At 33.4% G+C, this 72,089-nt stretch overlaps 5 protein-coding genes and 1 non-coding gene across 7 annotated transcripts; 4 read left to right on the top strand and 2 right to left on the bottom strand.

Annotated features, from left to right (window-relative positions):
* The first annotated feature begins 21,379 nt into the window (after positions 1 to 21,379).
* LOC110666069 (calcium-binding protein PBP1-like) lies at positions 21,380 to 22,289 on the top strand. The gene has a single exon (XM_021826447.2). The coding sequence runs from the start codon at positions 21,833 to 21,835 to the stop codon at positions 22,172 to 22,174; it is 342 nt and encodes a 113-aa protein (XP_021682139.1). The 5' UTR covers positions 21,380 to 21,832; the 3' UTR covers positions 22,175 to 22,289.
* Positions 22,290 to 31,474: 9,185 nt separating this feature from the next.
* On the top strand, positions 31,475 to 32,639 carry LOC110661183 (putative zinc finger protein CONSTANS-LIKE 11). Its single transcript, XM_021819741.2, has 2 exons — positions 31,475 to 32,139; positions 32,254 to 32,639. Exons 1-2 carry the CDS (start codon positions 31,621 to 31,623, stop codon positions 32,452 to 32,454), a joined length of 720 nt encoding a protein of 239 aa, XP_021675433.2. The 5' UTR covers positions 31,475 to 31,620; the 3' UTR covers positions 32,455 to 32,639.
* Positions 32,640 to 35,801: 3,162 nt separating this feature from the next.
* On the bottom strand, positions 35,802 to 39,795 carry LOC110661182 (universal stress protein PHOS32). 2 transcript variants are annotated; one of them, XM_021819738.2, is made up of 2 exons: positions 38,880 to 39,795; positions 35,802 to 36,117 (listed from the first exon to the last, which is right to left on the bottom strand). In XM_021819738.2, exon 1 carries the CDS (start codon positions 39,619 to 39,621, stop codon positions 38,881 to 38,883), a length of 741 nt encoding a protein of 246 aa, XP_021675430.1. In that variant the 5' UTR covers positions 39,622 to 39,795; the 3' UTR covers positions 35,802 to 36,117; position 38,880. The 2 variants fall into 2 exon arrangements, with proteins under 2 accessions (XP_021675430.1, XP_021675431.1); XM_021819739.2 differs by having other exon boundaries at positions 38,904 to 39,792.
* A 258-nt stretch (positions 39,796 to 40,053) lies between these two features.
* Positions 40,054 to 43,218, top strand: LOC110661181 (E3 ubiquitin-protein ligase CSU1). The gene is made up of 2 exons (XM_021819737.2): positions 40,054 to 40,454; positions 42,294 to 43,218. Exons 1-2 carry the CDS (start codon positions 40,216 to 40,218, stop codon positions 42,967 to 42,969), a joined length of 915 nt encoding a protein of 304 aa, XP_021675429.1. The 5' UTR covers positions 40,054 to 40,215; the 3' UTR covers positions 42,970 to 43,218.
* Positions 43,219 to 45,222: 2,004 nt separating this feature from the next.
* On the top strand, positions 45,223 to 47,700 carry LOC110661180 (protein PLANT CADMIUM RESISTANCE 8). Its single transcript, XM_021819735.2, has 5 exons — positions 45,223 to 45,639; positions 45,799 to 45,862; positions 46,039 to 46,203; positions 46,924 to 46,989; positions 47,106 to 47,700. The coding sequence occupies exons 1-5, from the start codon at positions 45,359 to 45,361 to the stop codon at positions 47,268 to 47,270; spliced, it is 741 nt and encodes a 246-aa protein (XP_021675427.2). The 5' UTR covers positions 45,223 to 45,358; the 3' UTR covers positions 47,271 to 47,700.
* A 3,567-nt stretch (positions 47,701 to 51,267) lies between these two features.
* On the bottom strand, positions 51,268 to 51,375 carry LOC131170832 (small nucleolar RNA R71). The gene has a single exon (XR_009141599.1). It is a non-coding gene; the product is annotated as a small nucleolar RNA R71 (small nucleolar RNA).
* Positions 51,376 to 72,089: the final 20,714 nt, after the last annotated feature.

Below are 72,089 nucleotides of genomic sequence, written 5' to 3'. Positions count from 1 at the left end.
AGCCATTTCGGGTTAAGAAAATGCGAAAGCACCTCTCTCCTTGAAAAAGTAATAAAAATGAGGGGTGTTAAGCCTTTTATCATCCTGACCCAAAATGTTCTTCACCAAAATTACAACTAAGAGCCAAGTTCCTCTCCATTTTCTTCACCTTCCCACAAGATTATCAAAGCTACCGCTATCAAACCAAAAGTTAATTCTTCAGTTACTCTATCTTTAGAAGCTTTAAATTTTTATGAAGCATTCAAGCTTTTAGTATTTTTCAGAACTACTTGTTTACTCCATTCTTTTTTGGTAAAACTTGATTGCTTGCACAGAAAGAAGAAGGATTTATACTTTTATTAAACTATTGAAAGCCATATTATATTTTTACTTAAGAAAAAAGTACTTACGGTTAATTTTATATTTATATTTGTAAAATAATGACCAGTGAAATCAATTGTTCGGCTGCAGAATAGATTTATCTAGTAGTGAAATTGGACATGTTATTTTGCATATTCGATGAATGTACACAGAAGATGACTGATTGTTTAGAGATGGATTTGTATGTAGTTTGGTTCCTTCTTCTCGTTGCTGATCATTGCTTTATTTTCTCATCGTAGTTGCTTTGAAGATTTGGATTATAGCTTGAATTGGACCCCTCATTTAAATTTCTGACTTCCTCGTGGTATACCGATTTGATGTGAGATTTTAAAATTAATAAAGTTAAATAGGATTAGAAGCGACACGGTTTTGTTTACTTAACAATGCCATAAACTTGTAATAGACGGTATAAATTTGGGTGGCTTTAGCTTTCTGGTAAGTTGAAATTGATGGAGAAATAAGAAAAACAGCCAATTATAGAATGGTAGCAGGTGAGGAAGGTGACACTCATGTATCGCATATGCTACAAATTCCAAGTCAAAAGGATGAACAGCTGGTCGATTTTTGCTAAATTCAAAGAAATTTAACACCACACGTTAATGTGATGACTGATAAATGCCGCAAGAGTGTTCTAAAAATCAAAGATTACTGTATACTTGTCTAGCTAAATTTGTTTAATTTCCTGAGATATCTATGATTGTTAAAATGTGAAAAGGTTCAAAAATCACTATCTAAAATTTTATTAAAATTGACATTTCATTGCAAATTTTATCATGTGTTACTTGTTATTAAAGAAAAGCTTAATGAGAATTTTCATCCTAGCTAAGTTAATTAGAAATCATGTAATAAGGGAAGATATGTATAAAAAATATATATTATAGTAAATTATAATATATCGTAATTAAATGAGTATGAAACTAATTCAATATTAATAATAATCTTGGAAATTCTAGTCGTACTAAGAATTGAATTTTTTTAATAAAAATAAAAATTATTTCATTAATTATATATAAAGTATCAAATAGAAGTATAAATATAACATATTATATTTTGTATAAATGAAACTAACTACTCATATAAAAAGCTTAAAAAATATAATAGTATTGACAAAACATATAAATTGACTAATAGACGGACTTTATATTTCATTTTTCGATTTCATAATATTTTCATAAATTTCATCAGATAACCTTCAAATTTAAATATCTTATTTAAAGTAGCATCTGTAATTCATAGAATACTCATATAAAAAAAAATATATATCTTAATAATAAAAAAAATAAAAATAAAAACACCATAAAAGCTCAAAATCTACGACAATGATAGATATGATAATTTATTTATTAAAATCTATTACTAATAATAGATTTGAAGAGATATGTCTAAAATTTATTTTAGATAAATATAAATTTAAGAATTATTAAAGAAAACAATAAAAATTAATAGAAAATAAATGAAGGAAGCTGGGAAAATATTCAATGATAGTCTCACCTAAAGAAGAGATTGGACAAAAGAAAGAAAAAAATGAAAAAAAATGGAAGAGTAGAAGGAGAGGTTTCCAGAGATAATTGGGCAAGAATTGAAGTCTTAGGTCAATAAAAGATAACTTTGATATTAAATTACCCTTTTATCGTTTTTTAATGATAATATATAACTGATAACCAATCCAAAGTTTGTAATATTTCAACAATTTATTTATTTATTATTTTTTATAAATAAAAGACCAGGTATATCATTGAGATGTAATCATTGACCCTGCAGGTCCAAGTCATCACTTAGGTTTCAACTTCTTAATTAGCTCGTGCAAATGGTTGAAATTCAACCAAATTTAAATAACTGCAAAATTGAAAATTAAAACATCAAACTAAAAAATTTTTGTCCCATTTGATTTATCAGTTTATAATATTTTCTTTGGAAACAAACAGTCAAAGGATTTGGGAACAATTTCTCTAGAAACAAATAGCCAAAGGAACTCCAATTTTGGACATTCCATAAATAAACTGCCAAAAAATTTTAAAATATTAATTAAAACTGAAGAAGTAATAGATTGAAAAATCAAAAAAGATGGGTTCAATTTTATGTTAAATATAATATACTATTCAAGATTACATAATTAAGTAAATATGTGTATATGAAATTAAGCTTGTATCTATTGGCTTTTTGTAAATAATCAAAATCAAAAGAAAAAGAATGGATAAGATAGGTTTACAATACTCAATATCTTACGTTTGGAAAATGTTAAAATTTTGTTTAATATTGAATGAGGTTGTCAGAATGTAAAAAGACTGAGAGTTGGACTCCTTTCCCCTAATGAATTTATGTAAAACCTGATCCATTATAAACTTATTTCAATCTATTTAAATAGTAAATTTATTATTTAATACTCAACTCAACTCAACTCAACTAAGCCTTTATCCCAAAAATTTGGGGTCGGCTATATGGATTCGCTTTTTCCACTTTGAACGATTTTGGGTTAAATCCTCATAAATGTGTAATGCTTCTAAGTCATGTTGTACTACTCTCCTCCAAGTCAATTTAGGTCTACCCCTTTTTTTTCTTTCTATCCTCTAACCTAATGTGCTCTACTTGTCTAATTGGAGTCTCCGCATGTTTACGCTTCACATAACCAAACTACCTTAATCTCCCTTCTCTCAACTTATCTTCAATTGGCACCACTCCTACCTTTTCTCTAATACTTTCATTACGGACTTTATCTAGTCTAGTATGGCCACTCATCCACCTTAACATTCTCATATCTGCAACTCTTATCTTAGATGCATACGACTCTTTCAGTGCCCAACACTCACTACCATATAACATAGCCGGTCGTATGGTCATGCAGAAAATTTTCCTTTTAATTTATTGGGAATCTTACGATCACATAAAACTCCCGTGGCACGTCTTCACTTCAACCATCCGGCTTTAATCCTATGACTAACATCCTCCTCACATCCCCCATCTAGTTGAAGGACTGAGCCTAGATATTTAAAGTGATTACTTTGGAACAGTACCACTCCATTCAAACTAACTCCTTCCCTATCACCAGTTTGGCCTTCACTGAACTTGCAATGCATGTATTCTGTCTTCGTTCTACTTAACTTAAAACCCTTTGACTCTAGAGTACTTCTCCAAAGTTCTAGCTTCCTATTGACTCCTTCTCGTGTCTCATCTATCAGAACAATATCATCCGCAAACATCATGCACCAAGGAATACTCTCTTGTATATGTTTCGTCAGTTCATCTAAAACTAATGTAAAAAGGTAAGGACTTATGGCTGATCCTTGGTGTAATCCAATTAAGATCAGAAAATCTCTTGTGTCTCCTCCCACTGTGCGCACAATAGTAGTTGCTCCTTCACACATATCTTTCAATACTTGTATGTACCTAATAGATACCCTCTTTTGTTCTAACACATTCCATAAGACCTCTCTTGGAACACTATCATAAGCCTTCTCCAAATCAATAAAAACCATGTGTAGATCTTTCTTCACATCTCTATATTTCTCCATGAAGCTTCTAATGAGAAAGATCGCTTCCATAGTTGAACGACCGGGCATGAAACCAAATTGATTGAGAGAGATAGAAGTATCATGACGTAATCGATGCTCCACAACTCTCTCCCACAACTTCATAGTATGGCTCATGAGTTTAATTCCCCTATAGTTTGAGCAACTCTGTATGTCTCCCTTATTTTTGAAAATAGGTACTAAAATACTCTTCCTCCATTCATCAGGCATTTTCTTTGAGTTTAGAATCTTATTAAATAATTTAGTTAACCATGCCACTCCCATATCTGCAAAATACTTCCACACTTCAATTGGTATTTCATCGGGCCCAGAGGCTTTACCCACTTTCATTCTCTTAAGTGCTTCCTTTACTTCTAAAGATCTAATCCTTCTAGTATAATTTACATTCTTTTCTATTGTTATATAATCTATATTCACGCTATTTCCATTTTGACTATTATTAAAGAGATCATTAAAATAATTTCTCCATCTTTCTTTAATGTCCTCATCTTTCACCAACACTTTTCCTTCTTTATCCTTAATGCACCTAACTTGATTGAGATCTTGACATTTCCTTTCTCTACTCCTTGCTAATCTATAAATATCTTTCTCCCCTTCTTTAGTTCCAAGTTTCTCATATAACTTTTCAAAGGCCTGTGCTCTTGCTTGACTAACTGCCTTTTTTGCCTCTTTCTTTGCTATCTTGTACTGTTCATATGCCTCATTATTATCACATTTAGGTAATTTCTTATACCATTCCCTTTTTCTCTTCACTGCCTCCTTTAGACTCTCTAAGTACTTTTCTAGCTACTTCTCTAATCTTTAATGCCATCTGTATCCACATATCATTGGCCTCCATATCTAGCTTCCATACTTCGGACTCGAGAAGCTCATTTTTGAACTTCACTTGTTTTACTCCTTTGAACTTCCACCACTTTGTTCGAGCTACACTATTTCTTCTGACCTTACTTGAATTGTTCCTAAACTTGACATCCAAGACCACCAACCTATGTTGACTTATTAAAGCCTCTCCTGGAAGGACCTTGCAATCCTTGCATAGAGCTCTATTTGTCTTCCTGGTTAAGAGGAAGTCGATTTGGCTTCTATGTTGCCCACTTTTGAAAGTCACTAAATGTGACTCTCTTTTTATAAAGTAGGTATTTGCTAGTATTAGGTCGTATGCCATAGCAAAATCCAGGATGCTTTTTCCCTCCTCATTTCGACTGCAAAACCAAAACCTCCATGAACATTCTCATAACCTTGCCTATCACTTCCTACATGTCCATTCAAATCTCCACCAATGAAAACATTCTCTTCATTCGGTATGCTTTGCATTAAATCATCCATATCTTCCCAAAACCTTTGTTTACTCTCACTGTCTAGTCCTATTTGTGGGGCATAAGCACTAACTATATTTATTGTTTCTCCTTCTAGTACTAGCTTTACTAGTATAATTCTATCTCCTACTCTTTTCACAGCTACTACTGCGTCTTTCAATGTTCTGTCTATGATTATACCCACTCCGTTCTTCTTTCTCTCATTTCCGGTAAACCACAGTTTGTACCCTGAATTAGCCACTTCCTTACTTTTCTCTCCTACCCATTTAGTCTTCTGAATGCAAGCAATATTCACCCTTCTCCTTTCCAAGGTATCCACAAGCTCCATTAATTTTCCTGTAAGTGATCCAACATTCTAAGTACCAACCCTGATCCTCCTCCTATCCTACTTTTTCCTAATTGGTCTCCTTCTATGATATCTTCTATTGTTTTCTATGTCTATCTTGTGTTCTGTTCCACTATTTGTTCTACTCTCTGTCCTATGGACTAACTTCTTTACCCACACCCGTCCATGATGTGGGAACCCTTGCTCACTTAACACCACACCCGGGCGCTGGCATGGCGCGTCGCTTTCGGTGAATGCCCTACACCCTTACATATTTATCACTACATCCGGGCTCCGATGTAGCGCGTCGTTAGTAGAGGACGCCCCAACGTTTATATCTTTTGAATCCATATCATAGGGTGTGACGAAATTTTTACGCTGATTGTCACCTACCGCAACCCTCCTCCTTTATCCGGGTTTGGGACCGGCTAAGCGCAAACTACTTAGGCGGAGTTAAATTTATTATTTAATATCATTATTAAATCTATAAATTAAATAATCCACGTACGTATACAAATAAATAATACAACATTTTTAGTTAAAACTAAAAACTGGACACCTATGCTTGATATAAGTTTCCCGTATGCCACCAGTTAGTCCAGGTTGGGCTTTGATAACTTTTCATTTATATTTTATAACTATTTAAAATATTAAAAATTTAAATTTTAATATTTTATAATTTGAAAAGATTTTTAAAATAAAATAAATAAAAATAATATCTCAATTTATACGTGTTATTAATTTCACATATGATTATTTAATTTATCACTAAATTTCAATCTCATTACGTTGTTTAATTTAATATGAAATAAAATTATTTAATTTTATTTTTATTTGAGATAAGAACAATGAGAGTATGGCTTTGCCCGGTCTCCTTTAATTACATCTCTATCTTTTTATATATCTAATGACTGCCTTTCACAATTTTTTAATATGAAATATTTTATTATCTAACTAATATAATTAAATAATTTATCTTAATTATATTTTTAATAAGTGCTTTTAGATATAATACCTTTGAAGTTTCTAATATGAATGAAATTGAAATATTTTCTTAAATTTTTTTCTTTTTGATGTAAAGAAAATTTCTCTAATATTTGAATTAAAAAGATCACATTATTAGTTAAAAAATATTAGAAAAATAAAAAATATAATGTAGCATAAGTATATTAATGAAAAATATATCAAACCACGAAGATTCAAAATTGATTTACTATTAAGAATTTATTTATAAAAATATTAGTTCAAAGTTTTGCACTTTTGATTAGTGAATCAAAGTCTGTGCTTCTTGTCTCTCTTCCTCCTGCAAATATGTTCCACATAAAAGTCTCACTTGGATGGGAAATATCTTGCTTCCATTAATATGTTTGTTTTTTATGAATTGATAAAACTTGCAAATTGGAGGCTGACTACCCAGTTGCAGATGCAACTGAACACTATTTACAAATCTATTTTGAATTGAATTTGGCTTCTAGCAAGATAACAAAAAATTAATGAAATTTACAAGAGTGGATACATATAAATCACTTGGGTAATTAAGTCTATCAGCCTTCAACACCTGTAATTATAATTATTATAATTAGCACTCAGTATAAAGGTTGGCCTTGGTAATTCCTAATCTTTCAGAGGGGGTGTTGGTGGCCCAAATCAAAATGGTATGCTTGTGGTGAATCCATTTTGATTAGATTCTGAGGTGCTGATAATTCCATTTTAGCTTGTTATTAATTTATTATTGTTTCATTTATGGAAGTTGCAGCTCTTCTTATATAAATGAAAGAAACAAGTCCACCGAAGAAGCATATCAAATAATATTTTCCTTTCAGAAAATCCATCAGAAACTTCACATGGTTTCCCCTCTCTTCCATACACTAGTAACCTACCGAGAATTTTACAAGTTCAGCGCGTTTAAAAAAAAGAACAAAAATTTACAAATTTAAGGTGAATTAGAAGCCATTTATAAAAGTCGTGACTATAAAATCCGACTTATGCCTCTCCAAAAGAAAATACAAGTCGTGTTTTATATTAACGACTTAATTGTTTAATTCTTTTTCCCTTTTCATCCATAAAATATAAATAAGGTAAGGCTTCTAAAAGACTTTGTATTCTTTTCAATGATAGGATAGATTAGCTGGAGCCTTGGTTTCTGCTATGCAAGCCCTTAAAGATGCATTAACAATTGATGGTGATATTGAGCTAATGGGCTGGAACAATCTTACCCTCCATCTGCTGGGCAATTCAATCCTGCTAATTTGTTAACCATCCAACCCATTGTTGAATTTATGAAGTAACATGGCCCTGTCATATTATGTATTATGCCTTTATGAATGATTCAGCTTAATTATATACCAACATTTACCAGGAATATGCTCTGCTTAGCTCGTCCAAATGCGATGGTTCAAGATGGAGACGTTGGATATACGAACCTGCTTGTGCTTATGGGTTGATAGATGCTTTTCTTTCAGCACTGGAAAAAGTTGGAATCACAAATATTTCGGTTCAGATAGGTGAAACTAGATGGCAAATTTCTTCAGGAACAGGTCTTGCAGACCCTCAAAATGCTGAAACATATATTTCAAATGTGATTGCTCGGTTGAAAGCAGCTGCAAAATCACCAAAGAGCCGATGGCCTTCATATATAAACTTGTTTCTACAGAGCCACGCTGTTGGAGAACGAAGAGAAATGGAAGGAAACAAAAATTTTCCATTACAACCATTTATCCATGCAAATTCAAGTACCAAATGTAATTTCGCTTCCCTTCTTGAGGAATTTGCCAATTCCCGAGCTCGAGATACCGAGATTCTGCAAATACAGAATAAATAAATAAATAAAGATACTGATAGCAATCCAGGATCGGAGAATCGTTACAATAAGTGTGCAAGTGAAATTCTTTTTAAGATAATTTACTGAAATCATCCAAATCAACCAGGACTCTGGTACGCTTCGCCTAGATACCGAGTGAATTATCACCCATGGTTCTACAACTTCTACTATGTTATTGCAACTTTCATTTTTGAGGGGTCTGAATTCTGAATGCACATCAATCCAAACACTAATTGTTATATCGAATCGATCCTAATTAAAGATAGGTGTCTTGTAACAATAAAGTTAAAGAACATGTAATTTCTTCTTTTATCTTAAAAAATCTTCGTCATGATAAAAAAAAAAAAATCATTCTAAATTTTCTTAGATCATGTCATCTATAAATTAAATCAATATAATAATTTTATAATAATACAATCATAAATAAACATGTGATTTAATTTTCATTTTTTTATATTTATATAATTATAGATACGAAAGATTTTTAAATAAACTGACCAGTCTTTTACATTATCTATTAACTAATACGACAATCAAATTATTTTACGATTTTATAATACTGTAATACTGTGCTAGATTGAATCTACCTAAAAAATTTTTTTTTTCTTATTTACCTTTTCCTCTTTTCCTTTACAAAATTTTGATTATATTCTACCATGTTTGAGTTTATAAATGCATAAACTATAAAAATTTTAGTTTTTATAATAATTAACTTGACATACTTAATTAACAACAATGTTTTCAGAATTCAACCAATCAATCAATCTGATAAAATTAAAAATCGACCTGTCAGATTGTAGATTTCTTCTGCCACATTTGCCATGAATAAACCATATAAAAAATATTATACTTGATAACATAGAGTTTCTATATTCAAGCTTCAATTTCCATATGTAAATATTACTTAATGTATTAAAATAAATTTTTTCTTGATAACCCCTTAACCAGCAGAATCTGCTCGTTCCACATATCCACTAACAAGGACCATATTTATAAACTAGAGCTTAATTAGGCATATAATAATAAACAACTATTCTGAATTTAATCGAAACCTCTGCTCATTTCATCACCATATTAATTCCTTTAGCTAGCTAGATTACTATTGCTATTTTATATTATTATGCACGCAAAAATATACTAATTCTTAAACATCTAAGTGAAATTAAAAGTAGGCTGTAAATTCAAATCCTAGTTAATTGGAGAGTGGTATCAATTAAATTGTTATATATCATTTAAAAAATGAAAAATAAATTTTATAAATGGGTTATATGACTTCAAAATATCTAAATTTACAAAAGTTTTGTTTTTCTTTTAGATTTTTAGTTTATTAGGTAAGAATAAAACACTATAAGTTGGTTTTGTATATCACAAATTATTGTTTAAAATCATATATATATATATATATATATATATATATATATATATATATAATTTGTGAAATCTAAATTTAGAAGAGTTTTTCTTTTAAATTTTTAGTTTATTTGGTGAGAATAAAATATTATAAATTAATTTTATATATTACATATTATAGTTTAAAATTAATTTAGAATAATAATGTAAAATGTTCATTGATTGATCATAATTTTTTAATTAAATTTAATAATTTATTTACAATAAATTAATTTTTATTATCATAAAATTTAGTGGTTACTTTAAGAATTATTTTTTAAATTGGCTAAAAATATCAGAAAATCATATGTGTGTGTATAACATTTGCCATAATTAAAAAAAATAAAATTTTATTTAAAAAATATAATATATTTATAATTTATAAAAGATAAAATATATATTTGAAATTTAATTTTTAGCTTATCTTTTTTAAGTATTAGTTAAATATTTTAATATATAAATTTAAAAATATTAAATATTTTAATTTTTTTAAGTCAAATTAGTTTTATCTCATAAAAGCTAAATGAACATATATATATATATATATATACATAAACTATTATTTAACACTTGTTAAAATTATATTAATTTTATTTAAAAATTTAAAATATTTCAAATCTCATTTTAAAAGTGAAATAAAAGGAACACAAATCTTTTAAATTCTCAATTACTCATTGAACCTAAAGACCCAAAATTTCACAATTGTATATATCTACACCATCAATTAATACTTGGTATAATTAAAAAATTATTTAAAAATATAAAATATTTAAAATTTTATTTTAACTTTTTTTAGTTATTAATGTATATAAAATATCTGAAAATTAAAAAAATAAAATAATTAAATTTCCATTTTAAAATTAAATTTAATTTTATCAAAATCAAAATATCACGACCCAACCTATGGGCCGGACCGGCATTAGGACTTGGGCCAGCTTAAAGCCCCCGAGGCCTGTAGTAAGCCTAACTATTCCTCAACCCAATCCTAAGGCCCATTTGGGCCCAATTTCAAGAATTCAACCGGACAAAGTCCTACCATAAAATGGACTGTTCAACGGGGAGTTTTTAACTCGCCCGACCTGTAAACACAATATATAATAAATTGGGAAACTAGGACCTGGGCCAGCTTAAAGCCCCCGAGGCCCGTAGTAAGCCTAACTATTCCTCAACCCAATCCTAAGGCCCATTTAGGCCCAATTTCAAGAATTCAACCGGACAGAGTCCGACCATAAAATGGACCGCTCAACGGGAAGTTTTTAACTAGCTCGACCTGTAAACACAATATATAATAAATTGGAGAGCTCAGCTCACCCTCTACATGCTCATAATATCAAAAGTCCAATGGGAGCTCAGCTCCCTTATCCCATCCAGTCATACATACAGTTAATAATTTTACAGGTCCAACATAACTTTTATAATACAGGCCCAAAATAAAAATAAGTACTTCTAACACATGCGGAGTCTAAAATTTAACTCGATTGTACAAAATACATTAAATACTATTAATGGACCTGCGAAGAAGAAGAACAGGTTAGCCACAACAAATAATCCTCCTGTAGCCTGAAAAAATAGATGAACAGGAGTGAGCGTTCAACTCAGAGAGTAAAATACCAATTTTAAGTACAATTTCTATAGCTATCTAAAGCTAATGCACCCTGTGGGGTCCCAATCCGGACTATACCTGGGACCTACCTAACCTGCAAAACGGTTCAAATAACACTTCTAAACTCAACCCATATCTCATCATCATTATATGGCCCCTCCTAGGCCCTCCAAACTAGGCAATAATCACAACATCAGACAACTCAATTATAAGACTTCAAAACTAATATTTTTCAAAAACTATCCAAATTAACTTTAAAAATTCTATAAACCTGCCCCGCGGTCCTTAACAATATTATAAGGCTATTGCAATAGGAATCGTAATTTTCTTATCATCCACGAATATTTTATAAATTTTATTCTAACCCAGTACAAGGCAAAAATTGAGTAATGTAGAGTTCGAGTTTACCTATGCCAAATCTGACAACTGAAACAAGTCCAAAACGTCTGAAAATGGTGGGATAGCCTATAATCTTGACCCGGTTCTGAAATGGTTCTAGCAGCTTATCTGCTCGACTCGAAATTACAGATCCGAGCGATGATCAAATTTCCACGAAATGAAAGTACATACGCGAAGTCCACAATACGAGGGTTAAAATAATATATATAATAATTATTTGAAAATTAGGGATCTTACATTCTTTCCCTCTTATAGAAAATTCGTCCTCAAATTTTACACAAGACAGAACAATGACACATAGTTGTATATCAAACTTATGAGTACTTGCTGCGCATATCCCGCTCTAACTTCCAAGTGCATTCCTCCATAGATTAACTCCTCCACAAGACTAACCATAGGGATTTGCCTTGACCAAAGTTGTCTCATCTGATAGTTTACTATAGCTACTAGTTGCTCCTCAAAGATCAAATTCTCATTTAACTCCACTGTGTCTAGTCGCAGTACATGAGAAGGATCGGGAACATACTTTCTAAGCATGAAAATGTGGAATACTGGGTGGACATGAGAAAGGTTTAGTGGCAACTCTAACTGATAGGCAACTGCTCCCACTCTATCCATGATCTTAAAAGGTCCTATATAACGGAGTGCCAATTTGCATTTTCTTTCCAAATCTCATAACCCTTTTCATAGGAGAAACCTTCAAGAACACGGTCACCCATTGCAAATTTTACATCTTTCCGCCTTGGATCTGCATGGATGGTTAAAAATTTTTATGTCTATCTGCCCCTGTCGTAGTATGCCAGCTACCATCCTCCTTCTGAGTCTAAACCATCACATCTGACTACTCGTTTACCCCTCTTTTTTTTTGTCATCTCTAGTACTCATTATAACTCCACTACTCTCGACTTGATATCTGATAACTTTAATCAACTTTGGCGCTTACCTCACTTTTATTACGCCCTAACGTGTCTCTTGGTGACTTCAGTCCTCATTCCTTTGTTTCAATAATCTCTGTTTCCCAAAAATATGACTTATGTTCCTTACCCTATAGTATCCTATGAAATGCTTTCCTGTAGCACCTATCATATACATCTCGTTCGAAACCTTTACTTGTCCTATGACCTCAATGGTCAATACCTATAAATCTTCTCACTCCCATGATACTTCAAATTTTCAATCTCTTTTGTGTCATTACTAAGGTCCTTAGACTAGCTCTTGTCCATCTTATGTAACTAGTTATGTAGAGCTCCATCCAAGTGTCAAGCGTACCCTACACCACTTATCAATATTGGAAAGTGAACTGGGTCTCTTCTCTTATAGGACAAATGTATTTGTATTCCCTGACAACCCAGTTAATGCAACTTTATCGTTTCCCACTCCTTCTCTGGAATGGAAATATCTAGACTTCTTCCTAAAGCTTCTTAGTATGTGGCCTACTTCTGACACATTGGCACTTAGATCGAGGCTCTACTACTCCTTTAATCTATCATCTCATAATAACTTGTTTCAAACATCTCTTAGTGTGTTCCTAGCATACCTATTCCTTCTTATCCTCATCATTATAACTAGCTCTACCGAGCTTTCTTCCTGTCCTTTGGATCTTATCCACTTTCTTTTCCTATTTCTGCTATCGTTGATATCTTTTTAACATGCTGTACTTATTCCTTAATCTTAGTCCTATCTCACCCTTACACCTTTTCCTTCAAGGATGTCCATCCCATCATCAACTTTAACTTTCTTTTTTTTTTTTTTTTTTTTATTTCTTACTCTTATCTTGATTACTAATTCCATTACTTCGAGAATTCTAACTTTACGATTGACTCCTACCAGTATATTCTTCACATTACGTAATACTTGTAATTAACCACAGAAAATTCTTTTTGTATCCCCTTTCTCAACTTACCTATCAGAACATTATCATTCCCTACCAGCCTTAGTAGGAAATTGCTCATCTTGGATGGATAAGAGTCCCATAAATTATAAGTTCCATATGAACTAACACGGCTATGGGAAATATGTGCTATGCTTTAATTCTGAACAAGATACTTCATGTGTTCATTCTTCTTAATATAATCACATATACTGCCCATAGCTTTTCAAACTTCAGCCTCAACTTTTCTCATTAGCAACAATTTCATTCGCTGTAACTCATTAGCAAATAGCACTTCCTCTAGCTTATAGTTCAAAAGGGTTGTAAGCCCTAGTAACTAGCTCAATTTAACTCCTATCACCTCTCTGATCATTCTTTCATACTTAACATTAGGTACACCATTATCGTTATTTTTGCCTCAAAAGATTGGATATGTACTAACATCCATTAAATTTCAATTTATTGGGTCACTTTGACACGACCTCTCTTCTTAACATAATCTCCTAGAATCGAAACACGAGCCAATTTGAAAAGAAGGAGAAATGTTCTCCCACCATTTATGGTATACCATTGTTTGATAAACAAGATTTAGCTCATACCCCTTAGTCTCCCTTTTTAGTTTCATTATTTCTTTGTAATTATTGTGCGTTATTACAAGATATCAGTTGTATCTACCATTTGTTATACTGTTGTCTTGCCTGACATATCATCTTAGAATTTACTATTTCCTTTTTACTCTCCATTTAACTTCCATACTTATAATTGTTTGTCCAATGCTCCTTATACTTAGATATATTCTAGAAGATAAAAACACTCATAGATTCTTTCAGATCTACTCCAATCTTACTAACAATCACTCCTCTAATCCATGTACTTCTAACTATCTTATAATTACACCTATACCTATATTGTCTTATTCTGACCGTTATTAGCATTCTGCTACATATTATCATACTATTATTTATTTATTTATTTATTATTACTCTTTTTTTTTACATAATTATTCTATCGATTACATTGAAAATATATGTCTAACTCCAATTTTTAACTCTAGGTCTTACCATTCTAAATTTTAATATCAAGCCTCTATGACATTATCCCTCATCTTGCATATTTATATCCCTTATGTTGACTTTTGTCCAACTTACTCCTACTGATCTTGCTTCTTTATCTGACAATACAATTCAAGTTACCACAGCACGCTCAACAATTGCTACCTACTTTGGTCATACACCTCACCTAATTTCCATTATACTATCAACAACTAAAAGGGTTCTCATGTCATTGCCCCATTATCCTACCTTGGGGGTAGAAAATAGATAAAATCTAATCCAGATCCTGTAACTCTAAGCTCTAGGGTCAGGCTCCTAACACTACATCAATTATGGCCTGCTCTAAGTCCTGTACTTCTGGGTTCCATAACTTAACAATGTTCTTCCTAATGCCATCATTTTCTATGCTCTCTATCCTTTTTTTTTTTGTTTATCTCGTTTACCCTTCCTAAAACCACATTCATCTCCTCGGTATTTTGGCTTTATTCTTCCTAATCTTATCCTAATCTGTTTTTCCAGTTTATTCTTTAGCCAACTCTTTTTATCTTACCCAAATCCGAACTTTCACTCTTCCATCCTTTAGCTCTATTTTCTTTTCGAACTTGATTGCCATATAAAAAACTTATACCTTTCCACTATCCCAACCACGTCATCTATACCTCAATGTTACTCAAAATTGATCCTCTAACTACCCTAGCCAGACTTCTACTGGCATTCAGGCTATCTCTTTTACTGCATTTGAACCGCACTCCATCTCTCTCTCTCTCTCTCTCTCTCTCTCTCTCTCTCTCTCTCTCTCTCTATATATATATATATATATATATATATATATACATATTTTATGATTTATTGATGCTAACTTTTGTCCTTTTTCTTTTACTTTATTTGGAGTATACTTTAGTCTTAAGCATTAAGAAGCTAAGGATAAACTTAGGGAATAACAGTCATACTTCTCCTGCGTGATCTCTATTCTTACCCTTTTGGACTACATACTATCCCCTACTACCTTAGGGAGGGGATCTGTAGCAACTCTAATTTTTAATATCCATTTAATTAGCTAAAACTTAAAATACTAGCTATCCAAACTCGTCATTCAATTTAAAGGCTTACATACATCTTGATCTTACATCTTATAATTCCTACATGGAACTTGTACCCTCTCCAGAACACTTGAGCTAACAACTCTCTATCTCACGCTACAATCCCATCTGTGATACTACTCTATAAGTCATCATTATCAGTAATAACCTTCGATCCCTTCTGAAAAGATAGGACTATGCCCTAACTTACCGTAACAAAGGTACTACATTTACCACTTTGCCAAAATCATATCAAATTAATGACTCTCTTATCATATCATAGCTCTGTAAATCATTAATTCATAGTTTCAACCTTCCCTAAGTAGTAGGGTTGTACTTTACACCTTGCTGATACACACAAGATATACTATTCTCACTAAGCTCTAAGCAAAATGTCTATCGTACTGCAAAAACCATCCAAAATTCCATACCGAAGACCAGATGGTCTCACTCTATAGATGTCACCTTTACTTTGCAACTAATCCGCAACCTCTGGTCTGATGGCAACTCTTGATGTAACTCGAGCTCATGCTAGGGTAACCAAGTTACTGACTCTAGTTACCACTCAACTGTGACCTTTCGATATTCTAGCTCTAGATCTCTAACTAAGAGTTCCCAACTCCTCTACAGATATAGAACTTTGTTCTAGAATAATTGTACCAAAACAGAGGCCATCCGCAAACACCATTATTATGGAACACGATGGGAATGCACGCAGCTCTACACAATAATCTCATGTCGGTACTGTAATCTGCAGCTTACAGAGTAGACATCGAGAACATTGTATAGTTACTATGATACGTCCTGACAAACTAGGTCTCTTAATCTCTTATCTCTCTTGAATCTACTGTTATCATAAACTTACTCTGACTGGGTCATCCACTGACGACTGCCAGCAGTGGTATCCTCACCCTTATCTAGTGCAATTATGCTATCAAAACTCACTTTTATGTACTCGTGCCTAGCACCAGATAGGCACAACACTTAGACCCATACTGATAGAAATATAGCATTTCTTGGAGAACGTATTTCCATGGCAGACCTCAACATGTTTGCTAACTCTATTTCACACTTTTATGTACTTCACAAAACTGAGGTGCTAAACTGAAGCACTTTTATATTAACTGAGGAATAACGCAGAATCTAGAAATGAAGAATTATAGAAAAAAGATGAAACAGAATCTTAGACTCCACATGTGACAACTCTAGGTGCACACTTTCTCATGAATCTAAAGCCTAAGTTTTGATACCATATTTGTCACGACCCAACCTATGGGCTGGACCGGCACTAGGACCTGGGACGCCTAAAGCCCCTGAGGCCCGTAGTAAGCCTAACTATTCCTCAACCCAATCCTAAGGCCCATTTGGGCTCAATTTCAAGAATTCAATCGGACAGAGTCCGGCCATAAAATGGACCGTTCAACGGAGAGTTTTAACTCGCCCGACCTGTAAACACAATATATAATAAATTGGAGAGCTCAGCTCACCCTCTACATGCTCATAATATCAAAAGTCCAATGGGAGCTCAGCTCCCTTATCCCATCCAGTCATATATACAGTTAATAATTTTACAGGTCCAACATAACTTTTATAATACAGGCCCAAAATAAAAATAAGTACTTCTAACACATGCGGAGTCTAAAATTTAACTCGATTGTACAAAATACATTAAATACTATCAATGGACCTGTGAAGAAGAAGAACAGGTTAGCCACAACAAATAATCCTCCTATAGCCTGGAAAAATAGATGAACAGGAGTGAACGTTCGACTCAAAGAGTAAAATACAAATTTTAAGTATAATTTCTATAGCTATCTAAAGCTAATACACCATATGAAATGAAATGCAACATCATCATAATTTTTATACAATTTACATCATAACAGCAAAAAGGCAATTTGGAGCACTCACACACCCAACACTGTCAAGCAATACATATATGTGAGCTGATCCTCTATACAACCATCTTAATCCAACCTCTGCCAGCGAGTGTCTCTCAAGCCATACTTTCACTTAATAAATCAAATGCGGGGTCCCAGTGAGTGTCTCTCAAGCTGTGTCTACCCGGAAGGACCAAGTCCCAGCGGGTGTCTCCCAAGCTGTGTCTATCCGTCCTATCCATATCCAATACCATACCACACACACGCCAACACACACACACACAGCTCTAAGTTACCACAAATAACATTTATGGCACTTCAACAATTATGAATGCAATATAAAATATGCCTAGTGTTTAACTACATAGATACATATTTATAAGTGATGCATGGGCATGCTTGAACATATAATAATATCAAAATTACAATTAAAATTAATATTTTACTCACAGTACACCAAAGGCTATCGCGTCTGTTGGGTAGGAGAAAATAGATGTCCTCAATCACCTAGATAATTATATTATGGATTTATTAGCACTAATTCAGAATAAGACTCTAAAGAGACAATAGACAGCCTAATTCATGCTGGAAATCCGGCAGAATTTCCTCTATTCCTAGGACCTACCCAACCTGTAAAATAGTTCAAATAACACTTCTAAACCCAACCCATATCTCATCATCATTATATGGCCCCTCCAAACTAGGCAATAATCACAACATTAGACAACTCAATTATAAGACTTCAAAACTAATATTTTTCAAAAACTATCCAAACTAACTTTAAAAATTCTATAAACCTGCCCCACGGTCCTTAACAATATTATAAGGCTATTGCAATAGGAATTGTAATTTTCTTATCATCCATGAATATTTTATAAATTTTATTCTAACCCAGTACAAGGCAAAAATTGAGTAATGTAGAGTTCGAGTTTACCTATGCCAAATCTGACAACTGGAACTTGTCCAGAACGTCTGAAAATGGTGGGGTAGCCTATAATCTTGACCCAGTTCTGAAATTTATTCCAATAGCTTATCTGCTCGGCCCGAAATTGAAAATCCGGGCGACAATCGAATTTCCACGAAATGAAAATACATGCGTGAAGTCCATAATACCAGGGTTAGAATAATATATATATATATATATATATATATATATATATATATATATATATATATATATATATATATATATAATTATTTGAAAATTAAGAATGTTACACAAAACAAATCAGCTAAATCAATTTAAAAAAAAAATTCAAAACCAATCAAACCTAATTAAAGTATCGGTTCAAAATTTTAATTTATTCAGTTATTTGGGTTTGAACGAAATATTACAAAATCAACATATATTGGTATATAAATTAATATAATAACCAAATTTTTTACCCATATATAAAGAAAATAAATATTTTAACCAGTTGAGATTCATTTGATTTAGGTCAAATAAAAATTAAAAATAAAAAGTTTAAATTATTATCACACAACACACGGATAGTTGACTAGTTAAAATTAGGGGTGGCCACGGTTCAGAACCGCCGGTTACGGTTCAATGAAATTATGAATCTAAACCAAACCGTCAGGGGACGATTTGGAAGACGGTTCCTGAACCGCCGGTTCTGGTTTAAGCTCTGGTTTAAAATGGTTTGAAGGGCGGTTCGAAAAAGAACTGTTCAAGACAGTTTGAATAACGGTTTGGAAGTGGTTTAGGGATGGTTAAAGGGTAGCTTAGACAAAAAAAATTAGAGAAAAATTTTATTGATTCAAAATTTAAGTTATATTTGTAAAAATATTTTAATTTTTCTTAGAAATCTTTCAATCAAAATAAAATAAGAAAAAAAAAGAAAGAAAATAATTTATCTTTAAGAAAAATTTAATAAATAAAGACTTGAACATGATTAAAAAACTAGAGATTAAATTAATTTTTTTTAAAGAAATTAGCAAAAAGTGTATGAACTTAATTTTGCCTAAATATCCGTTTAGAATTTAGAGGAAGAAAAATTTATAGTTCTATTACTTGTCTTTTTTTAAAAATTATATAATAATTGATAATTAAAAAATATAAAAGAGAAAAAAATTAAAATAGAGGGTATTGGAAATTTTATTGAGGATTTAAAGTAATAACAAAGTAATTGAGATAATATTGAAATTTTCAGTAATTATATAAAATAATAAAGTAAGAAAATTGAGAGAGTATTGAAAATTAAAATGAGTGTAGAAAATAATTATTTAGAAAATTTGAGAAAAATTGAAAAAATATTAAGAATTGAAGCAAATGCAAAGAATAATTGTGTAGAGAATTAATGATATATATAAATGAATTATGAGTGAGGTAACATATTTATTGAATTTTTTTATATTTAAATCGCCAGTTGAATCTGATTTGAAATCGTTGGTTCGATCTGGTTCGGAACCGCCGGTTCACGATTCTTAAAAAATATGAACCTGAACCAAATCACAGAAGGACAATTTTAGTCCGGTTCGAAGCTGGTTTTGGTAGTAACCGGTTTTGACCGAACCGGTTTCAGTTCGATTCCGGTTCAAAACTGGACCGTGGCCACCCCTAGTTAAAATTAAAGGAAATTTAAGTGGAAAATAATGATAAATCTATAGATTAAAAAAAAAAAAGAAATAAATTACATATAGTAAATCTATGGAGAATAATGCCCACACAAAATTCTCTGTTAATTGAGGAGCAAATGAAGGGAAAATGAGACAAATTATGCATTTTTTTCAAAAATAACTTTTTTTTAACCTTTTAATGCTGTAATAATACTGTCCTGAAAGAAGATATGTGAATTCATTATTGCAAGAGTGGAGTATTCGGTTGGACGCAAGCCCAACATAGAATCTGCAAGCTGGTTCTTGTACGTGTCCTTTTGTAAAATAGGTGCTAACTCATCTTCATCGAAGCAGCGAGTTTTGGACTTGTTGTCATCTCTGACAGCTGCTTGACCAAGCAGCTTTTATAACGGAGACATCCAAAACCCATCTTCACAGAAACAATGGCCTTTTTGGAATCCTCTGATCTGAAGATATATATTGCTCCTTCAGAAAGTTGACTCCTTTCCTTATTTTTGCGACATTCATAAATATCTTTGGAATTTGGAATCACTGACAATGGTCAGGCCAGAAGACAGAGAATATGAAACTCACCCATCTCTGATCTGGAAAATTTTTTTATTGATTTCTTGCAAGGTTTGGGTCATTGTCAAGGAAGGTCCGGAGAAACTTGGAAAGTAATTTGCTGGGAATTCATTCAAATTTTAAATGGAAATCTCTAAATTTTCACGTATAGCCACATTAAAATTAGGTAATCGAACGAATGGGGATGGGTTTGGCTTGTGCTTACAAGTTATGACAAGAAATTAAACAAGACTTGGTGCAGGTAACAATTAATAAATGCCAAGAAGATAAAATTTCCCTTTATGGGGTCCTCTCTTTTTCATAATGAAACTCGATAGCAATTTCCTACCCAAATAATATAACGTCATATTAAATAATTTAGGAGGAACAAATATGAACGTTCTTAAATTAATCATTTAATTTTGAATAGTCATTTAAATTTTGTTGGCATGATATGCATTATTTCTTGACCCACCAAACTGTTTCACAACTTTTTTTTTTCTAATTTTAAGTAAGAACTATCTATTTTTAATTTATTTATCATTCATTAGTTCATACTTGTTCACCATACGTGCCTAACCAACTCTTAACTCTTTGGTCGGCCAATGTGCACACTCTGCCTTTAGGGTCAAAAACTATTCTTTAATTATTGTTTCTTACACAACTTTGGTTCTTTGATTCTTTCCTTTTTACTTATCTATGGAGTGGCGTTTGTGTAATTTGGTTTCTAAATCAAATTAAAATCTTTAGGAAAATGCTACCTTATGACTCCTTCCCATGCAACTTCGAGGAAGGACCGAAAGGAGAACTCTCTCTCACTACAGAAATAGACACGAATCATATGCAGCAAAAAGCCGTCTGGGACAACTTCCTTCTCTTACATGTACCTGCGTTGTCCACTCTTTCCTCGAACATTTCTTCCTTTTCCTTTCCTTCTAAGACTCTGTTGCCAGCTATTCTGTTTCAAACCTATATATATGCACCTTTCCCTGCTCACATTTTCCAACAATTTCCGTCTATTCAGTTTCACAAGATTTGGATACAATCCTTGTTAATTACTATTAATTACTATTATTTATTTGTTTCGAATGGCGTCGCGAAGTGGGGTTGTTTTTGAAGATTTCTTTCCAGCCATGGTGGAGAAACTGGGTACTGATGGGTTTATGAAGGAGCTGTGCAATGGGTTTCGGTTGTTGATGGATGAGAAGAAGGGGGTGATCACTTTTGAGAGCTTGAAGAGGAATGCCAACCTGCTTGGGTTGCAAGATATGAGCGATGATGAAGTAATGTGTATGTTGAGAGAAGGAGATTTAGATGGAGATGGAGCTTTGAATGAGATGGAATTTTGTACCCTCATGTTCAGGTTGAGTCCTGGCTTGATGAGGAGTTCTAGAAAATGGCTTGTAGAAGCTCTTGTTAGTGAAATGTAGGCTTTACGTTATTGTTGTTTCTCGTTTTCTTTGGGCAATCTTTTCTTTCGTTTTTTCCCCCGCCGATCGGTTTGTAATTTCCAGTTTAGTAGAAATGAGATCTTAATTCCATGAATCCAACGCTGAGATTAAATTTCTCTTCATCTTCTAGTTAATTAACGAAATTACTAATTGTAAATGGTTAACACTAAAACTCTGGGATGATAACATTTTAAGCCAAATTTAGAGGATGTCATATTTTGCTATTTATCTCTTCACTCAATGGCTAACACTAGTGTTGAGTGTTCGGTTCAAACCGAATCGAAATGTCAAAATCGAATTAACTGAATTACTATATTTTATAAATCAAATTGAAATGCATGAAGAATATAATTGAACCACCTTAATTTGATTTTGTTTGAACCGATCGATTTTTGGGCTTTGATGGATTTTTTTATTTATACTTGATTTTCAAGTTAATTAGTCTAATTTTAATTTTGATTTGAACCTAGTAAATTAAATAATATATATACATATAAATGCATAAATTCTTTATAAAAATAAGATAATATAAAAATTAATAAAGTAATTCTGCTCGGTTCAATTAGATTAATTTTTTTCTCTTCACAATTGAACCCAATCAAAATAATCAAAATTTTTAAAATTTAAAATCGAATCGAACCAAATTAAATTACCTTAAAAATTAAATTAAATTACTAAATTATAATAATTTAATTCAATTTATTCGATTCAAACTGAATATTACTTGCCATTAGTTAACATTTATACTATGGAATATAACATTTCAAGTCGAGTCAGAGGATATCATATCTCGCTAGCTACCTGTATCCTAGAGTTTTCAAACTATACTAAGTCAGAAGTTAATTAATCCGATGTGAGATACACCTCCATAGCAAAATAATAAAAATAATGGAATGACTATATATGGGCTCGGTTCTGTTAGTTAATTAACATAAAAACTATGACTGGCTTGTTTAAATGGGCCAGAAGTTTTATGCTTCCAGGGACAATTTGTTTGCACTTGGAGACTAGCTAGTACTTGAAAAACGTAATTTCTGTCTCTCCCTACGTTGAAATTCCATTGCATTAATATTGATACGTTAAAAGCAATACACCCAATACTTAGCAGGCCTACCCTAAGTACATTAATTATGCAACTTAATTTATTAGAAAATAATTTAATATTTTAATAAATTTTACTTCAATTATATTGGAATTTTTTTAAGGTCTTGAGTTTGAATGATGGAGTCCATTATATTAAAAAAAAAAAATAATTATATTGACTAAAACTTCCACACCTGAAAAGGGATAGATTAATTTACTATTCATTAAAAGTTTCAATGGAAAATTTTATAGACAGCTTAAGGGGCAATGCTTCACTGTACGTTATAGTATTAAGGGTCTTAAGTGTTTGTTTATTATTAAAATAATTATGTAAATTTGACCAAATATATTAAACTTTGCATGAAAAGTCATCTGCCATTCTCATATTTAGTTACGTCTTGTTCGATAATTAAGCTTTATAAAAGTGTAACTTTCATTTCAGTATTACTTATTTCATGAAAGAAAGTAAAGAGAAAGAGGAAAAGCGACAGGCTACGAGAGATTAGAGAGAGAGAATTAAAGATTATTATTTTTTTAGTTATAATTATATTAGTTTTTTAAGAGAGAATTAATAGGGTATTTAATCTAACTTATTAAAATTAATTATAAATATTTAGAGCTTGTAAATTAATATAAGTTATAATTTAAAATTTAAAATAATTACATATTTAATTAAAATATTTATAAGTGGTTGATAAGTAGTTAACACATTTAATAAGTAACTTATAAATATATTTATTATTAAAATTATTAAAAAATATGTGAATTTATAGATTTTTACTAAAAAAATATATGAAATGAGATATGCAATAAAATTTTAGTAAAATTACTAAAAAATATATAAAAAATTAATTAAATTAACTTATAAGTACCACAATAAAAATGTTCATTCAATTATATATATATATATATATATATATATATATATATATATATATATATATATATATAAACCTAATAAATACCCTATAAATATATTTATTAATAAAAAATATCAAGTGACTTACCACATCAAAAGACACATTTTTCTTAAATTAATATTAAAATTTTTTTATGAATTTTAAACTTCTAAATAATTAGGTTAAATTTTAAACGTTTAAATTAAAATACAAAAATGATTGATTATTATTATGATTTAGCCAAAGTTAAAATATATTAAACTTAATTTTAAATATTTTTTTTAATATTTTTAACTAAAATTTAAAAAATATATTTTCTCAATAACTCTCTAATAATAATAATAATATAAAACATATCCTAACCTAAGCGGAAATTATCAAAACAATGACTAAAAACAAGCCTATGTTGCAGGATAGGATTGAGTTGGCCCATTCAAAAGCAGCAAAGATAATACATGAAAAGAAAGCACTTGAGTTAGTTCACTATTGTACCTCAATCAAGTGCATACAACTCAATCTCCTCTTTTTCTTTTTTTTTTTAATTTTTATTTTTCATTTATCTTAAATTGAAAAGTAAATTCATAAATCATAATTTTAAGAGGATAATTTATTTTTTTGTTTATTTATTGCACCATAATTAACATTTAGATTCTTATATTTTAAAAAATAAATGAAATGCCATTAAATTTTAATTCATTATACATATTCATAATTTGTCTTTTTTTTTTAATTTTTATTATTAATAATGAATGAAAATATTTTAGTATCTATCATAATAAATTATTTTTAATTCATGAGTTTTATCATTATGAATATTTTTATTTCTAATTTTTTTTATCATTATTAATACTTTAATCCTTCATTTATCACCTTTTTAGTCTTAGCTAAATTGATATAAATGGTTGAATGAATAAAAATATGTGATGAAACTAAAAATTAAAATTTTTATTTAATTATTAAAATATAAAATATCTAAATGTTAATTATGATATAATAAAATTAAAAAAAAAAGTAATTTAAAAAAAATAATCCTAACATGATTAAATTAAATTTATTAATGCATTAAAAAGTAAAGAAACTCTTTTTTTGCTTTTCTCTCCTCTGTCTCCTTTCATCTTTTTGATATTCTCTTTAGATAGTCACAGATGGCAATTCTAACTTTTTTTTTCTTTTTTTTTTTCACAACCCAATTATGGGCCGGATTAGCACTAGAACTTGAATCAGCATAAGGCTCTCGAAACCCGTAATAAGTCCAACTAATCTCTAACACATCCATGAAGCCCATATTTTGAGCCCAATTTCAAGAAATCAACCAGATAGAGTCCGGCCATAATATGGATCATCCAATTGGGAGTTCTCAACTCACCCGACTTGTAATCTCAAAATAAAACCATTTGAAGAGCTCAACTCACTCTTACAATCATCCACAAATCAATATAAAATCAATTGAGAGTCCAACTCCCTCATCCAACAAGTCATCAATCCATACATTTACACATTCATAGATTAGTAAGTTTACAACCCCAAAATAATTAATCTTATAGTTCAAAGCTAAATAAAATGGTTCTACACATACAGAGATCTAAAATTTAAATTTAACAATACAAATTATGGAAATAGAAATTAATGGACTTACGAGGAAGAAAGCAGGTTAAACTAGGGCTGAGCAGAATTCGGTTCAAACCAAAAAATCGAACCGAACCGAGTCAATTCGGTTCAGTTTTAAAATTTAATCAGTTCGGTTCGGTTTTACATTATAAAAATTTCGGTTATTTCAGTTCGGTTCGATTTTTAAGAGAAAAAAATCGGTTAAACCGAACCGAACCGAATAGTAATTTATATAGTCAAATCAAACTAAATCGAACCGAATCGATTTTTGAATTGATTTATTTTTATAAAAAATTTATGAATTATATTTAATTATATATATATATATATATATTAATTGTTTAATTTCATTGATTAATGGTTATTAGGTTCAAACCAAAGTTAAAATTAGACCAAATAACTTGAAAATCAAGTCTAAATTAAAAAATCAATAAAAAATCAAACCGATCGGTTTAAACAGAACCGAAATAGAGCGGTTCGGTTTGATTCAATTTTTCACCCATTTTGGTTCGGTTCGATTTCTAAAATTTACGGTTTGTGTGACACCCCTTACCCGTGTACAGTATACCCGAGTAAGTAATGCCACACGGTGTACCGGCACACTCTAATATTCCTCAATTAATTTATATCATGCTTTTGCATATAATTTATGAAATACAATTTATTTAAGCCATTTATCAAAAGTATTATTCATTTAAGGTTCCGAAAATTTTAAAGAAAATCCGGCAGAGTACCGGCTAAAAATGGAGAAAACCGTTCTTCGGAACCTGTGAAAACACTTCCAAATAATTTTCAAACAAACCCAACTTCAATTCATCAACAGAGTCTCAATGTCAAAAACTCAACAATATTTCTCAATTTCAGTTCTCAATAGCCTTTTCATTTCTCAAACATCCATTTCTCAGGGTTCTCATATATAAATAACAATTAAAAGCTCAAATTACTTCCATACATAACCATAAATCTTTATTATTTACATGAACCTCAAAATACATTACATAAATCCCAAATACATATGAGAAAATAAAAATTTAATTACAAAATGACAAAATGACACCTAGTGCCCTACCAATGCTGCGCAGTAGTGAGGTGACACGGACATCGTGCAGATCTGCAGGATGAACTCACCCAAGATGCGGTCTCATCGGGCTCACGATCGGGATCTCCAGTACCTACGCGTGGCAAAAGCAACGCGCTAAGCAATAATGCTTAGTGGTGCAATAATATAATAAAAGAAAATAGCAAGAAAACGAATATATAGTGAATGTGTATGATTCATTTGTTTAGTATGGTTATATATACATTAATTCAGTAACTTTGTTCACTTTCATTTATTTGGTTGCCCAAGTAACCTACACTAGACGACTGGACTGGATAACGGGTAAACTGGCACTGGGTATCTAGTACCTCGGGCCGTCACACCATCGGTTGCATATGCATCACCCGGTGTGCAATGTAGCGACTACCAAGTCAGAATAATCTCAGGCACAAGGCCAAGTCTCAATGCAAAGTCAGAATGGCTAAAAGCCATGAAATCACAGAATGACATTTTTGCCATGTGCAGTACTGCTAACTGAACCCTATTGGCATGCCAAACTATCCAAACCAATCATGTTAGGTATACTAGGGCATTTGAAACTTTTAAATTCTTCAATTTGTGAATTTCAAATTTTTAGTGTCACTATTCATCTTATTGGTCAACAAAAATGTTGACTTTTAGAATAAAAATATGTACATTGACTTTGGCACTCCCAACATACCACATTTGGCATTCCAAACTTGTTGGCATTAAGCATTTATACCATTTCAAAGTTTAAACCAACACAAGCAGAATTTTCAGTTTTTGTGAGTCAATTTCACTGTTCCATTGGACACTGTTGCTGTGGGAATTTGAAGAAATGTAAAACATGAAAGTTGTTCCTTATTTTGTCTAGTTGAATTTCCTTTTTTGAATCACTCCATTTGGAGTTTTGTAGCTCCAGATATGGTCCAAAAACCACAGCTGGCCGGATGTGCATTCTGCAGAAATTACCATATCTATAGTAACATGAACAGTGACTGCCACTGCCATTTGGGTTAGGTTCTGGCCATAATTTGGGGTAGGTTCCTTCATGAAAGTTGTTTGTCTATGTCTTAACTTGTTGCTGTAAAAATTTCAGGTCAATTGACCAAATCTACAGTGAGTTATGGCCAAATGAACAGTTACTATTCATTTGGTCAATTCTGCAGAGGCTGTTGCAGGGTGTCCGGATTGGGGCCAAGTTTTGGTCCTCTTGCTTTGGTCTTTTGGGCATGGTTTCTTCAGCAAAAATGTGCCATTATAAGCCTAGTTTCATGTCCAATTGGCCAAACACCAATTGGACTAACACAGCCAAAGTTATGGCTGTGTAATTGGACTGAAATCTCAGTCCATTGCTGCTGTCCATAGGCAGCATAGTCATTCCCTTTTTCCATGCTATTTTTCAGTCCATATTATGGTCAAATCTCCTCAAATGGTCACTAATTGACCATTAATATGTCCTCTAACAATTTCATAAGCCAAATCAATTTTCACTTCCCAAAACCCTAGCTTCCAATCCATGAATCATGAAACACATCCCAATTAAGGTCATCAATCATTCATATGTCATTATCTAAGCTTGTATTTAGATTTTAGCCCAATAAAACTCATCAATTACTCATCCTATAAGTGCTGGCCAAAATTTGCTTCTCAATTTCACACATGATTTTCTTCAATTTCTTAATTATTTATTCATATTCAAACTAAATTTCAATAAGTAAACAAGATTAGGAAGTTAATATGCACTAACCTCACTTAGGAGCTTTTCTCCCTTCCTCAAAGTCTTGGTTTCCTTTTCTTTTTGCTCCCACAATAATCACCAAGATGATAGAATGAATTTTTGTGTTGGTAATTAGGGTTTTTTTTTTTGTGGAAGAAAGCTAAGAAAGATGAAGGATGAAAGGTTGTTAATGGTGGAATGGGTAAGGGTGAGTGGGTGGCGTGAAGAAGAAGAGAGGGAGCTGGTTTTGGGTTTCTAGAATTCTGCCTCATTACCCATTTTTATTTCATTTTAATGGACTTGCTTAAATTTGATTGGCCAATACACTTTTAATTACCTAAGCATGACATCATAATTCCCAATTTAGCTCCTTTTTCTTTCTTTTCTTTTCTATCAAGTTTCAATTTAATTTCTAGTAATGTTTATTCATATTTTATGTCATATTAATTATTTACTCAACTGGACAAGTCGGCCAAAAATCACCTCTGAAGGCGAAATGACCAAAATGCCCTCCGTTTGGCTTAACGGGTCAAAATTGTCTGTACCGATTGAAAAATTTTTCTAAATATTTTCTTGGCATTCTAATGCCATGGGAACCTCAGTAACCCTTCTCTAGAGTCCCAAAAATTATTTTATAATTTTTCCCCCCCGTCTAGGGTTCCTAGTTGCGAGAACCGCAACTTCCCTCCGGTTACCCATCGCTTGGGCACCGGCTCATTTGACTTAGTTGTATTTTGTTTCTAAAATTTTTACTAAATTTTTCTTATTAATATTTGAGTTAATTATGGTTCCTGACTTTAATTTAAATATTTTTTCGGATGTTCTAGCTGTCCGGACCGACACCGGTCACCGGAACAGTAGAATGTACGGAGTTGCTACCGGGAGGGTGTTACAGTTTGGTTTTTATAATTTAATTCGGTTCGGTTCGGTTTGAACCGAATGCTCACCCTAGGTTAAACACAAGAATAAGCTCTCCTGTAACCTAAAAAAAATATGGTGAACATGAGCAATCATTCGACTCATAAAGTAAAATATTAATTTTACATACAATTTCTATAATTATCTAGTACTAATGTATCCCTAAGGATGAAAATACAGCATAGGTCAGCAATTTCAAACAATATTCGCACAAAGAATAATTTGGAGCACTTAGATACCTATGTGTCACACCAACCTCTGCCAGCGGGATCAACTTGAGTTGGACTTTCTCTTAATAATCCAAATGCGAGGGTCAGCGAGGACAACTCAAGCCGTACTCGCCCCGACTTATCACAAAAAAGACCGAACCCTAAGCAAGACTAGCTCAAGCCGATTTGCTCGTCCTACTCATATCCATCACCAATACACCACACACTTACCAACACATGCATACAGCTCTAAATTACCCTAAGGCGATACCCACATCAAATCCTCAAGTAATAATGCGGCACAAAAACATGCCTATAATAACTAATACATATATTTATAAGTGATGCACGGGCATGCTGCGAACACGTAATAATAATAATATTCAAATTGTAAATAAATTCAATATCTACTCACAGATTAATGGGAGATCACTGAGGCGGCTAGGCGGAGGAGAAGAGTTAACCTGGATCACTTAAACAATTACATTACAAACTGATCAATATTTACTTAACATAAAAATTTGAAGAATCAAAGGACATCATAAGTTTTGTCGAAAATTCGGCAAAATTCTCCCTATACCTAGGGCTTATCCAACCTAAAAAATGATCTAAATAATACTTCTAAAACACATCTCCCATAACCACATCTCTCCTGAACCCACCAAACCAGTAAAAAATCATATAATTATAAATAAAATAATTATTTAAAAATTCGGGGTGTTACATTTTGAATAACTCTCATATCTATATCTATTAGAAACAGATGTTGAGTATATTTTCTTAGATTTATCATTGTCAATAGATCTTTAGTATTGTGTTTCTCTTCTCTAATGGAGTTTTTTCCTCCTTATTGAGGAGTTTTTATGTGTGTTTATAGGTGATTTATTTTATTTTTTAGATAAAATTACTCTACAAGATACAGATCTTTCCTTTACTAAGAAATCTAAATTTGGAGTTATTTATTTATCTTTACTATTAAGCTCTAGTAACTTAACCTAATCCCACCCAACAAAATATCACACATACAAAAAAAAAAAATCTTTAAATTAACTCTTTTTTTTTTTTTAATTTTACTTTCTAGCTTCATGTTGAATTCTCCATAATTATTTCAATGGCTTCCTCTCCTTCAATTTTAATTCAGATTGAATTCCACTAGCTGCCAAGATTGCTAATTGATGGTAGGTTATCATAATTCTTGGAATTGGACCAAAAGATTGTTGATTGATTCAAAAGAGTTGTTTTCTAGTCAATCAAAAATCATTTTCTATCAAATCAAATATACATTACAATTTCAAGTTAAGAGTTTTTTTTTTTTTTAATTACTTGCAAATAATTTCTACCCCATGTCATAGAATTTGAGATTCAATTGAATAGATTTTAAAATTTTTGATCCTTAACAACAAAAAAAAATATTTTAATAAATAATTTATTTTTTATATTAAAGAAAATATCATTTAAGTAACAAAATAGTTAAAATATTTATAATTTATAATGTTAATATTAAAAAATTATTATAGCCTGATAAAATAAGTCAAATATTTTAAAACACCATATAAGATCACTTTTACATGATTTCTGAATTGTTTTAATGAGATTATTAAAGTCCAGAGGATAACTTAAATGGAAAAATCAATTTTCTTAAAAACAATTTAACTTTTTCTTTGAAAAGAAAATAGTTTCCATTGATATGTTTTCTGAGTATCCAAACACTAAAAAATGTATCTTCTTTCCATTTAAGAGAAGCAGAGAGGGATTTAAAAATAAGAAATATTGCAAGTTGCCCTGCAGCATGTTATCTCTTTTATAAGGGAAGACTAAAACAGAGACATAAAAGCAGAAAACTCAAAACACAACATGCACATTTAGAAACCGCCCTTGTATCAGTCTTTCTCCAAATAGCGAACCCCTCAACCTTAGAGAAAAAAAAAATGAAGAAGTGCGAGCTCTGTGACTCTTTAGCTAAAATATACTGCGAATCAGATCAAGCAAGCCTTTGCTGGGACTGTGATGCCAATGTTCACTGTGCAAATTTCCTTGTTTCTAAACATTCAAGAACGCTTCTTTGCCACCTCTGCCAATCTTTCACCCCCTGGACAGCCTCCGGACCCAAGTTCAGCCCGACTGTTTCTGTTTGCGAGAACTGTGTAAACAATTCCTCTTGTAGAGATGAAAGAGGCAGTGAACATGATCAAAGTAGCGATGGTGATGATGATGATGATCTTGATAGAGAAGACACTGGCGATGATGAAGACGATGAAAATGGTGATGGAAACGATGAAGATGAAGAAGAAAATCAAGTGGTTCCTTGGTCTTCTGCAGCGCCTCCACCAGCTTCAAGTTCTTCTAACAGTGATCAAGAATGCTCCAGTAGGATGTGTAATAGCGACGAAGGTGCTTCTCAATCAAGAATTGCATTTTCTTTGAAGCGAATGAGAGAAACTTCTCAGGTAATAAATGCCTGGATATGAACAGTTTTAGTCTTGTTAAATCTTGAGATTTATTAGTTTTCTCTGTTACTGTTCTTCTTTTATCTTGATCCAAGAATATGTGTTCTGAATCAGGATCATCTAGGCTGCCTGATATCTCAAGATAATCCAAATGCATGCATGTCAAATGAATTACCCTTTCAGGCAAAGCCATTGAAGAACCAGGAAAGAACCATGAGAGAGTCTCACGAGGGATTGCAGAAACCCAAACTCCCTGAAGACACTATGAAGTTTGATATCTGCAAACTGAACAAAGCATCTGGAAAATGCCATTGATATATTGACTAAATAATTATAGCCAGGTAATTTTCTCTGATCGAAAGCCATTGTAACTCTAATCTGAGATTGATCTGTGGTAGTGTACTAGTCTCTCTTTAACAATTAACCACTTAGAGAAATACTGTATTGTATTAATCATAGGTATTAGTTTGCTTTATTGCAATGCATAGTTCTTCTGGGTATCATTCAAAGAAAAAAGAATAAAAATGTTTGGTATTATATGTAATGTGTGTTTAAGTTGCATACTTTGTCAATACTCAAAATATGGTCATATTTTATTCAAGAAAGAGAACTGAACAGAAATTCCAGGTGTTAGTCAGTGTCAAAACAATTCTATGGCACCCCTTTGGTCCCCAGGTGGATGTGGGACCCTAACTCTATGATGAATGTGGATACCATTCTCTGTGAGATAATTTTGATACCTTAGACCAATGAAGAAAAGTCTAACAGGTGGCCAAACCCTTGGACTCTAGTGATGGTGGTATCCATTGTTTCTTTGGCAGGAACCACAAGTTTTCTTTGTATTCCTTCTTTCTTACTTGTTATCAGTTTAGACTTTGGCCAAGTCTAGGCTCAATGTACATTCCCTTCCTTAACTTCGTTCTCTCTTTCTTTAATATAGCATAGAGAAAATTGAATGGTTTGAATTTTAAGCCAAGACTAGTGGTTCTCTTTTTCCACATGTCTTTCATCAACCTTGTTGGCAGTTGGCATCCTTCATGATGCGCTTCTGGATAAAGAATTATTCAAAACTTTACTGTTCCTGGCATCAGAATCATAAAAGAAAATCAAAGAAAACACTATTTAAAGTCTTTTTTTTAATCTTTTATTTTCTTATGAATTAAACATTGCCTTCCCTATTCCTATTAAATAAAAACTTTCAAAGATCTTGGGATTGTAATCTCCAACTAAGCTTAAGCTATTAGAAAACCATTACTATATAGCAGATTAGGAGGCTCTATATTAGCAGGTTGTAACTGGACTAAATAGTCCATAAGAAAACTAATTCAAAATATAATCCCATTCCGACACCATTACAATTTTAATTTTCTTGCAATTAACCTTCTGACACCGCCACGTGCCTACCAAAACCCATGAATTAGTATTTTAATTGATGGGCTTTGCAAGTTGATGATTATAAATCACTGACAAGGGTCAGTTTAGAATTAGAAACGGATTGATTTAAATTAGATTGAAATTAGTTAAATTCTTCTTTGGCTTGAATAAAAATTGAATAATAATCGAATCAGACAGTTTCATGTTTAATTTTTTTTATTTAAAAAATAAAAAAAATAGATAATTGAATTTTAATCAGATCAAATTAGAGTTAAAACTTAAATTTAAATCTTAAAAATTTACAATTCTAATTCTAATTCACTCTTTTAAATAAATTGAAATCGATGGTTTCATATAGATTCAAACTGAAATTGGCCGATGACCAAGTCTAAATGGTTATTTATTATACTAATTAACCAAATTATTATTATTATTATTATTATTATTATTATTATTATTATCATTATTATAAGAAAGATGGAATCAAGAAAGGTTGGCTGTTTGTGGAGGAAATTAATTTGTATTTTGCATGTGGAGAAGGATTGTGTGGCCATGGTTGGTGCGTGGATATGAAAAATAGTATGTTGGAGATATTTTTGGTAGCGTTTTGATTAATGTTGCAGATTCTGATATTGATAGCTCTGTGTCACAGAACAGCCAATCAGAAAAGGGAATTATTCTTCACTATGTAAAAGGCCTTTCCAGCCTGAAATGATGGCCGCTTCTTAGGAATTCTTTGTAAATAAAGATGTGACTGACTGAAAGCCCTTTTTTCTTTGGAATTGCCCTGTGGTTTCCAGTTATGCATATCACCAAAATTATGCAAGCTTATCCCATTTCGCTCTCTCTATCTTTTTCTGATATTTACTTTAGTTTTTGAATCATTGCCACCCTAATTTAATGTCCCTATGGGTTATGGGTTATGAGTATGTAAGATGAAAAAAAAAAAAAATTCAGGTGGATTGATTTTGATAACTTCTTTTATGCTTAAATTAGTAAAGAAAATATAAAGAATTAAAAATCAATTAGAAAGTAATACGATGATAAGTATATCTGACAGTTCCCTTATATAGGTATCAGATTGACTCTGCATCTGACCTATATTCTCTTGAATATGTTGAGATATCTTGTATCCGAATAAAGAATTGATAAGATTTTGAATTTGATTCTAATATCAAGCATTGATAAGCTTCATTCTTTAACTTCAAAAACCATCATATAAAAACTAAAGTATTTTTGAAGTGGAAAATATTAAAAAATTAAGAGGGGGTTTATGCTATGTAGCCGTCAAAATTGGTTGGAATATTAGCATGATGATTTCCCATTGGAATGGCAAACATATTTGACTTGAGCATATCTAGCCTACAACTTTTGACAGTATGTTCCATATCAAACACATTTTTGAAATCCCAAACAAATTACATGAATAATTTGATTGCCATGGAAAGTGATGTCCATGCTGGTGAAGGATCATTTTCCGTTGAACAAGTTATAGATCATAAGTTAGGAAGATGTCTTAAAGTTGTGTAGCGTGGAATGCACACAGCTTTTGGTTCCCAATCCATAAGGGAACAGCCACATTATAGGATTTGGTGTATGGGCGAGGTCTGGTGATCAGGGTGTAGGTAATATTTTGTATTAAGTTTTTTCAGACTTTTATGAGTAAAATTTAAATCTTTTTGCTGATAAAAAAGAGTTTTTTCACACTCTTCTTCTACGATGCATATGCATCATTCTCAGGCCATCCTGCATACAATAATTGCTTTTTGTCTCTCAATAATGTCGTCTTCACTTCACTTTTTGTGATTGCCTTGGGAGTATTTGACCAGGATGTATCTGCACGCTTTTGCCTGAAGTTCACGCTATCATACCAAGAAGGTGTCCAAAAAGTCCTATTTAGCTGGCTTCGAATATTTGGCTGGGCATTTAATGGAATGTTGAATGCAACCTCAATGTCCTTCATCTCCATCTCTGCAATGGAGCGTCAAGCCTTTTAACAAAGGTGGGAAATTTGGTAGCATAGAGATCTTCGTAGCCAATATGTACACATGCGTCGTGTACTCGTGTGGTTAGTTAACTGCCAAATGGCACTATCCATCAGCTATTTCACTTGCATACAACTTCTCCTCATCTGGGATGGCATATATATTCCTCATGGCATATGGAGCAATGGACCCTAACATAACAACTATTGCAAGATTGGTATTATTGGATGACCTGTTGTCGCAATAACTTCAAAGTATTTAGTGTAGGAGTTTCTATTTTTTTTAAGAAAAAAAGCTCCAAACTGTAATATGATGTTCCGGCAGCTGTGAGCCAAATCATATTTCACAGTGATAGTTGAAAGTTCAAGGAATGTATAATTGTACATCTTTCTAGCAAGCAAGTTTAGAAATTCTTAGTTTACAGGAATATCAGTGGCATTTACCCTGCTTACAGTTATATATATATATATATATATATAAAAGAGGCAGTACAAATGTGAAGAAAACAAGGATCAGAACTAAAAAAATTTTTTGCAACACAATGTACAACCAGCCAGAACATTTCAACCTTTTGGCACCTCAGCATCTCCATTATCCATTCAAGAAGCCTTCTCCATATCTGCAAAGCATATTGTTTGACTATTAACTTTCATACTAGACAGTGAATAACGAGATCACCCAATTTACAAGAGAAAGAAGAAATAAATACACCCCTTAAAATGAATATAATGCTTGACTTTTATTATAACCATGCCATCACATTTTAGAATGCCCATAGCACTTCTGAAACACCTGCCTCCTTAGCTGCAATGTATGGTGGAGTATAAAAAACTATTGAATAAATGGCTTTAAAAACCTAGAGGATCACAGCCCATTGCGTGTGCTAGACACTAAATGTGAATGTTAATGGTCAGCCAATCTTTGCATCTGCATGAAACATGACATTGAGTTGCAAATACAAACTTCTTCAGCTGCTTAAACAATTTAAGACAGAATATTAAGGATATCAGAAAGCAGGAGAATGTAAGTACCAGAGTCTGTTTCATGCCACTAAGGCATTGACTGTAAAAGCCATCCAACACCAAGCAGATCACAGAAATTTAAACTTCACTCTAAATAAACTACATATGAGACTCTCATGGACCAACTTCATCAAGGTATGGAATTCATGGTCTGAGCAGCAGGAGAAGTGTTTCCTTCTAAGCACAAGGCATTAATTTCTGCTATTTACACACGCGCGCATGCCATGGACATTATAAATTATCATACAAATTAGAAGACATCTTTCACCCTTCACTCTGTCCTTAGTAGAGATTCAATAGCGAACCTAATCAATTACCCTTGTGTTTGTAGGGAACAACTCCAAACAACTGAAAAAATTAAATCCATTAAAAGAAGGGGTAGACCTAAATTGACTTGGAGGAGAGTAGTACAACGTGATATAGAAACATTGCACATTTCCGAGAATTTAACCCAAAATCGTTTAGAATGGAGAAAGAGAATCCATATAGCCGACCCCAAATTTTTGGGATAATAGCTTAATTGAGTTGAGTTGGGTTGAATTAAGGAATACCAATGAATAGTAGCTTTTCAGACGCGAGAATGGTGGTAGGGGCCTTTACTTGGTGACAACAGGATCCCAAGCATTTACAAAGTGTCACTATAGAGTAGCAAATATTTATGGATCAAAAACTAGCACTGGCAAATTTGAATTCTACGAAATTTAACAGGTAAAGTTAAGATTGAAAACTTGTGTTGATAGATCGACTAGAACCTCAAAATTTCCACATTTTAATCAACCCTTGAAAAAGTCTCCAAAGTCCAAACTCAATAGTTAACAACATAAGAGTTGGATTGGTGCCTAGAGACTAAAGCTGAAGTGATAAAACAGAGTTGGGATCTTAAGGCTTGAAGTTAGGGCTGTGCCCTTGACAATGAAAGTTAGAGACCAAAGGAAAAGCAGAGCAAAGCCTTTAGCAGAGTGTGACTTAGCTCCAGTTTGAAACTTCTTAATGATCCCCAAGTTTGTTCTTTGATTTTTTTTTTTTTTGTTTGGACATATTATTGGAGTAAATTGAATAGTCACCATGAAGCCATATCACGGTTTACACTTTCTAACGTATTTTATCCTCTCTTCTTCAAACAGTAACAACACTAGTTGCATCACTAACACTAATAGTGTACTATTAACAATCAGAAACCCCCCTAAACCCTAAACTCCCCTTTAGACTATGCCCATCTTAAAAATGAATACAAGAAACACATCAGTCAAGTTATATAACACATGAAATCAAACACCTTGGTCCAATGGAAACAATAAAAACATTCAAAGGATTGATATACTTCAAACAAAGCAATTAAAAAGGATGCAGAATATGGGGTTGTCTTCTTTTTCTTCTTCTTCTTCTTTATTTATTTATTTTTATTTTTATTTTTTATGCGGTTTTCTTCTTCTTTCCCAGCGTTTATCAATGTATTAATGCCAAAGTAGCTGAAACGGATAAATTAAAATTACTAAATGGCAAATGTACAAAAGGTAATTTGTACAAAACTCGTGATGAGAGAAATGTTAACATTCAAATTAAGAGTTACTCAATGACATAAAGAGCAGTTCACTGTTCAAAAAAGATCTCAGGTTAAATATTAAAATGGAATTCCACTTATATTTTGTATATAAATTCCCCTTTTAGACTATGCCCATCCTAAACATTACTACAAGAAACACATCGTTTAAGTTGTATAACATATGAAATCAAACACCTTGGTCCAATGGAAACAATAAAAACATTGAAATGATTGATATACTTAAAACAAACCAATTAAAAAGGACGTGGAATATCTTTCTTAGCGTTTATCAATATATTAACGCCAAAGTAGCTGAAACGGACAAAAGAATTAATAAATGGCAAATATACAGAAGGCAATTTGCACAAAACTCGTGATGAGAAAAATGTAAATATTCAAATTAAGAGTTACTCAATGACAACAAGAGCGTTTCATTGTTCAAAAAAGACCCCATGTTAAATATTAAAATGGAATTCCACTTATATTTTGTATATAAGTTCCAAACGCCATACATCCATTATCAAAATCATAACCAGAAGAATGAGATGAGCTTTGGCACAATGAGACTCCAGAACTACAAGGAAAAGAAACTTCATGAAGTCATGCATTTGTCATTGTTATTTACACCATCAACAGGTCATACAATGCCGGCATCAATAGTATCATAAATGAACTAACAGGAAAGTAGGAAACACGATAAAGAAACAATGACATAAACTGCTTAACTTGGTTTTAAAGGGACAGAAAGTAAGGATTATAACACACAAACACTTTAGGCTTAAAACATACTAAATTTTGATAAATTGAAGCATGCACCTTAAAGGGATACTAAACTCAAACCTGCTTGTTTATCAGAAGCATCATGATACTCCTGCTCCGCCTCGTCCACCACAGGGGGCAGCACTTTTCCAACATTTTCTTCTTTCTTGACACAGCCACCAGGCCCCTCAGCAGCACCGTCCTTCTCATCAGGGAACCTCACAACAATCACAGGACAAACACAGTGATGCACGCAGTAATCACTCACGCTACCTAGCCTCCCTTTGGTGTTCTTTCTCGAAGCCCCAAATCCTCTGCTACCCATAATCACCGCGCAAAGCCCCAATCTTTCCACCTCCAAGCAAAGTCTCTCCTTCATGTCATGGTCCTTCACTATATGAATCTTGAATGGAATCTGCGCCTCAACGAGCGGTTGGGCCAGGTCGTTGGCCTTAGTGGAGGTGAAAAGGTCGAAATCTTCCTCGAGCTTTTTCTGGGACTGTTCCTTTTGGTTCTCGAAATCATGGTCGGTTACGGAAAGGTCAATTGCGCCCCAGTCCGCACCGTAGAGGACACTAGTAGATCGGACGTGAACGAGGATAACGGCATCGCCCTGGCGGAGGTAGTTTTGGACGGCCCATTTGACGGCGTAAGCGCTCTCATCGCTGAGATCGACGGCGATGCCGATTCTCCGCTGGGCACCAGATGTCCGGGTACTAACAGGGAATCGTGGAGACGATGGTTGGACTACCACTGCTTCAGCTGCTGGGCTTTCCTTCTTTGGGGAAGGCGAAGTCATGGCTTCAAGTAAATTAAAAACCAAAAAAAAAAAAAACTGAACTTTGAGTGGATTTGGATATTGTGTTTGGATTGAGGGAATACTTGGAAGGAAAGGAAAGTATTTACAGCGGAGGAGGAGGAGACGAGGGAGTGCAAAGTGCTATTTCTCGTGTCGTGTGTAAGGGACAAGTTTCGCCTTCTGATGCCACGTACAAATGTGTCCGTACACCACCTTCAGCTTACTTTATTTAATATTTATCCATACTGGATATATATATTTTTTCTTATTATAAAATTTTATATAATTATTATTAAATTAAAAATATATTTATTTACACTCAAACCGTTGGATTTCTTCTTTATCAATTAATTATATTTAATAAAAAGTAATAAAATATAAAAATTGTATAATTAATTTTTTTTCTAATTTAAAGGTAGCTGAAAATGAGATTTTAAGGAGAATTTAAAATCAATAAACAAACCCCAAATCAATCCAATTTGGGTCTTGGGATTTCTAGGGTTCATATTCCCGTAACTGCTTCTGTTATATCCAATCCATTCCGGTCGTAAGTATAAATAGTCTAGGGTTTATTTTCATCAGAAAGACAATAATATGCCTCAGAGACACTCGAAGAACAATAACGATTTAGCTTTCTTCACGTATGATGAGAAGCGAAAGCTAGGATACGGAACCCAGAGGGAGAGGCTTGGTAAGGACTCTATCAAGCCTTTTGATGCCTGCTGTCTCTGTTTGAAACCGTTTATTGATCCCATGTCTTGCCAGAAAGGCCATGTCTTTTGCAAGGAATGCATTCTCGAGTGCCTTCTAGCCCAAAAGAAGGACATCCAAAGGTAAGTTGATTTTATTCACATTGAAGGAATGTTGTGTTTTTAATTTTTTGTTTGTTAATATTTAAGAGTGTAAATTGAGTAGGAATTTGATTTCCACCATGTCGAACACTCACAGTAGGCTTGGTTTGAGGGAGGTCTTTGTTTTGTTAGAGATTGAACTCAGAAAAAAGGAGCTAAACCAAGTAGATTTTGATTTCAATTTGTGATGATTTAATTATAATTTAGATTTGTGCAGTAGTATTCAATTTTAGTAGGCATAATTATGGGGTTATGATTTAATAATATGCTATTATTATTTCTTGAGGAGCCATGGAAGTTTGTATCTCAGGCGTTGGAATGGTGATCTGAATTCACGTTAATAAAAATTGTTTATCTTTCCCCAAGGCTTGTTTCTTAAGTTTTTGTTGGTGATTATATGTGTTTGGGAATAACTGATATGCAATTAGCTATTAGGAGTGATATAATATAAATAGATGAGTCTTCTGATGAGGGACTCTGTATGCACATAACAGAGTCATATCCTTCAAAGACTCCAAATGGTATAAGTAGACGAGTCTTTAGAAGGACATGAGTATTCTTATAAAGAGGTCGTATATTCACTATTGCATGGTTCGATGTGTTTTTGGTAAGAATGTATATGCTCCAAAAAGGAGTCAGATATTCCTCGATGGCATCAACCTAAAACTCATTCCATAACACAAACACCTTAGGCACGATTTCGCTATTGGCCCTGAATTAAAGAGGTCGTATAACCAACCCCAACATTGAAAATAGTCGTATAGCCCACATGATAGAAAATGATGATAACCATTAGTTTATTCCCTTGGGGATCATATTTGACAATATTCATTTACACTAAGAAGACAAGTCATAATGAACACCCCTAAAATAAAGTACTCGGTGCAACGGGTAAACACATAAATGTAGGAACCGAAATCTTTTATACAATTGTCACTTTGTCAATTGTCCTACATACTGCTCGAGGAAGCGAGGATTAGAGGCCTAGCATTAGCCAGGCATAGTATGTGTTATTAGCCGACTTGTTTGAGTCAGAATTTCTTCAATAAGTAGGTCAGCACACCCACTTGCCTCAAACAAACCAGTCGGATAGTTGGATGAGCTGCTTACTACACCAGTCCGACTGGTTATCATCTGTCACTATTGGCCCAGACGTGTCAGAGTTATTATTATCCTAAGGATAACCTGATTAGACCTTTGACACAGACTTCCGTGATTAAGATAGCCCACTTGTAGTAGCTTTACATGTGTCTAACAAATATTGGCTCACCCGTTCTATAAATAAGGACCCTCCCTTATTAGGAACAGCAGATTTTTCTCTAGCTTGCAGGATGCCCTTCATTAGAATGTCACAAATACCCTTGCTATACCTTCTTCCTGAGAAGCAGTTGTAGCAACATGATGCAGTAAGGAAGTAGTCGTATTTATCCCAAAGAATGCCCTAGCACGTGCATTATCTCAAAACCCTCTCAGCCACAAATCGCTATTTCTGATACCCTCCTAATCGGCCATCGCAAAGGCTGGTAGATTATGACAATCAAAACTACACACTTGAGATAGGCCTTGTGGTGCACTTCTTAATGCCCTATTAATGAGGGATGTTGATGTATTAGCTAGGCTTTATATTTCATAAGATAGATATATTGGGACATTTGCTTAGTATAAATAAATAAATAGGGTGTTTTTTTTCTTTTTTATCTAATTATTTATATATATATATATATTTTTTATCTAAAGATAGCTGTTATTGTGTGACACACACCATTTATCATTTACATTGTCCATGCTGCATCGAAAAGTATGCTTTATCTTATCTGGCAGGAAGCTAGCTGCCCATGAATCACAAAAGAAACAAGAGAAGGAAGAGGAGGAAGAGAAGTTAATGTTGCAGAAAACCAGAGAACTGGATGCTTTTGATCAGCAAAACCATGGCGCAGTTCCACAGTACAATGATAGAAACCAGAGCAGAGACAAGAATTGTTTCCATGGGGCAAACAGTGTGAAGGTGACTTCCTATGAAGAGGAGGCACTTCGAACAATGAAAGCATTTTGGCTGCCCTCTGCTACACCAGAAGCCCCTGTTAAAACGGAAGCCCCCTCCACAAGTACAATCTGTCCAGAAGGCAAGGAAAAGCTTAAGATGAAGAGCCTTTTCCCCATCTATCTCACAGAAGACAATAGTGAAAAGAAATCCAGTGCTCTTGATAAGACCTATATCTGTGCCAGCTGCAAGGTTACTCTTACAAATACACTCTCACTGGTTGCACTCAGTTCATGTGGGCATGTCTTCTGCAAGAAGTGCGCAGACAAATTTATGGCTGTGGATAAAGTTTGTCTTGTTTGCAACAAGGTGTGTAAGGCAAGGAATTTGGTGAACTTGGAAAAGGGTGGAACAGGCTATGCTGGTCATGGAGATAATCTTTTAGCAACGGACTTCAAACATTTAGGTAGTGGTTCAGGATTGGGACTGGTGAGACCAGCCACGATGAAGATTTAAAATTTCTGATTAATTGTTTAAACATGATGCTATTGTGAAGATAGAATGGTTCTCCAGGTCCTGACTCTGTTTCAATTAAGCATCCATCAACATTCAAAGTTTATTGCAGTTGTAATTGCTTTGTTATTAGTTTTGTTTCTTGTAATGTAGCCGCAGTAATGCGAGTTGATAATGGATATGTAATGTACGGATATTTAATGTGCATACATAATTTCTTTATACAACTGTAATACATGGGTTTCTTGATTATAGTGTAGAGGTTAATACTGTACATGATCTCCTGCCAGTTGATGCCTGTATGCTTGTGTTTTGATAGACCGAAATATAATATAATGTAATAAAATCAAATTTCTATTGAATGCAGCAGGAAATTGGTACAGCACATGGGTTTCGGCTGGCTATCTCTTTCTTTGTCTGTCTTCCAACTGGACCAAGCCTATTTATATCTTGAGCTCAGTAAGGATTTTTGGTGATTGAATACGTGAAATGCAGAATAGCCTTATGCATGTGGGGTTGTTGAGAACTTAAATCATACAGAGTGTACTTTTTTGGCAATAAGAAGCTTATCTGAGCATGATGCATCATTACATTACGGCAAGCCATCAGGCCCAGGTCCCACCTTCCCCTGCTGTTCAAAGATGACGGCCATGGATACTCATTGAAACATTTAAGAAAACTATAAAGTGAAAATATTAAATTTTAATTTAATTTTATAAAAATTATTATCATTTGATATTAAATATTTTTAAATTAATATATTAATTTATTAATTATTTTATAAATAAAATTATCTAATTAATTATTATTAGTTAAGAATTTGAAAATAAAAAAGATAGCTGAATATATTTTAAATTTTTTTTCTTTTTATAAAAAAAAAATTAATAAGGTAAAGTGTTTTTATGTATAAAACAACTAATAAATCAATAAGTCAACCTAAAATCTTTTAATTTTAATGGTTATTATAAAATTAAATTAAAATTTAATAAATTTTATAAAAAAATAAAATTTAATTATTTTTATATAAATATTTATAAAATTAAATAATTATATGTGATACTTATCACAAAATAATATATAGCGGCACCCTTGTCAGTGTCACAGCACACTGTGTTATTGCTTTGGCTTATAGTTATCCCTCAAGTTGATTCTTAATTTTGCTTTGAATAAAAGAAAAAAAAAAATTCATTGCTTGATTAAATCCAAGTTAATGTTCAAATACAAATCAATGGAGTAGCGGTCAAACCAATTTGAAAATTTTTTAATGCTAGCTTTATCACATGTATATATCTCAACCTCACGCAACCTGCATATTCTTTCTTCCCTCTTTTCTATTCAATCAATCATATATATATATATATATAACATCAATAATTAAATTAGTAGTAGTCTTAATCAAGATAACTTATTTAGTTAGAATTATTTATCTCATACTATTTTTATTAAAAGAAAAACACAATTCATAATAAAATAACTGGTGCCAAAATAAAAGATAAATATAAAATTCACGAAACATTATCCAATTTTATTGATTTTTTTTTGTTGTAACATTGAGTTATATTAATTAGTAAACTAGTTTATGTTGCAGACAGGTAGAAGTTTGTTAGCTTCGTGTGACATTTACGTTATTGCCTGCCAGCCACCAAATTCATCAATTTTTTCTTTCGAAAACACATGCAAATATAAAAATATAAAATTTATTGTATTAATGCTCATATTCAAACATAGAAAGAATTTTGATAACGCTTATAAACCTACGCCTGATGTAGGAGTCACCAAATCTACCATTACACCTTATTTAGATAGATGAAAAGGGAGAGAAAGAAAAATAATAGAAAAAAAATAAAGTTGGTAAGATAATTTTTTCTTATTTAAAAATAAAAAGAAAATTTTGTTTTATTTTTTTAATTTAAAAAAATTAAAAAATTAAAGTAACTTATTTTATTATTTTTTATTCTCTATTTATTTTATTTATTTAAATATAAAAAAATATAAAAAATAAAAAAATTCCTACTTTTATTTTCCATCCTCCCTTATTGTTTATTCAACAGAGTCTTAATTTCATGCAAAGGGCGGATTAGGTTTGGACACCGGTAAAAAAAAAAAAAAAATCTCCTAAATATTAGGCCAACGTGGCAACAGCTGTATCGTCAAACAATCCAAAGAGTTTCTGTGGGTCCCGCTTCTACATTCACCGGCCAACCCAGAGAGAGAGAGAGAGAGAGAGTATCATATCACTGTCCCTCGTCTGAACCCGATAAGCACAGAGCCAGCCTTAATATAAAAATGATACATTTCTGCTTCTGATAAAATGGAAGGGGCTTTTTTTTCAGTACACGAGAAGGAGAGGGCGCACAGGGAAAGTGAAAGGGAACCCTAGTTGAGTTTTGAGATGGGGGATTTGGAGAGTCAGGTGGTGGATGGAAAGATGGCTGTGGTGGATGTGGAGGAGCAGGAGAAGGATAGGCTTATGGAGGGAATGACAATCTTGGATTTTGATGTGTTGTGTTCGACGGTGGCTTTGCAGACTCAAGGGAAATGGAGGAAACTAGAAACTGCAGATTTTGATGCTAACGATGCTATTGGAGGGGAATTTGGTGGTGTTTTTAGGATGTGGGAAGGAGAAGTCCTTAATTGCTTCGATGACCGCCGCATCGCTATTGAATCCCTTTGGTACTCTCTCTCTCTCTCTCCACTGTTCTTCTATTTCGTTCCCCTCCAAATTAAGTTAAATATGGCCTAAGTTTGCTAATTGGAAAAGTGTATAAGTTCAGTGGCCGATAAAAAATTAAAATTTCATGCTTGGGATTAACAATTAGTTTGGTGTTGTAGTTGTCCATGCTACAGATTTGGGAAGAACATGAGACGAGCTGGGTTTGGTTCTTGTTTTCTTCGGGTAACTTGTGCAATTCATTAATGTTGAAATAATTGTTTGTGGAAATATTGACTAAAGTTATGTGTTTTACTAATTGAGGTTGGTAAAGTCGGAACCTGCTCACTCTGACTCTTTCAACTTCAAATTGGAGCATTTTTTTTAAGAGAAACCTTGAAATTCTTAGTGTGATTTTGCAGGGAACTGTATATTACATTCTTGCTCTTAGCGCGCTCCTCAACTTCATTGCCTTCATAATCACCAAGCGGCGTTGCTTTCTGTATTTGGCAGTTGCTTTTACCATTTCAATAGGAATGTATTTGGGTTTCTTCCGCACACAGATGAGAAAGAAATTTAATATCAGGGTGAGCATTTCTGTCTTATTGTGTTTGATTGTTCACTGATCTTATTGTTGTATTTCTGATTTGTGAAGATTCACGTTTTGAAATTACATTCCTGTCTTTCACAATGCTTTATTTATATTACTTGCATTTTCTTTGCACAAATTCCTTTTGTTTTGCTGTCATTTATACTCGAGTTGGAAACTTAGAATTTAACTTAAATTTGCTTTTCTGATCTGCTTGCATTTAATTTTGTTCTAATTATCTCCAGTTAAGTTTTGAGATGGAAGCACATTATCTTATTATTTCTAGTTTTCTTGCATCCTGTCATACCTAATCGGAGGACATTTTGACATCTATTTTTTGTTCAATAACCTTTGTGCTTTGTTTGGATGGCTTGTATCTGAACCAAATCTATTTTAGTATGACCTCTCAAGAATCTAACATCTTGTCTACATCGCAGTAAATGCTAATAGAGAGAGGAACTGATTAAGTTTGATTTTAATCGCAGAGAGATTATTGGAGAATTTTGTTTCTTTCCTTTTCTCTGCCTTTCTCTTTCTTTCCTTTTCTCTACCTTTTTCTTTGGTGGGGTGGCATATTGGCTTTTCTATTTGTGCATTTTCCAGTGCTCTTGATTATTGTGATTAAGCCTGTCCAGTGTCCTGAGTTTCTTTTTCTCTCTGGCAAATATATGCAGTAGTTAAACTAATAAGGAAACCTTTTTTGTTAATTTATTTTCAGGGTAGTTATAGTTCCTTGGATGATTGCATATACCATATTTTCTGCTCCTGCTGTGCGTTATCCCAGGTATTTTTTTTTCCTTCCAAATCCTATAGATATTATATGTGGGATTCTAATTAAGCATATCCAAACACTCCACCTATCTGAAACCTGATTATTAGTATTCATTTAATATGGAACAGGAGTCCAGAACATTGGAGATGAACAATGTCCAATATGGCACCTGGCATGGTCGGGGTGACACAATATGCATAGGTAGTTATAGTGAAGGAAACAAGGCAATCTATGAACTACACCCGCCTCCTGTCGTCTCAACCAATTCCTCTGATATTGGTGACCACTCTTGACCTTGGGAAGTTTGGACTTTTGGATACCTTGATCCTCAGTCTCAATCCAGACTACATTTACATGATATTGGCGTTCCACTCGATTGTTTTGAAGAGAGAGATTAACTGCAGGCCAGGTGGGACTTACCTGCGAGATTAGCTATCAAACTGAAGCGTAATCTTTGCTGTTCTACTTGAGGCCACTGCTTGTTTGGATCAGGAAAAATGATCTGTTCTGATGTATTTTATGAGGAAGATGTTTGCTGTCCATGTGATGGGCTCTGCAGAGATTGTATTAAAACAAGTGTGGCCTTACTAGGGGAGACCCTCTTGCTTTAGATGCTTAGTGGTGGAAAATTGTTGTCGTTGTATATTTATTCTGTCGAATTTGCGGTAGCCTCATTCATCTCCACACGCTGATTTTGGAGTCTTTGATTTCGGTTTGGTTAAATCACTTTGCGTAACACAACTCATAACGATCAACTTTCCAATACCGTCTTAACTGGGAGGTCATATATTGATAATTGGACTTGAAAATGGGTTTTCCATCAGTAAAATGAACTAAGCCACTTTGGGGAATTCATAGGCTCAAGCTCCTGGGCTGAACTGGGCTTAAAACTGCACTTTTATCACTAAAGTGGCCTAAACCATTTTAATTTATTTTGCCACATTTTATATGCCCTTTATATTTTTTTTTTCCTTGTTAAAGTGGGACTTTATCCATCCTTCCTTCAATATTTCAACGCCCTTTTCATTTTAATTTTTTAGTTATTTGTATTTTAAAAAATAATTTTCGTTCATTTTAATTTTACCAAAAAAAAAAAAAGAATATATGAACAAAATGTTATTTGTTTTGGGGCTTAACAGCAGAGTGGACAATCTGCCTACTATCTATTCACGCTTGCCATTAGCACCATGTTTCAGTCCCAAAAAGCAAGCTCTAGCCACAGAGCCAATGCGTGATCATGCTTTAAAAGTCCCTTTTTAGCAGAATCCAAGCAATCCGAGAATGTTATAATTGATAGTTCCATGATGTATCTTCCCTTGAACAGTTTTCGAAATGAGTTCCATCAATCGGACATTGAGTAGATGGATGGATATATGCAGAGGCATCTGACACCATTGTCAAATCCCTTCTCTTGATTCTTCACAGATTGGATTAATCAACGATGCTTAATTGACCCATGTTGCAGTACTTGGTTCTGAGCTTAAATTTTTATAGATGGTTTAGGAAAACATCATAGATTCTCTCCAAGAAATATAAAAGATATTTCTATTTTTTTTTTTTTATGGAACAAAGATCCTGGTTTATGGGTTTGCGTGTAAGATTCCAAAACCTCATACTTGAAATCAAATATTCACGCGAGATTAGCAAAATTTGTTCTTTTGATACCACTGGAGGTTAGAGTGAATCCTTTCTGTACACATATATACTCTCTAATTGATGAAAATGCTTAAGCAACGTATAATTGCTAGAATTTCAAAGAGAAAGCTTCTTCCCTGCCATCGTCTACAGTATAATATAGTTCTAAGGATTGAGTTTTTAGGGATTCTCTGGCTCTCCTAACTACTAGGCATAACTAATATTCTTATTTGCAGGCATCAAGAATCCTCTTAATGCAATAAAATGTCTTGTTTTTCTTTCTAATCATTCTCCATCAACTTATTGATGCATACATTTTGCATAATCATTTAGGTTTAGTTTCACAGTCATTTTATTTGATTATTAGTCACTTTTAGCTAATTTCATTAGTTAATTAGTTAGTTTTCCATAATTGTCGATTTTGGAATAATTTGTATATTTTACTTTGTTTTGTAGGAAAAATAGTGTTTTTGAAGGACTGAAGAGAAATTTTGCCATTGAGGAGTGACTTCTACAGCCAAAGATGTCAAAAACAAGTTTTCAAGCTGAAACATGCATTGATCAAATTGTGCATAACTTGCCGCATAAGCTATGCAGATCTGCATAAGGAGAAAAATCACTGTTCCAGAACCAACCGAAATGTGCATAAGGAGACTGCATAGCTTATGCACATTCTCGCCTCCCTTATGCACCTTCACGAAATTGTGCATAGCCTATGCACCAAGTCATGCAGTTTCGCATAAGTGAACCGAGAATCGTTAAAGCGCATAAGGGATCGTGCATAACTTATGCAGTCCACTTATGCAGTCCCATAAAGAGTTCATTAATGAGCTGGCAGAAGATTCCCTCAGATAATTTCTCCTAGAACATACCATTTTAGGGCTCCATGTCAGAAAAATGCTATAAATAGTCTCATTTTCCCATTTTAGAAGAGGAGACAAGTAGCAGAAAAGGAAAGGAAGAGGAGAGGCAGAATTTAAAGAGTCACTTTCACCTTCCACACCATTTTCAACTAAGATTTGCAGATTTCTTTCTTTCCTTATATTTTTCTACATTTCTAGTGTTTAATTTCTTATTTCTTAGCTTAGATTAAAGCTTATTTTCATATAAACTCAGATTTTCTTGTAAACATTATGGATAGTGAGTAGTTTACCTTTGATTCTGGAGTAAGGGTTGTAATATTTGAGATATTTTATGGATTTTGATTGGGTAATCCATATTTTGTGGTCTTAATGAGTTTTATTCATTTCTTGTGTGCTTAATGACATGCTTAGTGTAGGATCCCATTAAGTAATGTTCTTAATCCATGGTTGAAGCACCGAAAGGAGAAGACCTTGTGATAGATAATCAAGAAATCGAACTTAATTAACTTAGACCTAGAAATAGGCTAAGGATTAAGAGGATTCACAGATTAATTAAAGAACTTAATGGGTCTTAATTAATTCTAAGTCCACGAAAGTAGGATTAGATTGATTAAGGCACTTTTTGTCTCACTCGAAAGGGAATTCAAAGGATTTAAGAATTAATCTCCTTAAAACCCATAAGTTTCACAAGATTGGATAACCAATTAAAAATCCCAAAATAGCTCGGATATAAAATCCCGAACTCCGGAATCTCCTTTTTACCATTGTTAATTTCTAATCGAATTTAATTACTTGCCATTTTGAATATTGCCATATTTGAACTTGCTTATTTCAATTTGATGCAATTTCAGTTTAATTAATACATTGTTGAATAGATTATTAATTTTGCATACATAGATTTCACATTCTCAATACCCATCAATTCATTACTTTAATTTCAAAAATATTTCAATTTACTCAACTTTTTATATCAAAAATTCAATCATTAACACAACTCCTCGTGGGAACGATATCTTTTCTATACTACTTGTACGACCCGTGCACTTGCGGTAGGGCCACACCAAGTTTTTGGCGCCGTTGCCGGGGAGTTGTTTGTTTAATATTGAATTCTTGATTATTTTAGTTGTTTTTAGTTTTATTTTGTTATATTTTCATTTTGTGTTTGTTTGTTCTTTTTCAGGTACTTTTAATCTTTTATGAGAAGAGCTAGTAGCACAAGTGACACATCCTTATTGTTCAATCCTGAAATTGAGAAATTTTGTAAAGCAAACAAGAAAGAAACCAAAAAAAGAAAAGAAGTTTTGAGAGAAACTGAAATTGAAGCAGACATGACTGATGAAAGAATGAGAATTGGTGTTAATGCTGGAAATGATCAAAACAATCAAAATGCAGCCCAAGGTGAAGAAGTTGTTAATGCTAATGTGCCTAGGGGAAGTATGATGGATCATGCTTTTCCTCGTTTTGATGACTTGAGAGAGAGCATAGCAAGACCAAGAATTGATGCAAATAGTTACAAGATGGATTTTGGAGTTCTTCAAATGATTCAAAATTCTCAATTTGGAGGACATCCTTCTGAAAATCCACACACACATCTGAAGAAGTTTGCTATGATCTGTGACATGCAAAAACAACCTGGAGTATCTGATGATGCAGCAAGATTGAAGTTATTCCCATTCTCTTTGAAAGATAGAGCATTGGATTGGCTTGATTCTTTACCTCACAACTCCATTACAAATTGGGAGCAACTCACAAATGCATTTCTTGCACAATATTTTCCACCTGGAAAAACTCAAGAATTAAGGAATCAAATGACAGCTTTCAGACCAAGAGAAGATGAAACTCTCTATGAGTCATGGATGAGATGAAAGGAATTAGAGAGATTATGCCCACATCATGCCATTCCGAAATGGATGATAAACCAGAATTTTTACACGAATGTCACTCCTGCAATCAGAGGGATTATTGATGCTCAAACAGGAGGAGAATTTATTATGAAGCATGAAGATGAAGCTTATGAGCTATTGGAGAAAATTGCAAAGAATACTCATCTTTGGAGTAGTCCAAGAGGACCAGCTCCAACTCAAAAAAGGCAAGCTGCTGGAATGTATGATCTTGATCCATTCAATATATATGATTAATGCAAAGTTTGATGCACTTATTAATGTTTTGGCTAAGAAGATGGAAGACTTGAGTATGTTGGTTAGTTCAACATCATCAGCTGGAAGTTCACAACAAGTGGCTTGTGCAGAGGGAACCACCAGCTGTGGAGTAGATTATGGAGAACAAGCAGCATATGTTGGTAATTATGGAAACAAACATATGGGGAATTCTTATTCTCAAACTTATAATCCAAATTGGAGGAATCATCCTAACTTTTCATGGGGAAATCAGCAAAGTTAAGTTCCAAATCAGAATTTTCAACCACAACAGCAACAAGGAGTTCCATATCAGCAAAATAGGCAACCATTGCCTAATTTTCAGCAGAAAAATATGAATCCTCCACCAAAACAGCAAGAACAAAATTCCACCACTGAAGCTTTATTGCAACAGATTCTTGCTAACCAAAATAAGCATGATGAGGAGATGAGAGAAATGAAAGCAAGGCTAGAACAGATGCAGACACATAACAGAATGCTGGAAAATCAGATTGCACAACAAGCATCTTCCTCAAGTGCCAAGTCTTTTGGTAAGCTTCCAAGTCAACCAGAAAACCCAAGAGAGCAGTGTCAAGCTATTACTTTAAGAAGTGGGAAAGTTGTAAATGATGAGAAGAGTGAAAATAGTGAGAAGAGAGAAAATGAGAAAGAAACTGATGAGAGTGAAAAACAAGAGAGTGCAGAAAAATGTAAAGAGAAAATTGAAGAGAAGGAAGAGAAGTATATACCTCCTGAGCCCTACAAGCCACAACTTCCCTTTCCACAAAGATTTCAAAAAACCAAGCTTGATAAGCAATTTGGAAAGTTCTTAGAGGTTTTGAAGAAACTTTACATAAATGTGCCATTTGTTGATGCTCTTTCACAAATGCCCTCTTATGCAAAATTCTTGAAAGAAATTCTCTCAAACAAGAGGAAACTTGAAGATGATGAAACTGTAGCCTTAACAGAAGAATGTAGTACTATCCTCCAAAGGAAACTTCCTCCAAAGCTCAAGGATCCAGGGAGTTTTTCAATTCCATGCCACATTGGGGAATCATGTTCTACAAAAGCCTTATGTGATTTAGGGGCTAGTGTTAGCCTCATGCCCCTCTCAATTTATGAGAAGCTCAATATGGGAGATCTAAAGCCAACCCACATTTCTCTTCAGTTAGTTGACAGATCAATCAAGTATCCTGAAGGGATTTTGGAGAATGTGCCTCTGAAGGTTGGAAAGTTCTATATACCTGTTGACTTTGTCATCTTGGACATGGAGGAAGATTTTAATATTCCAATTATCTTGGGAAGGCCTTTCCTGGCTACAGCTAGTGCTTTGATTGACGTGAAAGGAGAAAAATTGACACTTAGAGTTGGTGAAGAGCAATTGGTTTTCAATATTAATAACACTATGAAGAAGCATCATTCTGAAGCTGATACTTGCTTGAGAGTTGATATTATTGATGAGCTGGTTGAAGAACACTTCAGAAAGAAATATCCAGAAGATCCACTTGAAAATTGCTTGGTTCATGGAGGAGGCATAGACTATGACAACCCTCATGTGGCTGCATATGCTCAACACTTAGAGGGAAGTCCACCATTCATTTATGCTCCAGTTTTTCAACTCACACAAAAGGAAAAAGTCGAATTTAAGCAATCATCATTCAAGGAAGAAGATGCACCTAAGGTAGAACTTAAGCAACTTCCTTCCCAGCTCAGGTATGAATTTCTTGGCACTAATAACACTTATCCAGTAATTGTAAATGCAAACTTGAGTACCTTAGAGGCTGATAAGCTGTTAAGAGTGTTGAGACAATTTAGGACAGTCTTAGGATACACCATAGATGACATTAAGGGAATAAGCCCACACTTTTGCATGCATAGAATCATTTTGGAAGAAAATTGTAAGCCATCTATTGAACATCAAAGGAGGTTGAACCCAATTATGAAAGAAGTTGTTAAAAAGGAAATTTTGAAGTTGCTTGATGCAGGGATAATATATCCCATCTCAGACAGTACTTGGGTGAGCCCAGTACATGTTGTTCCAAAAAAGGGTGGAATGACAGTGGTCAAAAATGAAAATAATGAATTAATTCCCACCAGAACAGTGACTAGTTGGCGAATGTGCATAGATTACAGAAAACTAAATGTTGCCACTAGAAAAGATCATTTTCCACTTCCCTTCATTGATCAGATGTTGGAAAGACTGGCTAGGCATTCTTATTTTTGCTATTTAGATGGATATTCAGGTTTTTTTCAAATCCCTATCCATCCAAATGATCAAGAGAAAACCACTTTTACTTGTCCATATGGAACCTTTGCTTATAGGAGGATGCCATTTGGGTTGTGTAATGCACCAGCCACTTTTCAAAGGTGCATGATGGCAATCTTCTCAGATTTCATTAAAGACATAATGGAGGTTTTTATGGACGATTTTTCTGTTTATGGATCTTCATTTGACATATGCTTGGCTAACCTTTTTAAAGTTTTGCGTGATATGCGAATCTGACCTTGTGTTAAAGCGGGAAAAGTGTCATTTCATGGTTCAGAAGGGATAGTGCTTGGACATTTGGTGTCTAACAGAGGAATAGAGGTTGATAAAGCCAAGGTTGAAGTGATAGAGAAGATGGCTCCTCCTACCAATGTCAAAGGAATTAAGTTTCCTAGGACATGCCGGGTTCTCTGACGCTTTATCAAGGATTTTTCTAAAATAGCCAAACCTTTGTCTAATTTGTTAAGTAATGACACACCATTTGTATTTGACCAAGAGTGTTTGGATGCCTTTTGCAGGTTGAAGCAAGCTCTTATCACTGCACCGATCATGCAACCACCTGATTGGAGCCTACCTTTTGAAATTATGTGTGATGCTAGCAACTATGCAATTGGGGCTGTTCTTGGTCAAAGAAAGGACAAAAGGGCTTATGCTATTTATTATGCTCGTAGAACACTGGATCAGGCTCAAACAAATTATGCAACAACTGAAAAGGAATTTTTAGCAATTGTCTTTGCATTGGAAAAATTCAGACCTTACATTATTGACTCAAAGGTGGTTATATTTTCAGATCATGCAGCCATCAGGTATTTGCTCCGTAAAAAGGAGGCTAAACCTAGGCTCATTAGGTGGATTCTGATGCTACAAGAGTTTGACTTGGAGATTAGAGATAAGAAGGGAGCTGAAAATGTAGTTGCTGATAATCTTAGTAGGCTGAAGTTGGATGATGAAGAATTGGATGAAATCCCTATTGATGAGTTTTTCTTGGATGAACAACTTTTCTCTCTTATTGCTAAACTACCTTGGTATGCAGACTTTGTGAATTATCTATCTTGTGGAGTTTTACCTCTAGGTATGACATGGCAGCAAAAGAAAAAGTTTTTACATGAGGTGAAATTTTATAGATGGGATGATCCTTTACTCTTTAGGAGATACTGTGATGGTCTAATTAGAAGATATATTCCTGAAGAGGAGATACAGAGTATTATGCATCATTGCCATGCTTCTGATTATGGAGGACATTTTGGAATCTCTAAAACAACTAGTAAAATTTTGCAAGCTGGTTTCTTTTAGCCAAATCTTTTTAAGGATGTGAGGAAATTTGTGTTGGATTGTGATAAATGTCAAAGGAGTGGAAATTTGTCAAAAAGAGATCAAATGCCCCTAAATAATATTCTTGAAGTGGAATTATTTGATGTTTGGGGAATAGATTTTATGGGGCCATTCCCTCCTTCATATGGTAATAGATACATCTTAGTTGGGGTTGACTATGTGTCAAAGTGGGTGGAAGCTATTGCAACTCCAACTAATGATGCTAGAGTGGTAGTGAAATTCTTAAAGAAATTTGTCTTGAGCAGATTTAGAGCTCCTAGGGCTGTAATTAGTGATGGGGGTTCACATTTTTGCAATTTGAGAGCTAAATGAGGAAGTATGGTGTAGTGCACAAGATAGCTACCCCATACCACCCTCAAACTTCAGGACAAGTTGAAATTTCTAATAGAGAGCTCAAGCATATTTTGGAGAAAACAGTGAACAATTCTCGGAAAGATTGGTCTATCAAACTAGATGATGCTTTATGGGCATATAGGACTGCCTACAAAACCCCTATAGGAACTACTCCCTTTAGGTTGGTGTATGGTAAGTCTTGTCATTTACCTGTGGAGCTAGAACATAGAGCATATTGGGCCATTCAAATCTTGAATTTTGATCTTAAGCAAGTTGGTGAAAAGAGACTATTGCAACTTAATGAGCTTGAGGAACTGAGGATGGATGCTTATGAAAGTGCCCGTATTTACAAAGAAAGAACTAAAGTTTGGCATGATAAGCATCTTAGGAAAAAGGAATTCAAAGAAGGTGATTTAGTTTTGTTGTTCAACTCAAGATTGAAATTGTTCCCTGGAAAACTTAAGTCAAGGTGGACTGGTCCATATAGAGTTTCTAAGGTTTTCCCTTATGGAGCAATTGAAATTTGGAGTGAAAAATCTGGGAATTTTAAGGTCAATGGGCATAGATTGAAACATTACATAACTGGAGACCCAATAATAGGAGCAAGCTGTTACAATCTCTCCAATCCCTCACCTCTTTTGAGTGAAATTCATGAAAAGTCCAACTAAGGACTATAAATTAGCCCTCTTGGGTGGCATCCCAAGTCCTTTTATTTTGCTTTTGCTGATTTACTTTCATTTTTATTGATTTTGTTTTTATCTTAAATCTCCCCAAATTCAATTTTTGACATTGTTAAATTTTGTCCCTTGTAGATGTATTTCAATGGAGAAAGGTTGGTGAACTGCTGGGGAGTGATTCTTAACTTGAAAATTTTGTCTTTCAAACTCTCCCAAAATTTGATTGATATTTGATGCATAACCTGTGCAAGAGCTGCTATCTGGTTTATGCAGAGGAAAAGTGAAATCTGCAGTAAGGAAAAGTCTGCAGCAGATAGATTCTGTCCTTGGGCTGCTATCTGGTTTATGCAGAGCAAAAAAAAAAAAAAAAAATTGGAATCTGCAGCAAAAAGGGTGTCTGCAGCAAATGGCTTGTGTTTTTGGTGAGGTTGGGTGTGTGACTTTTAAGTAAATGTGCTTTTAATGTTAATATGGTGGTAAGTGAGCCATTTTTGCAGTTATGAAATTATTTGGGTTGTGGAATTCAAGGTGGACAATATTGCTTTTTTCTTGGCATGACTTGGGGAGATCATCATTTGCAGATAAATGCAACTTTATGCAGATTTTATTGAGTTTTAATGTGCTAAATGTTGATTTGCAGAAATTGAAGTCAAAATGGCATGGTTCTCAAAGGTCTTTTATGTAGGATCCATTTCTACATGCTTGTGTGATGCATTTTTGATGAACCTTGTATATATTGATGTGTTTTTGATGAAAATTTCTCATGGTTTATGCTTTATAGAATTACATTTCTTCATTTTAGAGTATTTTTTCACACTTGCAAACCATGTTCCATTGCAATCTTAATCTTGTTGAATTGTGCATAAGCAACTGCATAGCTTATGCAATCCTGCATAACCACAATTCTTGCCATTTTCATTCATATTGCAAAGTGCATGAGAAGAGTGCATAGCTTATGCAACTCTGCATAGCCTAATTCTGTCAAAATTCATATCTTTAGAAACTTGCATAAGCAGAGTGCATGACTTATGCACATTTGCATAACTTCAAATTCTGCATTTTCTCTCTCTGCCGAAGTCTGCATAAGGAGGGTGCATAACTTATGCACTTCCGCATGACCAGAAACTCCAAATCTCCAAACTTGCTGAGGGGTGCATAAGCAGAGTGCATAACTTATGCATTTCTGCATAACCAGAAACTCCAAAAAGTCAAAGTTGCCGAGGGGTGCATAAGGAGGGTGCATAGCTTATGCACTTCTGCATGACCTCACACTCTGAATCTCAAAACCCACCGAAGAGTGCATAAGTAGAGTGCATAGCTTATGCACAACTGCATGACCACCAACCCCAAACACCAAAATCTATCGAGACCTGCATGAGCAGAGTGCATGACCTATGCACTTCTGCATAACCACCTTCCATAACAATCAGAACCCACCGAAACATGCATAAGCAGAGTGCATGACTTATGCACTTCTGCATAACCACATTTTCCAAACACCAAAACCCACCGAAATGTGCATAAGGAGAGTGCATGACTTATGCACAACTGCATGACCACCAACCCAAGATTTCAAAACTTGCCGAAATGTGCATAAGGACAGTGCATGACTTATGCACTTGTGCATGAGCTATTTCTCTGAAGTTCAAATCATTTTGAAACATGTATAAAAGAGTGCACAGGTTATGCATATATCACTTTTCACTTATGCAGTTTCTACACAAACCTGATTCAAATCAAATTTCTTTTCGGCAATTCTCTCTTCCCTCCTCCACCTCCCGATATCCCTGCTCACCCCTTTTCCCCCACGACCTCAATTCCGGCATACCCTTTTTCTCCACTCGCATTCTCGTTGGATAAACCCTAACTTCTCCCTGCATTCTCATTTCCGCCCTCACCTCCTCCATCTTCACTATCAAGAACCATGGAGTCGCCTCCCCATTCCCGTCCAGCTTCCCCTCTCCAGGTTTCACCATTGTCAACAATACATCCTAACCCTAATTCCCCTCCACAAGGAACACCCCCACCACCTCCCACAACCACGTACAAATGAAAAATCCGGTCGAAATCTGTGCGACCCATGTCCTCTGCCCCTCCTCTATCCAAACGCAAAGAACCACCCACCCCATTGTCGGAACCACCACCCAAAAAGCCAAAAACTCTAGCCTCCACACCCTCTTCCAGCAAAAAGACAATTTCAGTAGCTTCACAGGTATCAAAGCTACCTTGGCCTCTTCCTGATACAATTCAAAAAGAAGCTTTTAAGAGACTCAAGGATAGGAAGGTACAACCCACTAGGTATATATCTGCCGATTCTCTATAATCTCTTGGTTTATTTGACAATGTAGTTACATATCTTGATGCTATGGGTTGGATGGAATTTGTGCATAAGCAGGAGATAGTTTATCCAACTCTAGTTTTGGAGTTTATTTCTTCATTCTCTGCTACCCTCAAATTGCATGATGTAGACCATAAGCCAATTATGAAATTTAGATGTTTGGGGCAAAATAGAGAGCTGTCATTGGACCAATTTCATAGCATTTTTGGTTTTGCAATTGATGGGTTATTTCGAGTGCCACATACTGGAGTAGAGGTAGCAAACAAGGGTATTTGGAATGCTGCCCAATTTTGGAGAATTATCACAAACCAACCCCAAACTTTCTCTGCTGGAAGATCAAAAACCTCCAAAATACTTGACCCTGCACTTAGGTTTATTCATAGGCTGATTGCTAGCACCATATTGGGCAGAGGGACTAGTTACGTGTCGTGGGGAAATCTGAATTATTTATGTTATGGTGTGCATTTCACAAGGTCAAGGTTTCTCCTGGTTATTTCTTTTGTGAGCATGTGTTGCATATTGCCACTAAATCCATAGGTGACATTGTCCTGGGTGGGCTCATAACAGTTAGAGCTAAGCATTTTGGTTTTAATCCTGAAGAGCACCCAATACCAGCACTTGTGGACACTTTATATTTTGATGCTGCATACTTAACCAAAACAGGGTTCAGTTTGCCACATTCTGACATTGCACAACCAGCAGCAGAAACTGAACCCACTGCACAACCAGAAGCCCAACCTTTCCCATCAGCCCCACAGCACTCCACTGAACCTACCCCACCCCTCGGCTGCACAGACACCCCAAAGACCTCTCGCCCATACCTCCTACAGCTAAACCTTTCTCATCCACAGCCCCTCCTGCATTCAACACTAAAGGCTTATTCACCTATCTTGAAAGGCTTAGTGATGACATATATTTTATGGATAGGAAGCTTGACACTGGTCTTGATACACTCAAGGATCGTCATGATCAACTATTTGACCTTGTCATGGAAACCAGGGACAAGCAGAAAGAATTGAAGGAGATGGTGAAGCAACTCATGATCTTTCTGGGAATGCCACCTCCACCTCCATCACCTCCTCCAGCACCATCATATAGACAGCAAAGACGCACCACCACTTATAGCAACATCCTTTGACAAGGGCAAAACAATAGAACTAGATTAGTTTTTGTTTTACTTTTGTTCCAACTTGTAGGACTTTTCCTTTGTAAATATGTTCAAACATTTATAGTTTATTTTGAATTATGTTTGTTTGTTTTGAATTAGTTTGTTTTAAATTCTGTTTTTCTTGAAGGTTCATTGGATAGCTATTACATTAGTTTTCTTTGATTTTCATTGCACTTATTGCCCTTCTGTACATATTTGCCCATACTCTGTATATATTTCAATGCTTCTCTTCTTTGGTTGTACATTTCCCTTGCTAATCATCATGCAAAGCTTATGCATAATCGCACAGTCAGTATTCCTTATGTAAATGTCTGCATAGCCTATGCAACCCATATTGCCACTCATGCGAGCACTTGCGGCTTATGCACCCTACTTATGCACATGTTCTGACAAGACTTAACTCTGCATAACACATGCGACTTCTTATGATCCCTTTATATCTTGAATTCTCCTCTGCCCCATACCAGGTAACTCTTTCTTTTTGTTCTTAATTTTTACAATTCCTGGTCAATATTATTTGCTTTGAGTTTTGGTTATCTACTACTTGAGACATTGAGGACAATGTCCAATTTTGAGTTTGGGGGTGCACATTTTGATTTTTGGCTTTATTTTTTTCACATTTTGAGTATAGGAGCATCTCATCCCATTCCATTTACATATATTGTAAATATTTTACATATACATCCACACATACACACACATTACACATTTACATACACATTATACATCACATTGCACACAAACATGCAAATAGACTTCCTCCATTTAGTTAATACATCACTCATTTTAGGAATCATGCATCATGCATTAAATTCTTTTGCCAAATCCCTTGAGTATTGAAAAGTTGCCTATGAGAGTGATTTGACTTACCTTTAGTTGGGTTTGTGGATTGAAAGTTTCCTAAGAGCTGCAAAGTTTTGAAGTGTTATCCCTTGCCTATATCTTCTTAGCCAAAAAGCCACCCAACTAGTCATTTGGAGAAGGAAGTGTTTAGAGGGAGTTATTGGATATAAGGTAGTCAAATGATGTCTCACCAATCCTAGAACAAATTTTCTAAACCTTTCAAGGCGAAATACCAGCTTGTACTTGAAAAGAGAGATGATTAGGCATTCTTTGATTTAAACCTTCTCATTTTAAACCTTTGGCCCTTTTTCCTAATTAAAATTGACCTTTGAAAACCCCTTTGAGCCTTTTTATCCCTAATTTTTCTTGAAATTCTTATTGCTACCTAGCCAATGAACCAAACACTCCAACCCTTTTCATGAGAATAATATTGAATATTAGGTACACTTTCTAAAAAAAATAATAATAATAATAATAAAAATAAAAATAAAAAAAAGGAAAAAAATGCAATAAAAGGGAGAAGAAATGCTTGTCACCTTGTAAAAGTGCTAGTATATGTGCTTTTCACCATTGTCATTCAAAATGAAAGAAATCCACCCAAAGTATTAATAGAAATGAGTTTGGGGGTGGCAAATTTTAGGGATAATCATCAAAAGAAAATGCAAAATACAAGTTTAAAGAATCAAATGTCCCTCCATTTCTATGTGTTTTGTAAACTATGCTTGCACTTGACAATTCTCATTATGTATTTCTCTCCTCCATATATATATATATAAAAAAAGAGAGAAAAAGAAAAAAGAAAAAAAAAGTATAATAAAATAAGAAATGTACCTTATGTTGTCAAGATTGAAAATATTCTCATGCTTTGAATCCTTTTTACCCATTTTTCTTCTTAGCCTCATTTTTGAACCCCATGGCCCCATTACATCCCTAAAAAGACCTTTGATCTCTTGATAGTATTTGCTACATTAGTGGAGATAGGAGTAGGGAAATTGCCTATGGGATTGGAAAATTATCCATTCATTCATTTAATTCCATCATTCTATATAGAGACACTTTGACTATTGATTGTTCTAGAATTCCTTTTGAGCATGACTCTCTCTTTTGATTGGTTGGTTTGGGGATTTTGAATGATAATTGACTTGATGGCTAAGCGGTGAAAGCTTGGATAAGCATTAGATTCTTTGCATTTTGAAGGATGGGTATATGGATTGTTGGTATGGCTAAAGGTGTGTTTAGTTACTTTAATAGGTAATTTTCATAGCTCTTTGGATAAGGCACCCCTAAAAATTTTGCATTACATTTTAAAGTTTACTTGAGGATAAGCAAAAGCTTGAGTTTAGGGGTATTTGATGCATACATTTTGCATAATCATTTGGGTTTAATTTCATAGCCATTTTATTTGATTATTAGTCATTTTTAGCTAATTTCATTAGTTAATTAGTTAGTTTTCCATAATTGTCGATTTTGGAATAATTTGTATCTTTTACTTTGTTTTGTAGGAAAAATGGTGTTTTTGAAGGACTGAAGAGAAATTTTGCCATTGAGGAGTGACTTCTACAGCCAAAGATGTCAAAAACAAGTTTTCAAGCTGAAACATGCATTGATCAAATTGTGCATAACTTGTCGCATAAGCTATGCAGATCTGCATAAGGAGAAAAATCACTGTTCCAGAACCAACCGAAATGTGCATAAGGAGACTGCATAGTTTATGCACATTCTCGCCTCCCTTATGCACCTTCACGAAATTGTGCATAGCCTATGCACCAAGTCATGCAGTTTCGCATAAGTGAACTAGAATCACTGCTAAATCGCATAAGGGATGCATAACTTATGCATCCACTTATCTGATCCCATAAAGAGTTCATTAATGAGCTGGCAGAAGATTCCCTCAGATAATTCCTCCTAGAACATACCATTTTAGGGCTCCATGTCAGAAAAATGCTATAAATAGTCTCATTTTCCCATTTTAGAAGAGGAGACAAGGAGCAGAAAAGGAAAAGAAAAGGAGAGGCAGAATTTGAAGAGTCACTTTCACCTTCCACACCATTTTCAACCAAGATTTGCAGATTTCTTTCTTTCCTTATATTTTTCTACATTTCTAGTGTTTAATTTCTTATTTCTTAGCTTAGATTAAAGCTTATTTTCATATAAACTCAGATTTTCTTGTAAACATTATGGATAGTGAGTAGTTTACCTTTGATTCTGGAGTAAGGGTTGTAATATTTGAGATATTTTGTGGATTTTGATTGGGTAATCCATATTTTGTGGTCTTAATGAGTTTTATTCATTTCTTGTGTGCTTAATGACATGCTTAGTGTAGGATCCCATTAAGTAATGTTCTTAATCCATGGTTGAAGCACCGAAAGGAGAAGGCCTTGTGATAGATAATCAAGAAATCGGACTTAATTAACTTAGACCTAGAAATAGGCTAAGGATTAAGAGAATTTACAGATTAATTAAAGAACTTAATGGGTCTTAATTAATTCTAAGTCCACGAAAGTAGGATTAGATTGATTAAGGCACTCTTTGTCTCACTCGAAAGGGAATTCAAAGGATTTAAGAATTAATCTCCTTAAAACCCATAAGTTTCTCAAGATTGGATAACCAATTAAAAATCCCAAAATAGCTCGGATATGAAATCCCGAACTCCGGAATCGCCTTTTTACCATTGTTAATTTCTAATCGAATTTAATTACTTGCCATTTTGAATATTGCCATATTTGAACTTGCTTATTTCAATTTGATGCAATTTTAGTTTAATTAATACATTGTTGAATAGATTATTAATTTTGCATACATAGATTTCACATTCTCAATACCCATCAATTCATTACTTTAATTTCAAAAATATTTCAATTTACTCAACTTTTTATATCAAAAATTCAATCATTAACACAACTCCTCGTGGGAACGATATCTTTTCTATACTACTTGTACGACCCGTGCACTTGCGGTAGGGCCACACCACTTATCTAATCTTTGTTGGCTATAGCAGTCATTGGCCCAGACCAGTAAGCATATTACTTCCCTATTCATTGTCGATTCGATGAAATGATCTCCAAAACTGGCTGACATTTAAGGTCTCTTCCTGAACCACTCCTGATCAGGTGCTACATTTCCTGATTATAATATTTAAAAAAAAAATTCATTTTTTGAGCAGTCAATAAACCAATCTTTCATGTGGAATTGACAATTTGGTTGCTGCTTATACCAACAGAGGCTGGCACATGATCCTTCATTGAAGTTCTAAGCAACCCATTCAAAATTTCAGGAATGAATATTTAACAAAGAACTCAATGTGAGGCTTGAAAATTGGATTGATTAAATCGAGAATGATGCTCAATATATAAATCTGGCTGAACCATGAACTACCAATTGAATTTGTTTTAACAACACTATAATTAATGTTTAATGGTAAAAAAAAAAGTCAGTTAGATGACTCTAATATTACTAATTGATATTAATCAACATTCTCTTGTTACAAAACCTAAATAGTTATATATTCCATAAGTAATGTAACATACCGAGCGGAAAGGAAGATTTCGGCTGAGAGTGATCCTCTGGGAGGACATGACTCGCTGGTAATCTTGTTTAAATAGGGGCAAGAATGAATCGAGTCCCACATCGAAAATAGAGGGGATGGTGAAGAGCTTTATAAAGTGGCAAACCTCTAACCTAGATAGCTTGCTTTTGGGCTTTAAAGAAAGGGTCTAAGGGACAAAATACCGAGCTTCAGTGGACTAAAGCAAACAACACTATTCAGTTCTAAGAGGGGCGTTATAAGTAAAAAACGATTTCTCAGGGTTATTTGAAAAAGTAAAACCTTGATTGAGTATATATAACTTTATTTCTTAATTAATGCATCAAATTGTTTTAAATAAGTAAAATGGTAAGAATTAAGTTTTGATTTTTTTTTTATAGATAAGATTTGAATTCTTGATTCATATAAAATATTATACAATTTAATTTTGTGAGTTGCTTAAATATATAGCAATTTAAAAATATTATTGTGAAAATTACATACACATAAATTAAAAAATATGAAATTTAACGTAATTTGACATAAATTTACTCAATTAATAAAATCACTATAAAAAAAATAATTATAATCACTAATTATTTTCTCGCACTCATAAGTCACTAACAAAATTTTCTCTCTCCCTAATTTTGGCCTTCATAGCCTTGTCCTTTTATAGGCCAGTAGAGGAAAAAAATAATAAGGCCAATTTGGACTACACATCCCAATTTTATTCAACTTTGGAATACAAATTCTTTTTTTTTTTTTTAATATTTCTTCCTAATTTAAAAATAATGTTCTTTTTAATTTAACTTAAAAATCCTAATTCAATTTATACTTAGATTTCAACAATCTTTACCTCCACATCAAATTGAATTAGTTTTTACCACTATTATAAAAGTCAATTTTCTATTAGATACTTCCTTATACTCATGATTGTCAATGTTGCATCTTGCCTCAAGTTATATTTTTCCAATTAATGTGCTTCCTTCTAGTTTGTAGAGATTTTTTACACCAATCTTCTCATCCTTCATAATCATAAGAGCACCCTAACTAACTCTACCATAAATAGAACACCCATAACCCAAAGAATCCAACTCACCCATTGAAATCAAGTTCCTTTCGAACTTAGGAACATACCTCACTTCATCAACTAATTTTACGCGATTACCATGTAGTTTGATTTTTCATCCTGCCAACACTTTCAACTTCATCTTATTCTCATTAGTTAGCTTCACCTTCTCTCATTTCTTTTCTTCAATCACATTGAACCACTCATTCTTTGAGCATATATATAGAATGGGCAAGCATAATCTATTATTCACTCATCTTGTAATAGATCTTTTACCTTATCATGATCCACATTCAAATATTCATTGTTAATACCATCATCAATTACTATTGTAGCATTTTTTTATTTTTCTTTTCAACAACTTTTCTTGAATTGTTTAAATTCTACAAGATCTTCCTTTATGTTTATACAATCCTATTAAATATAACCCTTCTCATGATAGTAATAGCATTCCCTATTTTCAAGGTCTACTGGTGGTCTTGACTTTGATCTATTATTTATTTTCCAATTATTTCCATGTGATAACTAGAACCAGCAAGAAAAGCTCTACCTTCATTGCTACTAATTGTTTTTTTGAATTTCTCATCATCCAAGATAATTGTAGTAAACTCATCTACCTCTAATGTTTTCTTCCCAACTATTAGGACTTTGATCTATTATTTATTTTCTGATTATTTTCACGTGATAACTAGAACCAGCAAGAAAAGCTCCATCTTCATTGCTATTAACTGTCGTTTTGAATTTCTCATTATCCAAGATAATTGCAGTAAACTCCTCTATCTCTAATGTTTCCTTCCTAACTGTTAGGACTATCACCTAACTTTTATAAAATTGTGGAATAGAGGTTAAAAGCAATAGAGCTTCTTCATCTATCTTCACAGTAACACTAGCCAATTAAGTAATTAATTCATTGAAAACATTAATGTGATTTCTCACATCAGTACTTTCATCCATTTTGAGTTTGTACAACTCTTTCTTAAAGTACAAGTGATTTGTGAGTAACTTTAGCATGTATAGGCTCTCCAATTTCTTTTACAAAACAATTGGCAAAGTCTTCTTCAAGATATTATACTTCATATCATGGGCTAATGTCAATCTAATCATACTCACAATCTTTTGTTGAAACTCCTCCCAATCATCATCTTTTATAGCCACTGATTGCTTCTCGTTCAAAGCTTTAATTAACCCTTATTGTGCAAGAACATCCTTCATGGTGTATTGCTATAGATTAAAAATTATTTTCCTATTGAATGAGTCCACCTCAAATTTTGTGTTCCTAATCTTTGACATCTCGAATCATAATTTTGATACTACTTACTGTAAAGATAATAATCACGCAAATTAAAAAACACAAAATTTAACATAAATCGATATAAATCCACTTCATCAACAAATTCTCTAAATACATACATATATATATATATATATAATTATAATCACTAATTATTTTTTTCACTCTCACAAATTTATGCCACAAATTTGGCACCAACTCTCACACTGCACGTTGCTCTCCCTAATTTTGAACTTCATGAGGGTTTTGTGGTTAGCTAGGTAGTTTGCCATAGGATTTACTTCCCGATGAGCTTGCTAGTTGAGCCAATTGAGTCTCCAACATACGATTGTGGGCTTGTAATTGATCCATGGTTTGTCCCATGTGTTGCATTTCTTCCTCCAATTTGCTATTCATCTTGCTTTGTTAAGCAAAAAATTTCTCCATCATGCTTTCCAAGGTTGGCTTCGGTTCATGAGGTGGAAGGGATTGTTGTGTGTTGACCCCGTGTAGCTCAAAATGAGCATTGATTTTGATGATAACAAAACTCAAATAGAATCTATCTAACCCAACTTTAAAGTGATGTATAGACTCTTTCTGTGGAAACCCATATATATTTATTATTTATTATTATTTTATTTTAATTAGCTAACAATAATTTAATATATTTATAAAAAATATATATATTTTATAGGATAATCTGCTTATTTATTTTTAGATATATATATTATTTTTGAAATTAAATATATATCTGCAATCTGAACAACCCAGTTCAATAATAACTCTTATCACATTCTACACCTAATAGAACTCTTGAAATATATATATACCCTAATTATCTCTTATGCTAAACTTTGCTCTCAAAACCTATTTGTCACCTCCTTTTCCTATCAAATACTCTCAACAGGTATTTTCATTATCTTTTAAATTATTATTATATACGTACATATATATATATGTACATATATAATAATAATTTAAAAGATAATGAAAATACCTGTTGAGAGTATATACGTACATATATATATAAGTAAAAATTTAGGGATTCTCTGCGCACATCAGATTATAAATAGTAAATTATATATATATATATATATATATATAATGGGTGAATTTGATTTTATTTTCTTTCCTCGATTTGTTACAACTACTCTAGAAATTTATTTATTTTTTTCCTTTGATTATTGGTATTGAATTGGGTTGATCATGATTACTATGAGATAAGTAACCTTCAATTTAGATTATATACGTATATAAACCTTTGTATCTTCGTCCACGTCCATCCAACCGAATATATATATTAAAATTATTTTATATATATATAAAAACATTTGAATCCCTGTCAACATTTGAATCCCTGTCGACGTCCTTGTATCTGTTCCATCCAAGTTTTATATATATATATATATATATATATATATATATTAAAATTATTTTATTTTATTATTATTTAATTTTTTCTTTTATATTTTGGATATGTAGGAGATTTAAATATTCATTCTGTCAGCTGAAATTGTCTCCCTTTTATTGAATCTAGCTATTATTTTGGAGGTTCCAGGTGAGTGGTAATTATAATACATGGCACCGTTTTAGTCCCTTTCAAAATTTCTTAGCATTAAGTTTGTTATTAAATGAAATTTTAAATTAATATTTTAACAATTATTTTATGTGATTTTCTAGAGTTTTATTTTATTATTGAATTTTATTTCGATTTTGATTAAATAATTAATTTTGTCAACTATCTCTGCATTAGACCCATTAGGATTCCGGGAAAAGGCCTTTAATGTATTTATATTGATTGATATTTGACTATAAAATTTACAGATGTGTTACTGAATTGATTTGATTTTATTAACTCTCTGAAATTATTGAAATATACTATTGGAATTGCACTATCAGTTAATATTTGCTATCTGAAATTTTTTTTATTGATTTTGATTGATTTGTACAAATTGATTTTCTATTTTGAATTAGTACCTATGCCCAGTATATGTTTCTGTTATTTGGCCCCGCCGTGTGGACTATCACGGTATTAGGTTGCATTGTCGAATCATGCATCATTGCAGTTTATGGTTTGCATTAGTATTATATGCATTGATATCTGTGAAGGAGGAGGAAGGTATCTGATATCTGGTAGGGTGCTTACCATCTGGCCGTTGGTGATGTGGGGTATCATCACCCTGGTGCACTGTACCATAAAATTTTTATTGAATGAATTTGTTTTATATATATGTTTTATGAAGTTATTTTATTAATGATTTTGATAGCATGAGCATGATTTTATTGAATAGAAAATTTATTGTGAAATTAATCAAGCGTCTGCCTGTTCCTATTCCGTTGTGTGCTATAATTATCATTCACTGAGCATTTAGCTCAAACCACGTTTTCTCTGTTTGTTATCTATTTCAGATCAGTAGAATTTTGCAGCTGATCCAAATATTCAGTCCATTTTCTGGAGAGGGACAACTTTGATTTGTTCTCATGGTATGCCCGAATTCGTGTTTTCTCGGGCTAATAATTAGTTTGGTTTATTGAACAGTTTAAGTTTTTATTGAAATATGTAGAGACTCCGCAGTTTACCTATGGGATATTTATAATGTTTATTCAGCATTTTGTTTATTTGGATTTTGTCTATTTTTGAGATTAGTAAGTGACAATATATTCATGCAAGATACTCTGATAAGGCTTGCATGATTTAAGAATACTTAAATTATGCGCCGGTCATGGTTCAAAATTTTAGGTCGTGACAAAGTTGGTATCAGAGCTCGGTTGAGGTTTAGTAAACTTGTGGAGTATAGGATCCTTAACGTCTTTTCAGTTTATCATTGCTTCAGATATCTGCGTCCTTCGTACTTTTTCACCTGTCTTAATTTGGCTCACATTTTCATATTTAATTGTAACATCCTCCCGGTAGCAATTCCGTACATCCTACTGTTCCGGTGACCGGTGTCGGTCCGGACAGCTAGAACGTCCGGAAAAATAATTAAATTTAAGTGAGGGACCATAATTAACTCAAATATTAATGAGAAAAATTTAGTAAAAATTTTAGAAATAAAATACAGTTAAGTTAAAAGAAGGTGCCTGGCGATGGGTAACCAGAGGTAAGTTGCGGTTCTCGCAACGAGGAGCCCTAGACCCGGGGGAAAAATTATAAAATAATTTTTGGGACTCCAGAGAAGGGTCATTGAGGTTCCTATAGCATTAGAATGCCAAGAAAATATTTAGAAAAATTTTTCAATCGGTACAGACAATTTTGACCCATTAAGCCAAACGGAGGGCATTTTGGTCATTTCGCCTTCAGAGGTGATTTTTGGCCGACTTGCCCAGTTGAGTAAATAATTAATATGACATAAAATATGAAGAAACATTACTAAAAATGAAATTGGAAATGAGTAGTGGAGGAAAGAAAAGAAAATGAAGAAAAATGCTTAATAATGACATAAGGTGATGTCATTAAAAAGCCACCACCAATCACCATTAAGCTACCATTTGACTAAACCATTAAAAGACATAAAATGAAGACCAAATGGACCAAAAACCAGCAGCCAAAAACGTAGAGAGAGGGAGGAGAGGGTTTCCACCATAGCCACCTCCATGAAAGCTCTTTCAAGCTTTAAATTCCATGCTTCCTCACCCTAAAACCCATAAGTCCCTTCATCAAAAATTAATCCCACACCTTAAACAAGCTCTTGGCAGCCAAGAAGAAGAAGGAAAGTGAAGTTCTCTCAAGTTTGGATTGGCATACAACAAGGTTAGTGCTCTATATACTTAAAACTCTTTCATTTCATAAATAACAACTTGAATTTAGTGAGAAAATATAAATTAAATGAATAAAAATTCTTGTGAAGGTGTCACACCTTACCCCTCCGTAAGGCATAACATGATCCCGTAGAATACTTAATGAACTACCGAACTTCACCTACCGATAACTCATTAAGTACCCTACAAGGGATTTTAAAACAATTTTCTTACATTTTGGAAGTGGTGAGCATTTTGGTAGGAATTGAAAACCATTTATTCAAAGCTTAAGGACTTGTAAAAATTTTTGTGCATTTAAATTTTGCTGCAAATTTTATAAAAATTTTGACAGAGTTCCCTCTGTATTTTGAGAAACCAGTTCTTCAAATACCTGTAAAAAGCACTTCCAAACATATTTCACAACTCCCAACCACCAATAATTCTCAAATCAACTCAATCAAGGCACTTCAAATAATTTCACAATACAAATCAGGATTTCTCATCTCAAAGTATTTAATATCTTCATTTACAAAACATAAAGTAGAAAATTCATGTTTACAAATATTAAATTTACAGAATCATTGCCAAAATAATATTATTACACTTTATTTACAATCTTCAATTTACATTGATACTTATGACATTACAAGATTTACATCAAAATAACCATAAGGGTATAAAACAATACCCGCATAAAAGCTTGATGTGATCTTCAACTCGAGAGCTCACTCTGCTTTTTCCTGCTCTTATCTCATGACAAGAATTAAACTATCGCGAGTATAAACATACTCGATGGTGCACAATAAAACTTTAAAATGCGATACATAAATCATTTATTGATGAAACATAATTTGAATACTTTACAATCACATTTCACAAATATCAAAGCTCATAACAACTCATTTTGTCAAATAATATATTAAACAACAGTTTAGTCAAACAATTGCGTAAACACAGTGTTGCCAAAGTCGTACACAACTTAAGCCATGACACAAAATTTCCGATCAATGCCGTGTTGTACACCACGATAAAGCAATCTCAACCCCATTAATCGAAACCAATGAGGGATGTGGCTAGCTAGCTAATGAGTACTCATCCGATCTACAACCTCAACTGGCAAGCCAGAGAGGGAGGAAAATAAACGATCTCAACCCCATAAATGGAGGAGGAAATGTGATACTGTCATGCTAAGTGTGAACATAAAATCCATTTCAAACATTTCATTCAAATATTGCATACAAAAATCAAATCAATTTCCAAAGTTATAATTTGATCACAAGGTGGCAACACAAAAGTTCATATGTTCATAATGCATGCTAAATCAATTTTTCAAGAGTAAAATGCTTAAATAGGGTTTATTGTGCACAAACCTCAAGCGAGTCGTCCCTTAGCCTCGACTCGTTTCCTCGGGTTCCTTCCCGATATTCTTTTCAACTGAAACATAAAATTTTACAATGTTTCAGTACTAGAACTTAACATAAATCCCAAAATAAATTTTAACTTCGCATTTACTTAGCTCTAACGTGTTAAATTCGACGTTCTCGAAATTTTGTGTTTCGGGTTACTATTCACTGCACTATTCAAGTCAAATAATTGACTTTCTAAGGATTAATAGGTATGGGAACTTCAACTTCACCCACATACCACATTTTGTTCATTAAACTTGTTGGTTTTGGTCACTTTTTCAAAGCATAGGTCATTTTGGCAAAATTGCCAATTTTCGGTTTTGTGCTCCGAAGTTGCACTATTCCATTGGTCGATCTACTATTGGAATTTGACAAAACTTCCTTCATAGAAAATGTTCCTTATTGTCTAAAGTGTATTCTCATTTTTGGATCACCTCAATCAGAGTTTTGTAGCACAAGTTATGGCCAAAATAAGTTTATCGCTCACGTGCAATCGCTCATACTGCAATTTAGGTG

The sequence above is a fragment of the Hevea brasiliensis genome, chromosome 11 (genome assembly GCF_030052815.1).
Source record: "Hevea brasiliensis isolate MT/VB/25A 57/8 chromosome 11, ASM3005281v1, whole genome shotgun sequence".
Lineage (NCBI taxonomy): Eukaryota > Viridiplantae > Streptophyta > Magnoliopsida > Malpighiales > Euphorbiaceae > Hevea > Hevea brasiliensis.
Note: the sequence above shows the minus strand (reverse complement) of the source record. Positions and strands in the feature narration are given on the sequence as shown.

Excerpts from the sequence above, each read along its gene's own strand:
- LOC110661182 (XM_021819738.2), bottom strand. The coding sequence starts at position 39,621 with ATGACTTCGCCTTCCCCAAAGAAGGAAAGCCCAGCAGCTGAAGCAGTG.
- LOC110661180 (XM_021819735.2), top strand. The coding sequence starts at position 45,359 with ATGGGGGATTTGGAGAGTCAGGTGGTGGATGGAAAGATGGCTGTGGTG. Across the intron at positions 45,640-45,798 it reads ATCGCTATTGAATCCCTTTG|TTGTCCATGCTACAGATTTG; the intron begins GTACTCTCTCTC and ends TTGGTGTTGTAG. Across the intron at positions 46,204-46,923 it reads GAAAGAAATTTAATATCAGG|GGTAGTTATAGTTCCTTGGA; the intron begins GTGAGCATTTCT and ends ATTTATTTTCAG.
- LOC110661183 (XM_021819741.2), top strand. The coding sequence starts at position 31,621 with ATGAAGAAGTGCGAGCTCTGTGACTCTTTAGCTAAAATATACTGCGAA. Across the intron at positions 32,140-32,253 it reads GAATGAGAGAAACTTCTCAG|GATCATCTAGGCTGCCTGAT; the intron begins GTAATAAATGCC and ends GTTCTGAATCAG.
- LOC110666069 (XM_021826447.2), top strand. The coding sequence starts at position 21,833 with ATGGCGTCGCGAAGTGGGGTTGTTTTTGAAGATTTCTTTCCAGCCATG.
- LOC110661181 (XM_021819737.2), top strand. The coding sequence starts at position 40,216 with ATGCCTCAGAGACACTCGAAGAACAATAACGATTTAGCTTTCTTCACG. Across the intron at positions 40,455-42,293 it reads CAAAAGAAGGACATCCAAAG|GAAGCTAGCTGCCCATGAAT; the intron begins GTAAGTTGATTT and ends CTTATCTGGCAG.